Source organism: Salvia splendens, chromosome 2, assembly GCF_004379255.2.
Source record: "Salvia splendens isolate huo1 chromosome 2, SspV2, whole genome shotgun sequence".
Taxonomy (NCBI): domain Eukaryota; kingdom Viridiplantae; phylum Streptophyta; class Magnoliopsida; order Lamiales; family Lamiaceae; genus Salvia; species Salvia splendens.
The window spans coordinates 1-70783 of NC_056033.1; the positions used below are offsets into that span (position 1 = coordinate 1).

Consider the following 70783-nt stretch of genomic DNA (forward strand, 5'->3'; position numbering starts at 1 on the left):
AAACCCTAAACCAAAAAAAAAACCATCCAAGCATTCATGCCCTTGCATGCAAATCACACACACTAAAAACACACAATGCTCTCTAGCCCAAATTTTTTCCCAAGTCCGATTTCGCCGATTTTAGTGTTTTTCGCTTAGTTTTTTTCCGTCCATCTTGTTCGTCTTGGTCGTTTTTACCTTCTGTCCGTTTTTATTTTATTTTTCGTCGTGGTTTTGGCCGGTTTTTGGCCGGTTTTTGTTTCTGCCCGCCGGAATCCTTTTTCCGGTCGTCTTCCTCCTCGTGTTTCCGGCGGTTTTGCCTGTCAGTCGTAGGGTCTAGGTGTGTCGTCGAGTTGTCCGTCTTTGCTGGTTCGTTTCTGTGTGTTTTCTCGTGTTTCTGGTAGGGTTTGACGGTCGCCTGCTTCAAGCCGAAGCTTCGCGGCAATGGCGGACCCGCCGCCGGAGCCGTTCCTGCTCTTTGACAGTAAAACCAACAGCTTCTTTGGGAAGGATGAGGTTCCTGAACATGTTTGGAAGAAGGCGACGAGTTTTGGCTGTGATTCGGAGGTCGTTTGTGATCGCCGGAAAAGCTCGGTTTCGCCGTCAATGGATGACCGGCCGCCAAGGCGCCTGGAGACTTCCCTCCAACGGCTGGTATCTGTTTTTGAAGGACATGCTCATGCAGAGCATGAACAAGGTTTATCTGCGTCGCCACAGGCGGGTTTCCAGCCGATTTCGGAGTTCGCCGTCGGGGCGTCTTCCAACGTCTCCGATCTTTCAATGTCGGCTGAAGAGCTTGAAGACGATGACTTACTTGATGATGATGAGGAATATCTGAAAGAATTGGAAGATCAGCGACTCATTGATGAGAAAAATGGCCATTTTGAAGAAGGGTTCATTCCGCCAACCTTGCCGACGGCGACGCGCGAGGAGCCCGATGAGATCAGTGCTCCGCCGTTTACTGTTGCTAGCTTGGCTGTAGACACGTTCGTAGGTGAGGGAGGGGACCAGACGTACGAGAATCTTCGGATGGGAGGTGGTTCATCATTATGGAATGGAGAGCACGTCGCTTTTTCTGGAGTGATTGAACAGCCTCCTTGCAGTCCTACCAACAACTCCATGCATGACTCCATGCCTAGTTGCATGGGGAATATACAAGCCTTAAATGAAAAGGCTTCACATTCTTTGAGAGGCTCCAACAATCAAGGTAACAACTCTTCTGCTTTGGGTATGGACCGGCTGCTGTTTGTCGAGCATGAGAAAATTGATGGGGAGGCTGCTGCTTCTCTTGACCTGGCCGAGAATCGAACCCTGGTGCTGCAGGATGCCTTGCTGGACCACCAAAATGGGCCTCTGCTGTTGGGCTCTGCATCCTTTCCGTCGGCCCAGATTTCTGTGCCTTCTGGGCTACCTTCAAATCTGCCTATCTCGGCCTATAAGCCCACTTCTACCCAGCCCAATACAAACCTCTACTCCTTAAATTCTACTGCTCTCTCCCAGCAGCCCAAACATACTTCCCCACCAGCCCAACCCACAACCCAGCAGCCCATTACCCCTCCACCTCCAGCCCAAACTTTTTCCCAGCCTTCTAAAATCATGCAGCGACAACCCAATCCTCTTTCACCAAAACCCCCAGCCAACTTTACTCCTAATACAGCCTCAGCCTCTAAAAATAAATCCTCAAAATCAAACCTTGGAACAAAAAAAAAGCATGCTTCGGTTAGGGCTGGAAAAGAGCTCACGGCTTCCTTCTTCGCCGGGAGTTCGGAGCCGCAAACTGCCCAGAAATCTGCCAGCATACAGCCCTCCCTTTCGGCCCAGAAAAATCAGAGGCGAACCCCTTTCACGCCAGCTTTTGAGGATGAAGATATGACTGATTTTCCTCCGCTTGAACACACAGGCCTTATTCATACGGGGGTCACCGGAGGTTGCTCCATGCAAGGCAGTTCTGCGGCTGCCCCCTTGTCCTCCTTGCAGCCCCAAAATGCCAATATTTGGAAAAATCTAACGGAAAAGGGATCGACCACGGAGGCTGCCGCTTCGGCACAAAATTCCCAGCCCGATAAATCAAATGACGGGCTACCTAACGTGCATTTTGCCCGCTCCATGGCGAATGTTCTTCGGTCGGGGCAGCCCGCGGATGGTCCCATTTTGCTTGATCGTGAAACAGCTGATAAAAGAGGCGAAGTCCGCATTGTCGAAGGTAAACCTTGTTTATTTTTTTCGGCTGATGAAACTTCTCTTCTTGCAGGCCGTTTAGGTCCCGCCATCGTCGGCAAATTTTCACACTCTATCCCCCCTGCCCACCAAATCCAAAAGGCTTTAGGTAATATGAAATTTGTTGGTTCTATGTCGTGGAATTTTTTGAATGCGAAGCATATTTTTATTCAATTATCTGATTTGAGTGATTATGTGAAATTATTGAATGGGCCTAACAATTCCCCTATTTGGTATGTTGACCATCACCCGATGCGTGTTTTTAAATGGACTCCTGATTTCGACCCTTTTTTTGAGATCCCTATTGTCGCAATTTGGTGCAACATACTTGCTTTGCCTGTACACTTATTTGAAGAATCGTCCCTTATTGCGATTGGTGAGATGCTAGGCAAACCCGTACAAGTAGATAGGGCCACTATCACTAGATCCCGCGTTTCATTTGCTCGCATTTGTGTCGAGGTGGATTTGTCGCGCCCTATTGTTGATGAGATTGATATCGACATTGCCGGGAAACATGTCACGTTGAAGGTCAAATGGGACAAGATCCCTCTTTATTGCTCTGAATGCAAGCATGTAGGTCACTCGGCGTCGACATGCTATGCTTCTGGGAGGCGGCCTATGCCTCCCAAGAGGGACTACTCCCAAAGGCCGTCCACACAGAACCGGCCTCCTCCCAACAGAGAGGGAGACTCGCATCAGGCAGGCCCTAGTAGACAGCCTCAGGGCCTGAGGTTCCAGCCTACAGAGAGGCCTCCCCCGGAGGTTGGACAGCCACTGCGTCAGGAGAGGCGCAAACATGGCTTCGTGATCAGAGAGCCAGCCCCTGGCCCCGTCTTACACCCCGGGCTTTCTTTGGCAGCCGCAGAGGGCTCACAGGCTGCATGGGACGATGGCTTCGTCGTGCCTAAGAAGAAGAAGAACAACAGGAGCGCAGCCTATTACGAGAGGCGACGAGAGAGGCACCGAGAGAAGAAGCATGCGAAGGCCACCTCGGCGAGGACAGTGTCAGAGGGAGAGGGACAGCAGGGTATGGAGGGAGATGAGTCCTCGTCTGGGAGTGAACGGAGATCTAGATCCCGAGCGCCTTCTATTACACGCGGCTTCGGTTACGGCCCTCTGGCGATGGTCGTGCATGGCGACAACATGTTTGGGGCTTTGAGGGATTCCCCCTCGGATGAGGCCGAGGTTGAGGTGGATAGTGATGCCCACTACGATCATATGATAGTGGAGGTTCCGATGACGAGACTTGATTCCACCGATCCAGTGTTGGAGTACATTGGACCCATTTCCCCTCCCGCAGAGGGTTCATCGAAGAAGGCGAGGCTTTCGGCCTCGGGAGCCTACTGAGTTTCCCATGTCTTCTCATTTCATGATCTGGAATGCCCAGGGGATAGCGAACGCTACTACCCAGGGCACTTTCAAAAATATGATCGATATGTATAGTGTTTTGTTTGCCGCGGTGCTTGAGCCCCAGACGGATCCCCGGCCTTCTTTCTTTAGTAGGCGATTTGGGTTGCAGTTTAGGTGTTCGAACACAAACGGCAAGATTTGGATCTTCTCTCACAGGGACTGGCAGGTCGAGGTCATTGACGACTCCGAGCAGGTCCTTCACGTCCGAGTTTCTGCTGCGATATTCCCTTTTTCAATCTATCTCTCCGTAGTGTACGCTAAGTGCTCGAGGGAGGGGAGATACGATCTGTGGAATAAGCTCAGGGACATCTCTCTAGCCACTGACGGGGCCCCCTGGCTTGTTGGTGGTGACTTCAACATCTTCTTGTTGGAGGAAGAGAGACAGGGCAGCACGACAGACAGGCACGGAGAGATGATGGACTTCGCCGACGCCGTAGCAGACTGCCAGCTACTGGACCCAGGCTTTGATGGCCCACCGTTCACATGGACGAGGAGTGGGCTCTGGGAGAGATTGGACAGAGTTCTTCTTGGGGAGCACTGGACGACCGCCTTTGCGGCTACTAGGGTGACTCATTTGCCTAGGATCTCTTCAGATCATGCCCCTTTGCTTGTGCGGTGCCAGCTCACGGCTCAGATTCCGAGGCCTTCGTTCAGGTTTCAGAACATGTGGGTTAGGCATCACACTTTCAGGGATGAGATTGCCAGAGTGTGGACGGCGGAGACGGGCTTCTTCGGCATGCTTAATCTTCAGTTCAAACTCAGCAGAGTTAAGGGTTTTCTCAAGGGTTGGAACAGGGAGGTCTTTGGGAACATCTTTGAAAAGCTGAGGGAGGCAGAGGAGGCGGTTGCCGCTGCGCAGGCGGCTTACGACGGGGACCCGACAGGAGCCCACAGGAGTGAGCTTAGCCGTTGCACCGCCCTCTACGTACTCCGCACTAGGATGGAGGAGGATTTCTGGAAGCAGAAGGCTGCCATTCGGTGGGCGGCAGAAGGCGAAAGGAACTCCAAATTCTTCCACGGGTGGGTGCGACAGAAGCGGGTGAAGTCCCGGATTCACGCCATTCAGGCAGGAGGACAGACTCTCACGTCGGAGGAGGACATCAGACAGTCGGCGGTTGACTACTTCCAGCGGCTTCTCACGTCAGACGTTGAGCACTTGGAGCAGCCGGACCTTGACCTCTTGCGCGGTCTCCCAGACTCCGTGGACCGCGAGGGCCTCTGTGCAGTTCCCGACTTCGATGAGGTGAGGGCGGCGGTCTTTGGCATCAGTGGGGACAGCGCCTCGGGACCGGATGGCTTCTCGTCTCTTTTCTTCCAGCACTGTTGGGACATCGTAGGAGCAGAGGTGGTGGCAGCAGTGGCGGACTTCTTCTTAGGAGCTCCCATGCCTCGCAGCTTCACGGCCACGACCATCATTCTCTTGCCGAAGAAGGCAAGCCCGGCGACCTGGGCAGAGTACAGGCCGATCAGCCTTTGCAACGTGACCAACAAGATCATCTTCAAGATCTTGACATCGCGTTTGGCGCCGCTGCTTCCTCAGGTTGTGGCGCCGAACCAGAGCGGTTTTGTAAAGGGTCGCTTGCTTAGTGATAATGTGCTCTTGGCTCAGGAATTGATTCACGATATCGGCAGGTCGCTCATTCAGAAGGCAAAGTCGCCTAATCTGGCCCTTAAGCTAGATATGGCTAAGGCCTATGATCGAGTGCAGTGGCCTTTCCTCCTCCTGGTGCTTGAGAGGATGGGATTCCCGCCGGGGTGGGTGAGTATGGTCGATCGATGCATCTCTTCTTGCTGGTTCTCAGTGCTAGTGAACGGGGCTCCGGCAGGTTTCTTTCAGTCTACGAGGGGACTTCGCCAGGGAGATCCGTTATCGCCGTCGCTGTTCGTGCTTGCTGCTGATTATCTTTCGAGGAGCTTGAACAGGCTGGTTGACACATATCCCGATATGGAGTATAGATGTGCTAGGCGCGCGCCGGCCATATCCCATTTGTCTTATGCCGATGACGTTATCATTTTTGTCAGGGCGCACAGACAGTCCGTGGAGAGGCTGGTTCATTGTCTCGAGCACTATTCTGCCGTGTCGGGTCAGATGGTGAACAGGGGAAAGAGTCATTTCTACCTCTTTGAGAAGTTCGACGCTTGGGCCGCTGAGGTGGCAGAGGCGAGTGGATTCCAGCAGGGATTCCTCCCTTTCACATACCTTGGTGTCCCTATCTATAAGGGGGGGCTGAAGGCCGGCTACCTTTTAGATATCCGACAGAAGATGGTGGACCGGATTCACAGCTGGTCTCACAGACATCTTTCTCTTGGAGGGCGCCTCGCTCTGATCAAGAGCACCCTTGTCACCATCCCTCTTCACATCTTCCAGGTCCTGAAGCCGTATCAGTACTGGATGAGAGAGTTGGAGCAGATCTTGGCTCGGTTCTTTTGGGGCACAGTTGGGGAGCAGAGGAAGATCCACTGGGTTAGCTGGAAGAAGAAGATTTGCCTGCCGTTGGATGAGGGAGGCCTCGGCATCCGTCGTTTCCGCGAGGTCGTCAAAGCTTTCAGCATCAAGCTCTGGTGGAGATTTCTCGCGCAGGATTCACTTTGGGCGCAGTTCACCATGCGCAAGTATTGTTTCCATGCTGGTCGTGCTTTCATTTCTCCTTACTCTGTGCATGATAGTCCTATTTGGCATCGTCTCACGGACATTAGGGGTCAGGTTCATGGTCTCATTAGGTGGTCCCTAGGCGAAGGGCGGATTAGTTTCTGGGACGACGTGTGGGTCGGGGATCTCCCCCTTAGGACCTATTGTCCGCCCGGGACTGATCTTCCTGCCGCTGAGGTCTCTAGATTTTGGCATGATCATACTTGGCATGTTGAAAAACTGCATGATTATCTGGCTTTGTATGGTGTGCCTTTGCATGTGTTGGATCTTATCAGGGCTGTTCCGATTGAGGTGGGCAGGCGGGATGTGATGCGATGGAGCCTCACTGGCGATGGCGAGTTCTCGACGGCCTCAGCTTGGGAGCTCATCCGGACACGGTCCCCTAGACATTTCGGACTTCGCATGGTTTGGAATGCTGGGCTGACCCCTACCATCTCTGTCTTCATCTGGCGCCTCCTCCTCCAGAGGCTCCCTGTTGAGTGTTATGTTCAGGCCCGTGGTATCTCTCTTGCATCCAAGTGTCTCTGTTGTGTCTCTTCTTTTTCAGTCGAGTCGTTTCAGCATTTGTTTGTGTCGAGTCCTCTGGCGAGATCGGTTTGGGATTACTTTGATGGCTGGTTCCCTTACATCAGCACACACATTCACACGTGCACTGACATTGCACTTAGATTAGGTTTTTGGTGGAGGTCCTCTCACAGGGCCACCGCCTTGCACATTAGTTTCATCATTCCCTGTTTGGTATACTGGTTTATCTGGACGGAGAGGAATAGCTGCAAGCATCGCGGCATTTCTTTTCGTTCTTCACATGTTATTTGGCAGGTTGTTCGGCACCTGCGGATCTTGGTGGCGGCGGGTGTGCTAGTCCCCCTTCATTGGCGCGGTTGCACCCCGGCCGTTGACTTCATGCCTTTGGCTCCTCCTCGCCGGCGAGTTCTGAGGTCCCTGCAAGTGCTTTGGCATCCACCCGACGATCCTTGGGTGAAGCTGAACACCGACGGGGCCTTTACTAGCTCGACGGGACAGGCAGGCGGTGGGGGAGTGGTTCGGGGCTCAGACGGTTCTCTCCTGGGGGCCTTTTGTATGCCTCTCGCAGCTGGGTCGGCCTTCGAGGCGGAGCTATTAGCTCTTCTTCACGGGCTGACACTGGCTATGCAGTTCTCCTCGCATGTCTGGGTCGAGATGGATGCGGCAGCAGTGGTCGCGGTGTTCACTTCAGGACGCAGAGGAGCAGCGGATGTGAGACATCACATGGCTCGCATTCGTACTTTGCTCGCACAGATACAGTTCATGTTCTCTCACATCTTTCGAGAGGGCAACCGACCAGCAGACTTTTTGGCAGGTAGGGGGGTCCAGACCCCTGCCATCACCTTCTTCGATGCGGATTCAGCGCCTCGGTATTTGAAGTCGCTCGTCAGGATGGACCAGTTGGGCTATCCGAACTTCAGATTCAGATATCGAGATGGATGACTACTTCACTTGGTTCGTGGTTTTGATTTATGGTTTTTTTATTTCCTTTGGATTTGGCCCGCTTTTGGCCATCATCCTTGTCCTTTTTATGATGTATAGCTTTGTTATGTTTATTCTCTCTTTAGTTAGATGGTTAGTACCCGGTCTGTGGGGATACCATAGTAGCTTTGTTAGCTCTTGTGTTTTGTATCTCTCGTGCGGACCGAGTCACTTTTGGGCTCGTCTGATGTATGTTCTTTTGGTGATTTTTGATATATACAGGTTGGGGGTCCGCCTTAACCCCCCGCCGTGATGGTGTTTGAGGAAAAAAAAAAAAAAAAAAAAAAAAACCCTAAACCCTAAACCCTAAACCCTAAACCCTAAACCCTAAACCATCCAACCAAGCTGCTCTAGTGGCTTGGGAGTTGATATCAGGGAGCTTTCACTTCCTAGGAGGTCGCAGGTTCGAATCCTAGGAAGTGCAGATTTGGGGATTAATTTCTCCTTGGGCCTGTGGGCCCAGAATGACAACGAAGCGCACCTACGGGGTAAGACGCTTCACCTCCAACTGTTAGGTCGGGGGTCCGAGTCACATCGGAGGGTAGATGGGGAACCATCGTCGATCCTCCTAAAAAAAAAAAAAAAAAAAAAAAAAAACCCTAAACCATCCAACCAAGCTGCTCTAGTGGCTTGGGAGTTGATATCAGGGAGCTTTCACTTCCTAGGAGGTCGCAGGTTCGAATCCTAGGAAGTGCAGATTTGGGGATTAATTTCTCCTTGGGCCTGTGGGCCCAGAATGACAACGAAGCGCACCTACGGGGTAAGACGCTTCACCTCCAACTGTTAGGTCGGGGGTCCGAGTCACATCGGAGGGTAGATGGGGAACCATCGTCGATCCTCCTAAAAAAAAAAAAAAAAAAAAAAAAAAAAAAAAACCCTGAACCCTAAACCATCCAAGCCCCTTGGCCTAGCGGTAAAGGGCGCTGGATATCGCGTCCATCCTAGAGGTCTCGAGTTCGAACCCTGGGTGGCGCAATTTGTCTTTCCTCCTTGTTATAGGAGTTGATTTGTAATTTCCTCCTTCATATATATGATATAAATATATGATATAAATATATGAAGTTAATTTTTTTTTTTTAAAAAAAAAAAAAAAAAAAAAAAAAACCCTGAACCCTAAACCTAAACCCATCCAAGCCCCTTAGCCTAGCGGTAAAGGGTGCTGGATACCGCGTCCATCCTGGAGGTCTTGAGTTCGAACCCTGGGTGGCGTAATTTGTCTTTCCTCCTTGTTATAGGAGTTGATTTGTAATTTCCTCCTTCATATATATGATATAAATATATGAAGTTAATTTTTTTTAAAAAAAAAAAAAAAAAAAAAAACCCTAAACCCTAAACCCATCCAAGCCCCTTGGCCTAGCGGTAAAGGGTGCTGGATACCGCGTCCATCCTGGAGGTCTCGAGTTCGAACCCTGGGTGGCGTAATTTGTCTTTCCTCCTTGTTATAGGAGTTGATTTGTAATTTCCTCCTTCATATATATGATATAAATATATGAAGTTAATTTTAAAAAAAAAAAAAAAAAAAAAAAAAAAAAAAAACCCTAAACCCTAAACCCTAATCTGAACCCTGAACCCAAAATGCTCATGAAAACACACTACAAAACCTTACATGAAATCATAACGACACGGTACATACGGGATGTTTCTGCCAAAAAATGGTGAATACAACTCATAATCAATTATGAATTGATTTTATAACCTTCTTCTATTGTTGAGAAAAACGCCACCAATATGAAAGATCCAAAAATCTGGTATTGCGTCGACAATGAAACAACAGACTTCTTCAATGGAAAAAGCGATGATAATCAGGGAGAAAATAAAGATAAATTGGCATATTGTAAAGGTGTACAAAAAATAAGAATGAATTAAACGCATTTTCACAGATTTCGCTAAAATATTATTGTATGCTAAATTTATATCAACTTGAAACTATCATTTATGGGCGAAATATATCATTTTCGCTAAAATATCATTGTATGTTGAATTTATATTATCTTGAAATTATCATTTGATAGATGGAATATATCATACTATACAACCAAAATATCATATTATTGATTACCAATATCATTTTATACATACAGAAAAAATATTATTTTATTGAGTATAAACATCATTTTGTACATGTTGGAAGAAATACGTATCAATTGATTATAAGTATTTTTATATGGTTATCATCCTGAAACATTTTAGTTCACTCTATTAGCTATGACGTTTAACACTGTTTGAGTAAAACCAAGTCGTCTCGTCTCTCTGACCCCATCATATTTTGAAAGGACACTTAACATTATGTATTTATTTATTTGTTTGTTTAGTCCATCTTTTTTTAAATGTTATGAATTGCATAAGTTGGAATAACGGTGTTTATTACAGAGTGACAGATTTTAAAGTAATCAAATATCGATGGTCTTTCGAATTGTCGGCGGCATCTTCGTCTAGTCGTCTTATTTGGGTTGGTTGTCTTGCTTTTCAAATACAAAGATATTCAAACTTGGGATTATAAAAGAATTCAATTTAGATTCAATAAGTACACTATATTTAACTTTTGTCTTTTAAACGATTAAGCATGACTGCGATTTAATCGATTTGAACGATCATCAATTAGACTGATCAGGTAAGTATACTAGACTACACCCGAAATTAGTTTGATTTATCTCAATAATTCAACAGTTCTCATCTTTTAATTTTAACAGTCCGTGGACCAGAAATTGATAGCAAATCTGGAATTAGAAAAATTAAGATTAAAGCTGCAAGAGCAATTCTTGCACAGCAGAATGTTGAACAGGACATCCCTTCCATAGGTAACTCTTGACCTCTTAAACGGGACATTATTTATACAAAACAAAACCCTATCATAATTTCTTAGCCTGGTGCACCATCAGGCAGTCACACTTACTTTCTTACATATGCTTCATGATCAAACTTATCAAACTCGGAAGCCTAAATAGATTATTGCATTTGAACTTACGACCAATCACTCATGCTACTGAGCTACCGAGAAACGACCCGACCCTTTGATATATACAGGTTGGGGGTCCGCCTTAACCCCCCGCCGTGATGGTGTTTGAGGAAAAAAAAAAAAAAAAAAAAAAACCCTAAACCCTAAACCCTAAACCCTAAACCCTAACCCTTATCCAACCAAGCTGCTCTAGTGGCTTGGGAGTTGATATCAGGGAGCTTTCACTTCCTAGGAGGTCGCAGGTTCGAATCCTAGGAAGTGCAGATTTGGGGATTAATTTCTCCTTGGGCCTGTGGGCCCAGAATGACAACGAAGCGCACCTACGGGGTAAGACGCTTCACCTCCAACTGTTAGGTCGGGGGTCCGAGTCACATCGGAGGGTAGATGGGGAACCATCGTCGATCCTCCTTAAAAAAAAAAAAAAAAAAAAAAAAAAAAAAAAAAAACCCTAAACCCTAAACCCTAAACCTCACGGACATTAGGGGTCAGGTTCATGGTCTCATTAGGTGGTCCCTAGGCGAAGGGCGGATTAGTTTCTGGGACGACGTGTGGGTCGGGGATCTCCCCCTTAGGACCTATTGTCCGCCCGGGACTGATCTTCCTGCCGCTGAGGTCTCTAGATTTTGGCATGATCATACTTGGCATGTTGAAAAACTGCATGATTATCTGGCTTTGTATGGTGTGCCTTTGCATGTGTTGGATCTTATCAGGGCTGTTCCGATTGAGGTGGGCAGGCGGGATGTGATGCGATGGAGCCTCACTGGCGATGGCGAGTTCTCGACGGCCTCAGCTTGGGAGCTCATCCGGACACGGTCCCCTAGACATTTCGGACTTCGCATGGTTTGGAATGCTGGGCTGACCCCTACCATCTCTGTCTTCATCTGGCGCCTCCTCCTCCAGAGGCTCCCTGTTGAGTGTTATGTTCAGGCCCGTGGTATCTCTCTTGCATCCAAGTGTCTCTGTTGTGTCTCTTCTATTTCAGTCGAGTCGTTTCAGCATTTGTTTGTGTCGAGTCCTCTGGCGAGATCGGTTTGGGATTACTTTGATGGCTGGTTCCCTTACATCAGCACACACATTCACACGTGCACTGACATTGCACTTAGATTAGGTTTTTGGTGGAGGTCCTCTCACAGGGCCACCGCCTTGCACATTAGTTTCATCATTCCCTGTTTGGTATACTGGTTTATCTGGACGGAGAGGAATAGCTGCAAGCATCGCGGCATTTCTTTTCGTTCTTCACATGTTATTTGGCAGGTTGTTCGGCACCTGCGGATCTTGGTGGCGGCGGGTGTGCTAGTCCCCCTTCATTGGCGCGGTTGCACCCCGGCCGTTGACTTCATGCCTTTGGCTCCTCCTCGCCGGCGAGTTCTGAGGTCCCTGCAAGTGCTTTGGCATCCACCCGACGATCCTTGGGTGAAGCTGAACACCGACGGGGCCTTTACTAGCTCGACGGGACAGGCAGGCGGTGGGGGAGTGGTTCGGGGCTCAGACGGTTCTCTCCTGGGGGCCTTTTGTACGCCTCTCGCAGCTGGGTCGGCCTTCGAAGCGGAGCTATTAGCTCTTCTTCACGGGCTGACACTGGCTATGCAGTTCTCCTCGCATGTCTGGGTCGAGATGGATGCGGCAGCAGTGGTCGCGGTGTTCACTTCAGGACGCAGAGGAGCAGCGGATGTGAGACATCACATGGCTCGCATTCGTACTTTGCTCGCACAGATACAGTTCATGTTCTCTCACATCTTTCGAGAGGGCAACCGACCAGCAGACTTTTTGGCAGGTAGGGGGGTCCAGACCCCTGCCATCACCTTCTTCGATGCGGATTCAGCGCCTCGGTATTTGAAGTCGCTCGTCAGGATGGACCAGTTGGGCTATCCGAACTTCAGATTCAGATATCGAGATGGATGACTACTTCACTTGGTTCGTGGTTTTGATTTATGGTTTTTTTATTTCCTTTGGATTTGGCCCGCTTTTGGCCATCATCCTTGTCCTTTTTATGATGTATAGCTTTGTTATGTTTATTCTCTCTTTAGTTAGATGGTTAGTACCCGGTCTGTGGGGATACCATAGTAGCTTTGTTAGCTCTTGTGTTTTGTATCTCTCGTGCGGACCGAGTCACTTTTGGGCTCGTCTGATGTATGTTCTTTTGGTGATTTTTGATATATACAGGTTGGGGGTCCGCCTTAACCCCCCGCCGTGATGGTGTTTGAAGGAAAAAAAAAAAAAAACCCTAAACCATCCAACCATCCAACCAAGCTGCTCTAGTGGCTTGGGAGTTGATATCAGGGAGCTTTCACTTCCTAGGAGGTCGCAGGTTCGAATCCTAGGAAGTGCAGATTTGGGGATTAATTTCTCCTTGGGCCTGTGGGCCCAGAATGACAACGAAGCGCACCTACGGGGTAAGACGCTTCACCTCCAACTGTTAGGTCGGGGGTCCGAGTCACATCGGAGGGTAGATGGGGAACCATCGTCGATCCTCCTAAAAAAAAAAAAAAAAAAAAAAAAAACCCTAAACCATCCAACCAAGCTGCTCTAGTGGCTTGGGAGTTGATATCAGGGAGCTTTCACTTCCTAGGAGGTCGCAGGTTCGAATCCTAGGAAGTGCAGATTTGGGGATTAATTTCTCCTTGGGCCTGTGGGCCCAGAATGACAACGAAGCGCACCTACGGGGTAAGACGCTTCACCTCCAACTGTTAGGTCGGGGGTCCGAGTCACATCGGAGGGTAGATGGGGAACCATCGTCGATCCTCCTAAAAAAAAAAAAAAAAAAAAAAAAAAAAAAAAAAAACCCTGAACCCTAAACCATCCAAGCCCCTTGGCCTAGCGGTAAAGGGCGCTGGATATCGCGTCCATCCTAGAGGTCTCGAGTTCGAACCCTGGGAGGCGCAATTTGTATTTCCTCCTTGTTATAGGAGTTGATTTGTAATTTCCTCCTTCATATATATGATATAAATATATGATATAAATATATGAAGTTAATTTTTTTTTTTAAAAAAAAAAAAAAAAAAAAAAAAAACCCTGAACCCTAAACCTAAACCCATCCAAGCCCCTTAGCCTAGCGGTAAAGGGTGCTGGATACCGCGTCCATCCTGGAGGTCTCGAGTTCGAACCCTGGGTGGCGTAATTTGTCTTTCCTCCTTGTTATAGGAGTTGATTTGTAATTTCCTCCTTCATATATATGATATAAATATATGAAGTTAATTTTTTTTAAAAAAAAAAAAAAAAAAAAAAACCCTAAACCCTAAACCCATCCAAGCCCCTTGGCCTAGCGGTAAAGGGTGCTGGATACCGCGTCCATCCTGGAGGTCTCGAGTTCGAACCCTGGGTGGCGTAATTTGTCTTTCCTCCTTGTTATAGGAGTTGATTTGTAATTTCCTCCTTCATATATATGATATAAATATATGAAGTTAATTTTAAAAAAAAAAAAAAAAAAAAAAAAAAAAAAAAAAAACCCTAAACCCTAAACCCTAATCTGAACCCTGAACCCAAAATGCTCATGAAAACACACTACAAAACCTTACATGAAATCATAACGACACGGTACATACGGGATGTTTCTGCCAAAAAATGGTGAATACAACTCATAATCAATTATGAATTGATTTTATAACCTTCTTCTATTGTTGAGAAAAACGCCACCAATATGAAAGATCCAAAAATCTGGTATTGCGTCGACAATGAAACAACAGACTTCTTCAATGGAAAAAGCGATGATAATCAGGGAGAAAATAAAGATAAATTGGCATATTGTAAAGGTGTACAAAAAATAAGAATGAATTAAACGCATTTTCACAGATTTCGCTAAAATATTATTGTATGCTAAATTTATATCAACTTGAAACTATCATTTATGGGCGAAATATATCATTTTCGCTAAAATATCATTGTATGTTGAATTTATATTATCTTGAAATTATCATTTGATAGATGGAATATATCATACTATACAACCAAAATATCATATTATTGATTACCAATATCATTTTATACATACAGAAAAAATATTATTTTATTGAGTATAAACATCATTTTGTACATGTTGGAAGAAATACGTATCAATTGATTATAAGTATTTTTATATGGTTATCATCCTGAAACATTTTAGTTCACTCTATTAGCTATGACGTTTAACACTGTTTGAGTAAAACCAAGTCGTCTCGTCTCTCTGACCCCATCATATTTTGAAAGGACACTTAACATTATGTATTTATTTATTTGTTTGTTTAGTCCATCTTTTTTTAAATGTTATGAATTGCATAAGTTGGAATAACGGTGTTTATTACAGAGTGACAGATTTTAAAGTAATCAAATATCGATGGTCTTTCGAATTGTCGGCGGCATCTTCGTCTAGTCGTCTTATTTGGGTTGGTTGTCTTGCTTTTCAAATACAAAGATATTCAAACTTGGGATTATAAAAGAATTCAATTTAGATTCAATAAGTACACTATATTTAACTTTTGTCTTTTAAACGATTAAGCATGACTGCGATTTAATCGATTTGAACGATCATCAATTAGACTGATCAGGTAAGTATACTAGACTACACCCGAAATTAGTTTGATTTATCTCAATAATTCAACAGTTCTCATCTTTTAATTTTAACAGTCCGTGGACCAGAAATTGATAGCAAATCTGGAATTAGAAAAATTAAGATTAAAGCTGCAAGAGCAATTCTTGCACAGCAGAATGTTGAACAGGACATCCCTTCCATAGGTAACTCTTGACCTCTTAAACGGGACATTATTTATACAAAACAAAACCCTATCATAATTTCTTAGCCTGGTGCACCATCAGGCAGTCACACTTACTTTCTTACATATGCTTCATGATCAAACTTATCAAACTCGGAAGCCTAAATAGATTATTGCATTTGAACTTACGACCAATCACTCATGCTACTGAGCTACCGAGAAACGACCCGACCCGACCCGAGATTAATACACAAAAGTTATGTTAGAAATTCCTCCACACTCTTCATACCAAGGAATGCTAACTTGCACCTTCCCATCTACGGACCATAGGAAAACAGTCTCAACTCCATTGACATACGATTTCTTAGGGACAATGCTAGAATACGCCAAGAATGTACCTTCACCCTTAACCTCGATCTTGGCTACGAACTCGTCGTACACCAGTCCTTGGATCGTCCCTCCACTGTTAAACAAATTGGTCAAGCCAATGGGCGCGAATTTAGCATCTTGGCCGATCTTTTTGATCGGGACAAAGCTAAAGATTTCAAACGTGGACGGCTGCAGAATCACCGAAATAGGATCCGATTCCTTTGTACTCACAACAATCTTCTCTGCCTCAGTTAGGTAGACAGCGTACTCCTCGGCTTCCCCGAGGCTAGCTGCTTCGGCCTTTTGATCCCACTCAAGATTGGACACGTGGACTGAGCCGGTGAGTGGCTTGTAGCACTCGGAATAACCCTTGATCCTCTGCTCCTTGGGGTCCCACCCAGCGCCCTGGCAGTTGAAGGCCCCGATGACACCTCCATACTGCACAATCATTAAATAAACCAAATTATTAGTACTAGTATTATTAAACAATATGAAATCCTCTTTTTGCCTCCTTGTACCTTGTTGAAATTCCAAATCTTGAGGATGGACTTGCTATCAAAGAGGGGGTTCTTAAAGAGGCAATCTCTGGTTGGGAGAGCAAAATGCACACATTTAGGGATTGTTCCATCTGGGAAAACTAGCTTTTTCAGAAGATTAAAATCATGGCCTCCCAAAGAGTCACTGACATAAACTGGGCCTCCACAAATAGCTCTTGATCCAGCGTGAAATTTAGCACAACAATGGTCAGACTGAAACATGTCCCAATCTGGTTGGATGAATTGTCCCATCCACATACTGTTGTAGGCACAATGGATCATGTGGACCCCTTGTAGCCAATAAACTCCCATTGGATCGCCATTTGGATCTTGGAACCAAAAGTCATCCCCTTTTTACAAAATCAAGCCGGATGTCATGTTTGTATCTAATGAAAAAAGAATAAATGGACTAATGGAAAAGGATCTTACCGACTCTTCCCATTGAAATCTGCTCAGTTCCAAGGAAGAAGAAGTCATTACATTGCTGCATGCTGGAAATAAGACCAGTTCCGTTGAAATTCTTGTTAAGGGATTTGGATAAACCCTTGTAATAAGCCTTTGCAAGATCAACCCTGCCCCCATAGTCTTCACTTACATATTCAAGTGTCTACATAAAATTTTAAAAAAAACATGTGTCAAGTAGTAGTGGAGTAGTACGTACTTTTTTTAAAGAAAATATAGGAACTACATACATGAACAACATCCACTTTGACTCCTGTGATCCCAACTTTAGCAAGATAAGAGTGCATAGAGTCATAGAAGTCATCAGCTTGATCAGGGTCGACGAGGCCAATAGAGCCCTCGATGATCTTGACGACGGCAAGATCCGTCATGGTCCCATCGAGCCCCGGCGAGAGCTTGCAAGGCACGATCTTAGCCTTGAGGTGAGTCGCCCCGGGCCTAACCCCACCCCACGCACCAGCCAATGCATGCCAGACATATATATCATCCAGTCCTTTGAAATTAGTCCTCAAATCCTTGGTAAATGCCTTCATACCAGTCTCCTCCGTCTTGCAAGAGCAGCCGGAGCAGCTCTTGGCCTTGTCGTCGGCCCCTCCACCGTACATCTCGTCTAGCTCCTTCTGAAACTTGTTAATTTCAATTTCAAACTCGGTGAGATCGGTTACGCCAGCCAGCACTGCTTTGTCTCTAGCCTTTTCAACCATCTCAAGCTCGATGGCCTTGCTGATCAACATTTTGGGCTTCTTTGGGTTGAATGGGGGGGCTTTGGACCCCACGATTGATCCGCCTTGATACTTTCTGAACTTCTCGCACTCCTTGAAGCGGTGGAGGCGGGCCGTCATCTGAGTGCCGCCAAGAACAAGGTTCTTGGCGTCCTCGTGCGGGTCTTGACCATCGACGTTGATGCTCTGCCATCCGTCGTCGATGATCAGGAAGCGCGGGGAGAGCCCCCCCTCAGCGAACTCCTTGACGCCGTGCCAGATCCCGGCGGGCTCCACGGTGAGGTAGAAGGCGTCCCAAGTGCACCAGCCGAACTTGTTGACGAGGGGTGGGGGCGCCTTCTCCTCGATGAGGCGGAACGTGCCGAGGTGGCACCGCACGGCCGTGTAGGCGTCCCGCATCAGCGTGTAGGGGTTGTCGGAGACGTGGACGTAGGCAATGGCCCCCAGGGTAGCTGCCTTCACGGAGGAGGAGCCGCTCTCGGCGCAGAGGAGCGCGTGGCCGTCTGCCCCAGGCTGCAAGGCGGAGCGGAAGCTGCCGTCGACGATTGGGATGACGACGACGTAGGATTTGATCTCGGGGACGTCGAGCATGATCCACTGAGTTTCCATCTGGATGTCGGAGCCCGAGGTTCCGACCCACTGAGTGGACCACCACGTCTTGAACCGGAAGATGCTGACGAAGTCGCGGCCGGTGAATTTTCCGATGGAGGTGGTGAGGCGGTCGGACGGCGTGCGCTGGCTGAAGCCGAGGAAGCCGCCCTTGTGGGAGAGGGAGAGTGCTCGGTCAAAGACCTCAGCCGGCGCGGAGGAGGATTTCACCACGGAGGAGAAGCTCTGGAAGGTGACGATGGCCGGAATCTCCGACAGAAGCGGCACGTTCTGCACGGAGAGCTTTCCACCGGAGAGGTCGAAGACAGTGTCGTTTTTCACTGGTTTAGGAGAGGTGTAGATTGCCTTGGCGGGGTCATTTGGTGGCGCCATTGGAGAGTGGGAAAACAGTAAGTTTAGAGATGAGAAAGAAAGGTTGGTGATGGGAAATGAATAATGGGAGGTAGATATATATACAGAGATTTTGGAAGGGAAGGAATTATTTGGAAGGGAAGGAATTATTCAAGTAGAAAAAAAGGGGGGAAAGAATCATAACAAAAAGGTGGGAGGGGTAGAATTTGGGCGGTTTATGCTCTATCTAGCTAGCTTTATGCCATTTGAAATGGTTTGTGAAAGCTCATTCTCATAACAATGGAGGAGTGGAAAATGACTCGAGTGTTAGACGACGATTATACAACTCGAATCTTCTCTATGAGTAGTAATTTTATTCCAACTAGATTGCTTTCTTCTTAGGGACTACTATTAAATTATTGCATATAGAACTTGGACTGTTTTTTTACTACTTCCATTTTGTGACACGGAGATAAGTTTCGAAATGCTTAGCTCTTGCATGATACAGATGCTTGTCAATCATAGTTGAGAGGCAGTTAGTATTATGGAAGCAATTAAAACAGTTAATTGAGTATATACTTACTCCACTTCATTATTAGCTAGGTTAAGCAATAAAAGTTTCTCGGATAGACCGCGGTTACATCAATTTCTGGAATATGTGAACACTTCAATTCATGCAACTTCTTATGCCAAAGTTTTCAACAAAATTGTACTACTAATTCGATTATTCTGTTCAGAGTATTTTTTTTGTTATGGAATAAATCAGCGTCTCAAAACTATCGATGTACAAAGATATATCGGTGAATATAGGTCTTCTATAAATCGGTCATTTGTTCGGATGAATTCACTAATTTAGTAAATTTGATATTTTCCAGCTTTATTTAATAGATTGATTATTTCCCTTTATCATTTTTATCGTTATATTAATGTGTGGGTTTATCTTAACTTAGAGATTAATATAAAATTTTAAAAAATATAAATAATATAGATATTAATTACTTATTTAGAATTCAATTAGATTGTATTCTTGGTGTTGCAAAAGACAAAATTTAAATATACTGTACTTATTAAGTTGGGCCAAATAAGCAGGCCTGACAAATTACATTTTGCTTTTTGCCTGTTAACCCAGTATGCCAAAATCAAAACTCAAAAATATACGTATGAATAATATGATACTCCTAACATAGTTAATATAAATATTGATATAGAGGAGTGATATACTAAACATTCCATGTGAGCTCTTTACGTAAGCACCACTATACATTCTATGTGAGCTCTTTACGTAAGCACCACTTTTGTTCGACGCACGTTTAGCGTTGTTCGCTTCGATCCATCCCAAGATAGTTGGAGCATTTCTTTTAGGCACGAGATTTAAGAAATTGATTTGTTAAAGATTAAAGTGGAGAGAGTAAAGTAAGAGAAAGAAAAAGTAAGAGAGATAAAGAGAGAGTAAAGTAAGAGGTGGAATAAAGTTTTTACCAAAAAAGGAACAAACAAAAAACAAATACTACCCAGCTACTTTGGAACAGATGGAGTATTTAGCTTGCTTCCAATACATTAAAAAAAATTATTGAAATTTCTAGTTTCACAAAATTCATAAAAATCAAACTCAATTTGTTCGTTTTCTCTACAATTTCAAATATATTAATATAATAACAAATCAAGCTTTGAAACTTTGATTTTTATGAATTTTGTGAAATTAAAAATTTCAATAACATTTTTAATGTATTAAAAGCAAAATAAATATGTAAATCAAAACTAACAAAGCTAAACATGCATCAAACCAAAATGATACTCATATAAGAACCTCGCGTAAGGTGCTATGTAACATATGATTCCTTTTAATATAAAAATATATTTAATATAAAAATATATTGTATATAGATAGCAACTTATCAGAAATTGCCATTACAATTGTGATAATCCAATCCAAATTATAAACCTACCAAAGTACATTTACTATCATCATGTTTTAATAATAAAAAATTGACCACACATATAAAAGTCCTGGAGAAAAGTAGAATCTCTCCATTTCTCATCTTCTTTAGCAAATATTCCTCTACAAAAGTTGCAAATATATGCTCATTGATATACTGATCGTTGATCAACTTGTATTTTTTCGAGTGGTATATTTCTTCTTCACTTTATGGTGTATTCTCACACAACTTGAAATTCCTATAAATTCTTCGACAATTATGACTAACCAAGGCAGAGTTCTCAGCTTCATATACAAATTCCGAAACAAATTGCTTATGCATTTCAAACTATATACGTATAGAATATTTCAAACATAGTTAAGACTTAAGAGTAGTACTTTATGTTCCAAACTTTCAATATATATATATTCCAGAAAATATCTCCAATTTCCATAAATTCATAAAAGGGTTATTCACTTATTTGTATGTAAATACACAAATTTTTAATATTTTTTAATTTTTTCTTCGAACTTTAATTTTTTTGAATTTAATTTTTTGAATACAAATACATGAATCTTACACTTTTTTAGTTTTTTTTCAAAATAAAAAATCAAAACTTGTGTGGCAAATTAAAACTTATGTGACAATCCGTTTTGAATATATATGTTCAAAATTTGAAAAATAAAATACCATGTCATCATCATCTTTCTCACATGAATCATACTCCCATTTTACTTTCTCTCTGTCTTTCACTCAATCCATTGTGTTTCCTAAAATTTCTACTTGAGCTTATGGAGAAATGCCGAACTAAAAAACCTTTGGATCAGTATGATGTGAATCAAATATTCAGTCATTTATCCTTATGTTTAGGGTTTATAGGGGTAGTGTGACTCACATTATTATTAATGTTTTGATAGTGGTAAGTTGTAAATAAATTGATGTATAAGGGTAATGCGTTTAAACAACTTTCCATAAACGAAAAATGCTCATATTTTTATGGGACGGACGAAAATAGAAACTGCATATATTTTTATGTGATGGAGGGAGTATGATTTATGTTTTGGACTCATCTTTGGATTAACATTTCTGCATAGGTCACAGATTCGGATGAAATTGGACTTATAATATACTCTATCCATCCCATAAAAATATGTGCATTTTCCATTTCCGTCCGCCCCATAAAAATATAGACATTTATTTATGTAAAGTTGTCCCCAACTCATTACGCATATACATCAATTTATTTATAACTAATACCACTATAACCCATCATTACAACTTATTACATAATGTGGGTCACACTGTCTACTAACACTACCTTAATTACCCTTCACCCTCTTTCTCTCTTACTTTATCAATTATATCAATTATGCATTATTACCAAATTCAGTTTCTACACAAGTTAGATGAGGCGGTTAATTGATGCTTGGAGACACGAAAAATACCATCGAAAATAGGAGGAAGAAAGGAATAAGAGAGGAGGTTCAATCACTCTACTTTCATCATCCCGGAGGAGATTTGCTACGTACACATCATTATCATGAGTTCTACAGTTCTTTTTTGTTGTTTGTAAAACTCTCACTTTGCTCATAATTTGTGAAAGAGGTGAATTACTTATGGATTCTATGGTTTAGTGTTAATCTATGATCTTCATCTACGGTGGTTTTTATTTTGAATTATAATTAGTATATCATTCAATTATCTCTTTTAGCCAAAGTCTCTTCAACTTGATTATTAGGAGGAAACAAGACAAAGAATTCAAGTTATGTATCATGTTCAATATATGATTCTTGATAAGTTGATTTGCATATCGTTGCAATCATCGTTGGCCATTAGAAGTTGAATTAGGCCATCCACAACGTTGTTCCTATACCGTTCCTATACCGTTCCTTAAACCACTATTTGAGGGCCCCACTGTACTTTTTTACTCCATTCCTTAACTAAGGAACGAAACCTGCAACCCTCCGTTCCTTAACCGTTCCTTAACCGTTCCTTAAATTACTATTCATTCAATTTCATTTTTTTTATTTCCAACTCAATTCAATTTAAATAAACACACTTTAATAAAAAACAAACACACTTTATTAAAAAACACACAACATTAAAAAAAATTCAACTTAAACTTAAAAAAAATAAAAAACACACAATTAAACGTGGGAAAATAAAAAAACTACTCCGCCGGCGAATCATCCTCCGGAGGCGATCGAGGTTTAGGGGGGGAGGAAGACCAAGAATTCCTGCCATATGCACAATTCCGTTCCACCAGGCCGTGAATTGGGCGTACGAGAAGCGGGAAGTGTCCGCCATTGTGGCGGTTATGTACGCCACCATAAGTGTGTCCGAGCCTCCCCGCGAGCCCGATCCTGAGGCCGACTGGCTTGATTCGCCTCGGCCCTTCCTCGCTCTAGCCGCCTTCGCCGGCTTCGTCCCTTGCGGCCGACGGCGCCCACGGCTGGATCCCCCGTATTCGGCGGGCGTTGGATCCCCCGTACCCCCAAACACCTGCGGTTCACCCTCGCTGGCCTCACCGGTGTCACCAGACGAGTATTTGCCGCTCGCCGTGTGCTTCGTGCGCTTTGAGGTTGAGCCCGAGCTCGAGCGGACACCGCCGGCCCACCTTTCCTCGTCCTTGACGAGCTGCCAAATATCAACATATTTAAACTGTAGACCGGTGTCCTGGTAGAAGACGCGCAAAGCCGCCCTCAGAATGTCGGCGCCCGAAGCTCCGCTTTGGTAGTTCGCCGCTTCGGCCGAGTAGATGCCGCAAAATTTTTTGACCTGTGCGTCGACTCGGCCAAAGTGAGCGCGGAGCATTGTATATTTGCGCTTCCGGGCCCCTTTCGGCTTAGTCTGGTGGTAGACATCACGGACCTTTTCCGAAAAGCACTTGGCGGCTTGTTGGTTCCCGACGATGGGATCGTACGAGATGGTGAGCCAGGCGGTGCCGGCCCAGATCCTCCTGTTCCTCCTCCTCCTCGGGTGCCTTAGACGCAGCTCTAGAGCTTCCACCGCCTCGGCTTCCTCCCTGGGTGGGTTCAACGGGGATATCCTCCCGAATCTGGGACAAACCCTGAGAAAGCCGCGAGCCGGGTGGTCGAGCGTAGGCATCCACATCGAAAGTGGGTGGTTGGTACCCACCCGGCGTTGCCGACCCCTGGGTGCCCGGCGTCGACGACCCGGAACCACCAAGTGTGTTGTACATGGTCTCTCAATCGCCGAACGCGTTGAGATCCCACCCATCGGAGCCGCCACCGCCGTAATTCCCGTCGCCGGACATTTTGTGAAGGAGATTGAAATAGAAAATTGGAGAGGAATTGATGTTGGTTTAGGAAGAGTAGATGTGTAGTTGTGTGTGAAATGTAATAAATTAGGTGTATTTATAGAATAAGAAAATAAAAATAAAAAAAATTAAAAAAAGTTTAAAAAAAACGGTAATATTACCGTTAACAAAAAAAATTTAAAAATCAATTTTTTAAAAAAAAATTAATTATTGCGTCATCGCTGACGTGTCCCACTCGCTGGCCGGCGCGTGGGATGCACGCACGAAGCGGGGGGCGCCACGTCGCCCCAGCGCGTGGCGGCACAAGCCGTTCCGCGTTCCGTGCCGTCGGCACCCGGAACAGAATGGGAACGGAATGAGAGCGGAATGGTGCGCCGCAACGCGTTCCGCGGCGAAACCGTTCCGGCGGAACGGCACGCGGAACGCCGGCGGCACGCGTTGCGGGTGCCCTTAGAGCCTACCTAATCCCAATCTAAGGAGTCTCCCCTTGTACACAGAAAGACCCATACCCAACTTTTCCAGTGAGAAAGAGTCGTTGCTGAAGAAATCACTGCTCGCCGGTGTGGGCTCATCTGCTCGACGGGCCAACCCCTCCAAGTTGGGCCGACCCAATCGGCGACTTGGGGGTCATCGGTCTACCGGCACCTGCGTTGCCACCGATGTTGCCAACGCAGAAGGAAGGAAACCCGCCTTTGATGCACTTTTTATTAGCACTAAATAAACCTACAAGATACAGAGTCACATAAATAATGACCATACGGCACAAAGTAGATCACATACACTAGGGGCGTCAATCCTAGATTTGTAACTCCTAAAGGCTCCTAAGACTCCTATTGTTCTCGCTCTCAATTAACAGTACCATTTTAAGGGAATTAATTATAGCGTTAACTAAGCTCTTCTAACATGCAAACCTCATCTCACAATTATGTTGCATGTAAATAAATTATCATAGAATGTGCCACTCAAACGTGAAGCATTATCCAACATTTAGAATAGAAGCAAAGTAATGAACAAAACCGATATTAAATAAATAGGAACTGTATAAACCAAAGTCGTTACTAACACATCCATAGAATTCTATGAATTTAACTACTCATAATGAAATAATCTAAACTCGTAGTTTGTAGGGAAATCATAGAAAACATAAGAACTAAAACAATAGAACCCAAAGGTTGAATCTTGTAGTCTTGATCTTCTCTTGAATCAACTCTTCAAGCTCCTTAAACAATGATGAACAGTGGAAGGAACTCTCAAATATTATGCTCTGGAAAATATGCAGCAAAAAGTTCCTTTGATTAAGCTTTAAGGGTATATATAGCCTCCAAGTCGTGAGTCATGATATTGTAAATCTTCAGCATAGTATGGTTAGTCTTGGAGAGAAATTAGGGCAATTTCTGTGAGTCGCATTTTTTCAGCGGGCTGCTGCACTTTGTTCAGCAGTCCCTGGGTGTGTTCTTCTTTTCAGCTCTATTTTCCGTAGCGGAACTCTATAAGGACAGCGGTCGCTGGCAAAGGTACAGCGGACCACTGGTTGGCTCAAAAACTCCAGATTTACATCTTCGACTTTTTGCTATCTTTTTAGGCTCTATTTTGTACATTTCTCACAAAACACGCCAAAGTACCAAAATAGATTAAAAAATGCTAATAATGGAAATGTAATGCAACTTTGAAACTCAAAACGGATCAAATAAAGGTCTTAAAACAGTGCAAAATCCAAGCATATCAACTAGACGGAATGAAGCCGCTGGAAAACCCACCAGGGCATTGGTTCCCGCCAAAGAACCAGCCAAAAACTCCATCCCTGCCTCCCATGCCGAACCCGACGTTCCCGTCTTCGAAATCTCCACTGTCGGCGTTTCCGCCCACGGCGCCCTCGTAACTGTCGCTGCCGCCCATGCCCCACCCGTCGCTGTCTGCGTTTCATTTGCCGCTGTCGCCGGCGTTTACCCCGTAACTATCGCTGGGAACTATGTCCCGCACGGGGGATATTGTGATTTTCCGGTGTTCGGAAAATTATTGTTATTCATTATATCTAGAGAAAATGAGAGGTGTCAATAAAATTTGTACTCGGGATAACAAGAGGTGTGAATAAAATGAAGTGTAATGAGTTTTATATATACAGTAGAAATAAAAAAAAATTAATCCTGCACGATACACGCTCGGCGGTCAGACGGGGCACAATAGGCGTCGTCCCTGTTGGAATTGTGCTTGGTCAAACGATTTTGACTAATAATAAATGTTACAAGACATTTAATTTTGTAAAATTAAATGCAATAGCATCGATCTACGTTCCGAGTAGATGGCCGTAGTATATTCATTTTCTCAAATCTGATTCCCGGTGAGTGAAAAATAATATATTAAAGTTGGTCACAATAAAGCTAGAAATAAGCTATGAGAAAAACTAAGGGATTAATTAACTGAGTGTTAATTATCCCACATTGGGGATGATAAACTTCTTTGATGAAGTATTTAATAAGATGAATTATTATGTGTAATAATTATCGTGGAATGAGATGGATGACAGAGCCCACACGCGCGCGCCGCCGCTGCCCGCCCGCGAGCCGCGCACCGCGCACCGTGACCCATGCACCGGGCGCCTTGTGCCTTGGATCTTGGCAATTGGTCTTTGGGTGGTCTTTGGGCTGTTCTTTGGAGCTGCTCGTTGAGCAGGGTTCAAGCCCCGCTTGTTCTTTTTAGACCACCTCAAACTCCACGCTATCCCCGATGGACCCCGACTCATGGTGGTCCTGGTCCACGTCATGTCCCCGCTGGACCCCGACGCATAACGGGAGACAAAAGGTCCCCGGTGGACCCAGACGGTCCATGGTGTATCTCGTCGTGTAATGTGTCCAGATGCATCGTGTCTCTTCAACTCCATGCATTGCATACGATTGAACACACAACAAACTCATATCATTTGCATAGCTCACTCCCTCTTTGCATAGTCTTCCCGTCGAAGCTCTGCCCCCGCCTTACTCCCGTTCGTCGGAGCTCTGCTGCTAGCGGTGCTGCTACTTCAGAGACGAAGCCGTTTTATCTTTGGGGACGACATGCCAAACCGTGAGCACTACCGGGGCGTATCTCGTCTTGCGGAAAGAGGACTCCTCGACTCGGCTTACAACCTTACATCTTTACGGTTTATTGTTTCGAATTCTTCTTTGTAATTTCAATTCAGTTTATTTCCGTTTAATTTCTTCATTCTTCATTGGGTTGTATTACGCCCGGTTAGTGTATCTTTGTATCACAGTTAATCTTTTCTAATACCAACAGTCACGACCTCCGTCCACCCAACGCCCTCGCCCGTCCCTCGTCGGCCGTCCCTTCCCTCCCACGGCTCGGCAGACACAGTAGGCGTCGTGCCGACTGCCATCCCGCATGGCAGTCGCACGGTCGCCTATTGTGAATGCTCTAAACAATATTTGAAATGTGATAACTATATGACCAAGGCACTTCCCTTCTGCTCTAATTATACTCCCTCTGTCCCTTATTAATTGACACCAATTTTCTTTTTCGCTCGTTCCCAATTAATTGACACCAATTCTTTTTACTACTTTGGTAATGGACCTCACATTCCATTAACTCATTTCACTTACATTTTATTATAAAATTGATATATAAAAATATGACTCACGTTCCACCAACTTTTTCCACCCACTTTTCTAAACATTTCTTAAAACTCGTGTGAAGTCAACCGATGTCAATTAATGAAGGACGGAGGAAGTAGTAGATCGGAAGGCCGAATTTATTTAGAGGTGTGTCTGTGCGTGGTTATGAGTTTTTTATAGTGGGGAATTGGGGATATATACTGGAAACACTGAATTTTAGTGAAAAAAATCATTAAAGTTTGAGACCTTATAAATTGTAAAGTATGTTAAAAATTGGTGGCATAAAAAACTATTAATCTTTTCTTTTTTACTTTTTATAAACAAAATTCCTCTTTAAATGTTGGCGATATGAATATGCTTCCTGTGATAGAATTCTGAACTTTGGGAAATATTATAGAAAATACTAAAAGTCTAATATATTTTATAAATTTATCAAAATTAAAAATATTTTGTAAATAGGATGAAAGTTTGAGTCAACTAAATTCCTAAAAGGCTGGACAATGGCTTTAAAGAATATCTCTATAAAATTTTATTATTCCTTAGATCTATAAATAGGAGTCTCATTTGAATTTAATATGAATAATGATGTTATCAGTTATCACCTTATATACTATTTTCTAGAGCATTTAGATCGAAAAATAATGATGTTATCAGTTATCACCTTATCTTTTCTATTATTTGTAGGAATATAAATGTTTAATTAATTCTTATTTTCCATTCAGCGGTACGTACACGAGGAACATGATTCCATCTTTTGGATCGGATTAGAAAAGTGATTTTGCTTTTTCTAAGAATACATCCACTTTTGGGAATCTCATCCCCTTCCCACAAGCATGTTTCACAGTTGCTGAATTCCACTAATTGTGATTGAGCGCGAAAACTATTTAGCACTAAAGCTTATTCATTTGTATTTAATGATAAAAGTAGGTTTTTGGAATAGGTTTTTCTCATTCACACTAAAGAGTACATTCTACACGCCTTTTTATAGGCTAAAGATTACAAACCAGTGTAAGATCATTCTCCCAAATTTAATCTTCTATACAAGGTAAAAATCAATTAATTTAATTCCTAATCTCCTCATTTAATTGTGATTGCAGGGAATCGGGTCCTTGATTCTTGAGGATCTTCTCTCCAACACTCCCCCTCAAATTAAGTAATGGGATCTCCAATACTTAACTTGTCTAGTACACTTCGAAACGAGTGTGAACTCACTGCTTTTGTTAGGATGTCCGCTAGTTGATCCTCTGACTTGACGTATGGTAACTCCACCACTTTTGCATCAATTGTATCATTTATAAAGTGTTGATCTACCTCAACATGTTTGGTTCGGTCGTGTTGCACTGGATTTTCGGATATGCTAATAGCAGCCTTGTTGTCACACAGTAGGCGACATGGTTGGACGGACTTGAGGTCGAGTTCGGTCATAAGTCTTCTGAGCCACAATACTTCAGTCAATCCACTCTTTATCCCCCGAAATTCTGCCTCGGCACTTGATAATGCCACCACCTTCTGCTTCTTACTCCTCCATGTCACCAAATTACCTCCCACAAAGGTAAAATATCCCGCAGTCGATTTTCTGTCATTTGGATTTCCTGCCCAATCTGCATCCGTGTAGCCATGGATCTCTAAGTGCCCGTGTTTCTTGAACAATACTCCATGTCCCGGTGTTCCTTTCAAGTACCGCACTATTCTTAACACTGCCTCCCAGTGTTCTTCTTGGGGGGCATGCATAAACTGACTTACAATCCCAACGGCGTAAGCAAGATCTGGTCTGGTGTGTGATAGATAGATGAGTTTTCCGACCAATCGCTGATATCTCCCCCTGTCCGCCAATTTGGCTCCTTCCCGAATCTGAAGTCCATGATTTTGGACCATTGGAGTGTCTACTGGCTTGCAGTCCATCATCCCCATCTCTGCTAGGATGTCAAGCACGTACTTCCTCTGATTGATAAAAATTCCTTGTTTTGATCTAAGTACCTCTATTCCTAAGAAGTACTTCAAGTGACCAAGATCCTTCATCTCGAATTCCTTGGACAGATTCTTCTTCAGCTGGCCTATCTCTTCCTCATCATCTCCTGTAATAATCATATCATCAACATAAATGATGAGACATGTAATCTTACCATTCCTCTTTTTCAGGAACAGGGTGTGATCTGAGTTGCTTTGGTGGTAGTCATATTTCTTCATCACCTCAGTGAACCTCCCGAACCATGCTCTAGGAGATTGTTTGAGTCCATACAACGTTTTCTTGAGCTTGCAGATGTCTCCGCTTTGGAAGTCTCCGCTAAACCCAGGTGGGGGAACCATATAGACAGGTTTGGATAACTCTCCGTGTAGGAAAGCATTGGTGACGTCGAACTGATGCAGGGGCCAATCTCGATTAGCTGCTATCGAGAAAAGTACTCTTACTGTATTAATCTTGGCAACTGGTGAGAAGGTTTCTGCATAGTCGATGCCGTAAGTCTGCGTATATCCTTTTGCCACTAGCCTCGCCTTATATCGGTCAATAGAGCCATCGGGTCTCCTCTTGATTGTAAATACCCACCTACATCCCACAGTTGATGCTCCTTTTGGCAAGTCACTGACTTCCTAGGTCTTGTTTTTTAATAGAGCATTCATTTCTACGGTCATTGCGTCTCTCCAATGTTTAACCTGCATTGCTTCTTCGGCTGTATAGGGAATCTCCTCTTCCTCGTAAAGGGCAGCCTCAAATGCCCTAGCCATCTTGGTTAGATTTCCCTTCACAAAGTTTGCCACCGCATACTGGCTTTTCCTCCCGATCTTTTCGGGTGAGAACCGCTTTGGTGGTACTCCAGAGTACTTCGTGGTGGAAGTATATATCGACCCGTGTTTTCATCCAAGGCTGAGTCTATAATCTCTACATCAGTAGGATCAGTAATAGAGATACTTTCTTGAGGTGTATCAGGAATTACCTCAGGTGCCTCGGATATCGGTTGAGGAGAGACACTTGGAGGCGGTTGTTGATGAGACTCTGTTGTGGTTGAGATTTGCTCGGCGACAGTGCTAACCTTTTCTGTTGGGTCCTCCTTGGAGAGATTTGACTCAGGCACAAACCAACTTAGGTAGTCCACTGTGTTTCGTGACTCACTCTCCCCCTGACTACCAAGGTGGGTGTGGTAATAGAATTCTGTTTCCAAGAAGTTACAATTCATTGTGGTTACTACCCGTTTTGTAGTTGGATCAAAGCATCTATATCCCTTCTGGTTAATCCCATATCCCACAAAGACACACCTAGTCGCACACGGGGATAGTTTTGTTCTTTCATGTTTTGGAATATGGACATAGACAGTACATCCGAAAACTTTGGGTTGAAGGTTGAGGTGTTCAGGTATTTTGGTGAGTTTGGAAAGGATATCAAGGGGAGTTTTTTTGTTTAGGATTTTAGTGGGAAGTCGGTTCATAAGGTAAATGGCGGTGGCAACAGCTTCGGGCCAAAAGTGGGTAGGTACTTTAGATTCAAGCATCAATGCTCTGGTAATTTCGAGGATGGTTCGGTTTTTTTCTTTCTGCCACCCCATTCTGTTCTGGTGTATAAGGGCAAGAGGTTTGATGGATTAGGCCTTTTTGGGTAAAGAAGTCTGTCATTCTTTGGTTGACGAATTCACGCCCATTGTCGGATCGAAGGGTTTTAATTGTGGTTTGAAATTGGGTTTGGATGAGGTTAAAGAAAAAGATAAATTTATCAAATACCTCAGATTTGTGTTTTAGGAAATAGATCCATGTCATCCTAGTACAATCATCTACAAAAATCACAAAATATCGCAAACCATTCCCTCCGGCAATAGGTGCAGGCCCCCACACATCAGCATGCACAAGGGAAAAAATAGAATTCATACGAGTATTTGTAGATTTAAATGATTGTCTGTGGCTCTTGGCCAAAACGCAAGTCTCACAAGAAAAGTCTGTTGGAATAGAAAGTTTAGGAAATAATAACTTAAAATAACCAGGAGATGGGTGTCCCAGTCGTTGGTGCCAAAGCCAAATTTCTCTGTTAGTGGACCCGTGAGCCAGCATCGCACTGCCTTGTTGAGCTATCTCGTCCACATAGTAGAGTCCTTGACTTTCAGTGCCACGCCCAAGTATCCTCCTCGTCCGAATATCCTGCAAAATACAGAAGTCGGGGTGCATCAGTAAGGTGCAATTCAACTCTTTCGTTACATGGCTTATAGACATCAGTCTCTGAGACAAGGTCGGGACATAGAGACAGTTTGATAATTTCAAGGTGGGGGATATTTCAATGGTACCCGCCCCCGCCACAGTAATCAATTCACCACTTGCGGTCTCGATATAAGATTTAGTAATACTACTAAAGTTAACAAAATCATCTTTATTAGGGGTCATAGTGTCTGTGGCTCCACAATCAAATATCCATCCTCTTTTGTCTCCCAAATTATCCCTTTTAACGGTAAATGCAGCGGAAATACGGTCCAAGGGCTCAAATTGATTTCTAAGTAATATAGGGCTTAATTGCTTAAATGGCCGAAAATCTGGGGGTTTTTCACAATAATTCATAATCTGGGGTTCATTATGTAATTTTCCAGGAGTGGGGTGGCTGGCATGCAATTTCCGGGGTGAGCATTCTAATTTCATAGAGTCCAGGGGGGGTTTGTAATTTACTGAAACTTAATTCTATATTTGGGAAATTAGGGTTAGGGATTTCATCCCCTAACCCGTTACCTCCTTCGCCGCCTCCCCAATTTCGATTCTCTGTTCTTCCGGCAAAATTGCCGGCGCCGATCAGTCTACCTCCGTTCCCACCTCCGCTGGGGGCCTCCGGTTCCTCCCTCTGCTTGCCTCGACCGGTTGTCGCCTCCCGATTTCCGATCGCCATTTTCTCCATCTCTCGGTTGACCGAGATTCTGGTCGCCATCTTGGCTTTCGCCGTTTGCCTTTCCTCCCACCATTCGGGATATCCGTGCAATTGAAAGCACGTTTCCCGTGTATGCTTTTGCATCCCACAGTGAGAGCACCAAAGCTTTGATTTATCCACCGGTTTGTTCCCCGGGCGATGAGCGGTGGTGGTGCTGTTCTGGCGTGGGGTTCCGCTTCGGTAGCCTTGTCGTTGCCCCTGCGCCGCTAACCCATGTCCGATTCCTTCTCCTCCGTGGCCGTGGGTGCTGGTTTTTTGGGATTCCGGTGGCCCTAACCGTCGTCGGGCCGCCTCCTTCTTAACCCACCCGTATGCGGTTTCCAGTGGGGGCGGTGACACCTCCTTGAGGATGTCGCGTCTGACTCCTTCGTGCTCCTCGTTAAGGCCGGCCAGAAAGCGGAGTAATCGCTTGGTGTTGGTGTAGACTCTGAATTGATTCACCCCTTTCTCACAGCAGTCGACCGGTTGCTTCTGGCACCGGTCGATGTTGATCCACATACCGTGGATTTTGCGGTAATACGTCTCGAGATCCATACTCCCCTGTCTAATTGTGTTTGCTTGATCTTCCAGGTCATACACGAGATAGAGGTCGGCCTCGCTCTCGAATGTGGTGGCTAGGCTATCCCATATAGCCTTCGCCGATTGGTGGTGGGCAAAATCTGCTATAATATCGTTCTCGATATTATCCACGATCCAAGAAAAAACGATTAGGTCTGTTTCTTCCCAATCGTCGTAGTCCTTGGTTCCCGGCAGTGGTGGAGCCGGCTTTCCGGTTATGTGGGAGTAGCCTCCCCTGCTCCCAATCGCAACCTTCATTAGCCGCGACCATAATGGGTAATTCCCTCCATTGAGTTTGAACGCAACAGTTACGTTCTTACTCGCTCGAATCTTACTGCTTGATGACTCTGATTCTGATTCTGTCGGTTTCTTATCGTCTGACATTTTGATGTTTGTTGGGATACTGATTTGGGTTTGTTTGCTCTCTGATTTTGGTGAATTGGCCGAGTTTGGTATGGAACGGACAGTGATGAAGCTATATTCTGAGCCCTAGTTCGAACCTGCTCTTGATGCCATGATAAAAGTAGGTTTTTGGAATAGGTTTTTCTCATTCACACTAAAGAGTACATTCTACACGCCTCTTTATAGGCTAAAGATTACAAACCAGTGTAAGATCATTCTCCCAAATTTAATCTTCTATACAAGGTAAAAATCAATTAATTTAATTCCTAATCTCCTCATTTAATTGTGATTGCAGGGAATCGGGTCCTTGATTCTTGAGGATCTTCTCTCCAACATTTAAAAAATTATACTACTCACTATATTTCAAAATTCTCCTAATTATTCAAATGTACAATTCAAAAATCCCTTGGACTTTCATTCACAGTTTCGCTTCAGTTTCGGTTACTCGATAACAGCCAAAATTTAAATATTAAAGAATAAATATATTCCTTATTAACGAATAAATATACTACAATTATATAATTAAGAGTGAACTACAAAAATGGTCCCTGGACTTTAAAAATATCGTCAGACAACCCTGGACTAAGGGTTTATCTCGAAATTGGTCCTTTTGCCATTTTTTTATACGAAAATACCCACTTGAGGGTTTGGGCAATTCGGTCTTTTTACACTTTTAACATTTTAAATCTGATATTATTTCAGTGATGTATTAATTCTGATATTATTTCAAAATTATCATTCTTCTTCCCTTTTGTCATCCTTCACTTTGTTTCTTTATTTCAATATTAGATTTAATTCTATAAAATAAAATTTTAAATTTAGATTTTTAAATATCAATAAAATTTTATTAATTATTAAAATTATTAAATAACAAAAATTAATAGTTTTAATCAATATTTGATAGTGTCTAATATTTAATCAATAAGGTATGCCGAAGCCAACTTAGTTTTAATCAATATTTAATAGTTTTAATTATAAATAGATCATATAACACTATTATTCTGAAATAAATATGCATCTAATGTAAAACTAATATAATTTTCATTTATTTATTTAAAAATAATCAAAATTAACTAGAAAATTTAAACAAAATACTCCTATATAAAATTTGTAGTCAACTTCATACTATATAATCACAAGCAATTATAACAACCGAACGAAGGCTAACTAGAATAGCTCTTATTTTTTCATCATGATTAATATTATTTTTCTATACTTCTTCGATTCAACTGAATATTATATTAAATAACAAAAATTAATAGTTTTAATCAATATTTATAGTGTCCATTAATTAATAATTTAAATTAATAAAAATTTATTGATATTTAAAATCAAAATTTAAAATTGAATTTATAAAATTAAATCTAATATTGAAATAAAGAAACAAAGTGAAGGATAACAAAAGGGAAGAAAAATGATAATTTTGAAATAATATCAGATTTAATACATCACTGAAATAATATCAGATTTAAAATGTTAAAAATGTAAAAAGACTAAATTGCCCAAACCCTCAAAAGGGTATTTTCGTATCAAAAAATGGCAAAATGACCAACTTCGAGATAAACCCTTAGTCCAGGGTTGTCTGGCGATATTTTTAAAGTCTAGGGACTATGAGCGAGATAAATCCATAGTCCAGGGACTGTGTTTGAGGTTCACTCTATAATTAAATTTTAATAGTATCTAAATAGTCAATAGTTAACTGGCCTACGGTTTTAGAGCAGAAAACATATTGGCCTTATTGTTGTGGTACTAAAATAGAACATCTTTTTTCATTCTATTAAAAAAATAAAAATCAATGATTCAATATGGGATGAAATGCAATCAACTAATGGTCATTTTTGGCACTATGTAAGCATTAAGCAATGAAAACATGGATAGTTGTTTCTTGGAGGATCATAATACCAACTCCAACAACGTACAAGGCCCAACAAAATTAATACAGTATGTACCAATTAGCTTTTATTGCATCTCCAATAAAAGAGGTAAACGGAGAGTTTAAAGATAAATAATTATTCTATTCGTCTAAAAAAATCTCATTTTAATTTTTAGATGTCTATAAAAAATAGTCCATTTCTAAAAATGAAAAAGATCTCATTCATACTTTACAACTTTTTCTCTTATCTATCAACTTTACCCATTTTTTCTCCCCTCTCTCTTTTACTTTATCCACATTTTCTTTTACTTTACCAATTTCTCATTAAAACTCGTGTCGTTCATAAATGAAACTATTTACTTATTCTTCATAAAAAAATAATTCTTCAATAGGAAAGGTATTTGAGAAGTTATTATACTACTTTTTTTAGTTTTAAAAATGTATCATTACCTTTTCTTCACACAAAAGGTAAAAAGATTTAGTTATTTTTATTTTATTTTTGCCTTTTAAGTTTACCTTATTCTATTGAAGTTTATTACTTTTTGAGAAGTGATATGAGAATATACCAATCTCTTACCTTTATTTTCTTGGTCTAACTAGTAAAATTATTTAACTATCACACAAAAGGTAAAAAGATTTAGTTATTTTTATTCTATTTTTGCCTTTTAAGTTTACCTTATTCTATTGAAGTTTATTAGTTTTGAGAAGGTATATGAATTATGAGAATATACCAATCTCTTACCTTTTTTTTTCTTGGTCTAACTAGTAAAATTATCTAACTAAAACATATCTGTATCTTGAGAATCTATCTCGATGGGAGACGCAATCTAATCGTAGCTCTTAGCCTATTATAGCAAAGAACTCGCACAGTAGATAAAAGCAAACAATGCTGCTAAAAAAGCAAACAATGCTGCTAAAAATTAATAAAAAATGAACATATGATCAGCCCAAGAAAAGGTTAGGTGAATCGGGTTCTCAACGACTCAGCAAATAGGATTCTCCAATATATTTATCAATGGGATGGAAGCCAATTACATTAGCAAACCATATCTTTCACAGTTTGCTTGCATGGTGCAACTGTGGTTCATACCACATTGCTTTCAAGAAAAAAAAATTGACCCATTTTTTCAGGCAGTGCAGAACTTTACAAAATTATTTTATGTGTTAAGTGTAGAGAAAATAAAGTATGATAAAGATAAAATTAGAGAAAAATGTGTTTTTAGTTTTAATAATGAATCATCTTGATTAAACTAATCAAAATAGAAAGTGGGTTAATCAAACTGGAACAAACTCCCATACAGATATTATACTATCATTATGGGCTTGATTCAAAAAGGCTGCTCAATTAGGGTTCATGGAGCTGCTCAATTTCGCTGCTTTTGAGGAGGAGCCTATGATTATACGTCCCAAGGCCAAGGCGCAATTTCGTTGGAGCTGCCGCAGACACCGAATGGCTCCTCCATTTCTTCGGAATCTAGCGACGTCGGGGTGAAAGACGAGCGCCTTAACGAGGAGGAAGAAGACCAAGAAGAAGAAGATCACAACGACCAGAACAACAAGGCCACTACAAAAGATTTGCTTCTGTTAATTCCTCTCTCTCTCACTCTCGAGAGAGAAGAAGTATATATGTGTGTTTTTGTAATGAATTTGTTTTGTGGCATTAGGTTGAAGGCGAGGAAGACGACCCAGAACAAGAAGAAGAGAGAGCAGAGATTTGCTTTCATCACTAAAAGAGAGGTCGATCATTTCGAAGATGGAGATACAGATGGCGAAAATACGGCCAAAAAGCTGTCAAAAGCAGCCATTTTCCTAGGCACTTTAAACCCTCAAATTGTGTGACTTTTTTATACTCCTACTTTATATAGATCTTTGTTTGTTGAATCAATGAAAGGATATGTTGTTGCAGAAGCTACTACCGATGCATGAACACAACGTGCAACGTGAAGAAGAGGGTGGAGAGATCCTGCACCGATCCCACCACTGTCATGACCACCTACGAGGGCCAGCACACGCACCCCTGGCCCCAGTCCCAGCGCCCTCACGCGCCGCCACCGCTAAATAACCACTACCAGTTGATGAACTACTCGCTTCTCATCAACGGCCACATGGACGGTGGTAGCAGAGGAGCGCAGCAGCTGAGCTTCTGCTCTCAATTGCCGGCTTTACTGGCTAATAATGGGCTACTTCAAGACATTATTGTGCCATGGCCAGTGGCTAATAGAGAAGAATAGTGAGCTGAACAAATTAAAAGAGGTTATCATTTTGTAATAGTACGTCTAGATGAAAGTTTCATTTATTTTGATGATCCATTGTTTACGGAGTAGTAGTATGTGATTTCCTGTTAGTTTCAGGTTTTGCAGAAAACCCTAACCCATCTTCTTATCATCATGATAATGTTGATTGGCTATATAGTAGTAGTATATCTTATTATTTCATGATGAGAATATCGTAATGTGAACATTATGATGGAGGGACAGAGCTTTTTACGGGCCGACGTAGCTTTCTTTGTCGATTATATATAGCTTTGAGGTTGAATTTAATGGATATAAGTAGCACACACGCCAACAAAAAATAAGAGAAAAGGGGATTTTGGAACAAGACAGTGGTCATGCCTCCTTAAATCAATTTGGCTGTGAGTGAGAGGGAGGGAGAGTAATATTTGGGGATGGATCCTCTGTTGTGTTAAAACGCACAGCAATGCTCATGAAAAGCAGCCAATCTTACAATCTCAATTCTTTTTTTAGAGCATGCACAACGGTGGACGGACGGCGTCCATCCGTCCGTGCCGCTGGCAAGAACGGGATCCGCCGTCGCTGCGCTTGCGCCGCTGGCACGGCGCTGCTCGCTGCATCGAGCACGCCTGTGCCAGCGAGCAGGCGACGTGGCGAGCAGCGATTGGGCAATGGCATAGCCATTGCCTTTGATATTTTTTTTTATTAAAAATCGGTTTTTAATTAAAAAACTGATTAAAAATAAAAAAAAATATTTTTTCACTTCCCAAAAAAATATATCCATTTTTTACCGTTTTTTTCCACTTTTAAAATTTTTTTATTTTTTTCCCCCCAAAAATACACATTTTCATCTATAAATACCATCACTTTCACACCCAAAAATTTACACCAAACTATACAATTATCATCTTCATTCTCTCATATCCATTCTCATCTTCATTCTCTCATATTCATTCTCAATCTTTCTTCCACTCCTACATCATAACAATGTCCGGCCAAGGTGATGACCCCTCGCCCTCCCACGGTTGGAACCCCGAATGGTTCGGTTCACAACCGTTTCCTAGTCCGGAAACGGAATATTCAGCCTCTCCTCAAACCCAAAGTTCGGGCGTTCCCAATCGACGACCAAGGTGCCCCCGAAAGGCGATACGGGTGGACACCAGAGCCTAGGCCGACCGCCCCCTCCCAAACTCCGACTCCTCCTACTCGCGGTGTCCGCACACCGTACACTCCGGCGGAGATGGATAAATTGTTCACGGCGTACTTGGAAATCTCCGAAGATCCGGTGGTTGGCACGAACCAATCCGGCGAGCACTTTTGGTGGCGCATCGCTCGCCGGTACAATGAAAACCGGCCGCCGGGAACAGTCAAGCGCAACGAGAGTATGGTGCGCAACGCCATCTTCTGAGCCAACGAAGAAATTGGCAAGTTCAATGGCTCTTTCCTCCATGAAGAGAGGAATGCGGGGAGCGGCCGGAGCGAGGTCGACATCATCACTGCCGCGATGAGCACCTACCAATCCATGAACTACAAGCCGTTCAAGTACTTCAACGTTTGGCAGGAGACGCGGACGCACCCAAAGTATATGGGAGGCGTAACATCCTCCTCTAGTGGCTCCTCCAAACGGTCAAGGTCGGTATCCCTATCCGACGCCAGCTCCGAAGAAGTGGCTAGCCAACTCGTCGGAGCTAACTTGGGTAGCCCCGACGCCGGCCCGAGCGGTTCCCAACGCCGACCGCAAGGAAGGAAGAAGGCGGCGGCCAACCGCCGTCGAGCCGCGGCTGCAACCGCCGATGCTCCAGTTCCCGCTCCCGTTCCCGTTCCATATACGCCACCTCCACCCCCCACCAACTCGTTGTGTCAGCTTTTGGCCCAACTCAATATGGCCGATAGGTCCACTATGACCACCTCGCAACTTCGATCGCACAAGGCCGTGATATTGGGCCTCCAAAGACAATTGGGGGTAGTGCCGCCGGATGAGTAGTCGTCCACGGGGTATTTTTAGCTTTTAATTATGTAATTTTTAATTTTTAGTATTTTAATTATGTAATTTTTAATTTTTAGGATTTTAATTATGTCTTTTTTATTTTATTTGTAATTTGTAATATTTGTTGTGGTTTTTTAATGAATTTTAATATTATAGAAATGTTTTTGTTTAATTGAATTTTAAATTGAATTGTGCTCATCCTTGCGGAAGAGCACAGCTGTGGGTGTTGTGCTCTTGCCAGAGAGCAGGAATAAAAAGTGGGGTCGGGCCCCCAACCGTGCTTACTGGCAAGAGCACGGTTGTGGATGCTCTTAATTTGTTGTGGGCGGCGGCCCATGTACAACCTATAGTAAAAGAGTGAACTACATCAAATATCCCTAACGTTTCCAAAAGTTCCGTTGCAGGCTCCTAACAAATCGTGTTTTTCGTGACTATATTGCTCTTTAGCCCTAAAAGGGCATTTCGGTCAATTCCGTGAACTATTTGACCTGACCTGTATGCTGCACTTTTACTGTGCCTGACACGCCGATGGTTGGGTTAGCACTTTTATTCAGAGTGGTTGATTTTGGGTGATTGAACGAAAACATGATTCACACTATTCACATTAATTTATATAGCAATAATCAGATTAGCTTTTGATAATCCTATTATAAATAACTAAGTTCATGTCACTAAATTTGCATGATTTGCATGATGGCTGAATAAAAATAATAGTACTAGCTAAGAACTAATCAAAATAAATGAAAAAATGTATTTTTTTTATACGAATGAGTAGATTCAATTCTTCCTTCCCCAACAAATTGGCTATCACAATACCTCACATCAATTCAACAAAGTAGCATCGAAACATTAATAGATCAAAAAACAAAAAGCTTCAAAAGAGGGGAGAAATCTAGCATCAAAATTACAAGTTTTTCCTTCTGATTTTGCCCTTGCCGTGGAACTTCTTCTTGGCAATCTTAATCTTCTTCTTGAGCTTTTTTCCAATAGGTTTGAGGAATTTGGAACTCTGATTATCATCCGCGGCAGTCTCGACTTCCATGGCGGCGAAAGAGAAAGCAGCATCGTCGTCGGTGCGAGTGGGTTTAACTGGGAGCTTGGGAGCGGCGAGGGCCGCCTCCTGGATGGCTAGCTTGGCGGCGTCCTTCTTGTCATAAATCGGCTCAACCATCTCCCTCCTAATCGACCTCAGCCTCTTCTCCCTCTTCGATCTAATCGATTTCCCCATTGCTTCGGCGGCGTCCCAAATTTGCTGCTCAATAAAATTAGGGTTCTGGGCTGATTCTACGGAAAAATGTATTTAAGAGAGAGATGTCAAAATAGATAATCTTAGAATGAGTAAAATTCGTTGGTCTTTACCTTCTGTCAGACGTAATTTTAAATTTCATACACTGCTGCAACGCTAGTGGTGGTCTACAGTGTATGCCCCATATTAAAGGTAAGTTTACTAAAAAGCCCCTGAGGCATTTGGGCATTATAGTCCGAAAAATGGCTACAAATATACGATTTGTGATTACCTTTAAGGTTAGGGTTAGGCATGCACAAGGGTCGAAAACCGCCGGTTCAGGGTCATGAACCGGCGGTTCAAGGGTCGGGGAATGTATGAACCTGAACCGAACCGCCTAGCTCCCGGTGGTTCCGGTTCCGGTTCAAAAAACCGGCGGGTTACGGGGCGGTTCAAAACCGCCGGTTTTCGGCTTGAACCGCCGGTTCCGGGCCGGTTCGACGGTTCGACGAATTGTTTTTTTTTTTTTTTTTGCATTTTTCAACTTTTCAATTTTAATCAACTTACATTACACTTTTCAAGTTTATTTTTTGTATGAAATGTGAGTAAATAAAATTGAAAAAAATACGGATAAAGTTGCAATTTTATTGAAATTGCATGTTTACAAATTACACGTTACAAGTTACAACAATTACAAATTGAAAACATATGGCGGTCTTGAAGTCTTAAACAAAATTTAAATACAAATGAGACTACTAGTGAAGAACTAATTACAAATGACAATAAACGATGTTGAAGTTCTTAAACGTATAAGTGTATTATATATATACTCTTAACCGGCGAAGAAGATCTTTCTACATAACTAAATTAAGGACACCTTTAGCAATTCAACTTTAAATGTTGAGTTTCGTCTAACAATCAACAAATATAGTAGAATTGTCAAAAGTTTCCCTCATTTAGCCATATAGAGAAATATACTTCATCGACTAGAGTATATACAAATACAATTATGTAATTGTTTTTGCATATACAAAAACATATGGCGGTTCAACCCTAAACCGGCGGGTTGTCCACGGTTTCCGTCAGAAAACCACCGGTTTCTGACCGGTTTTGCAGGCCTACACACTGACCCTACAGCCTAGCCTCTGAAAAGTTGCCGGAACCGTCAGAAACTGACTCCCGAACCGGTGGTTTACCCCGACAAACCGGCGGTTTACCCCGCGAACCGCCGGTTCCAACGGCTATACTAAACCCCTACGCGAACCCTACGAACCCCTAACCTACGAAACACTATTTAACCCTTTGAACCGCCGGTTCAGGTTCAATATATTGCCGAACCTGAACCGGCCCTTCCGACCCTTCAACCCTTCTGCCGGTTCAACCCGCCGGTTCGGGCCCGCCGGTTCATGAACCGGGGGCCCGAACCGGCGGTTAACCGCCGGGTCGGGTCGGTTTGTGCATGCCTAGTTAGGGTTATGTGGAAATATTTTTTTGTTAGGGGCCTGCAACAGAACTTTTGGAAACGTTAGGGATATTTGATGTAGTTCACTCTTAGTAAAATAGATATACATGTACACGTACTCCATGCTATATACTTTCCTCTTTTTGTAGTTATAAAGCAAAATATTATTTTTATTTTACATATTTCTTTTATTTAAATACTAAAATATTATGAAATCAAATATTATATATGCAAATTAAAAAACTTAATAAATTGTAACTATGATGGAATAAATATCTGTATTTTTCATTTTTATATATTAAATACTTTCTAAAAATATAATGAAATTAAATATTTGTATATTTCATTTTATAAATATTTTATTCTTTCATATTTCAAATAAAATTTTTAATTTTATTTGGAGATGTTCCTATTTGATACTCTTCGTCCACGATTAATTGACATCAATTTATTTTTTCGTCCGTCCACAATTAATTGACACTTATACTTTTTGTAATGGACCTTACATTCCACTAACTTATCACACTCACATTTTATTATAAAACTAATATATAAAGTAGGATCCATATATTATTAACTTTTTCAATCCACTTTTTAATATATATTTGTTAAATCCGTGTCAAATCAAACGGGCTCAATTAATCATGGAAGGAGAGAGTAAGATATTTCATACTCCTATTAAAAAATGAAATATACAGATATTTATTCTATCATAGTTACAATTTATAAGTATTTTAATTTGCATATATAATATTTGATTTCATAATATTTTAGTATTTAAAAAAGAAATATGCAAAATAAAAATAATATTTTGCATTATAACTAGAAAAAGAGGAAAGTATATAGCATGGAGCACGTGTACATGTATATCTATTTTACTAAAGGCTGTATATGGGCCACCGCCCACAGCAAATTAAAAAAAGAATTGAGATTGTAAGATTGGCTGTGTTTCATGAGCATTACTGTGCGTTTTAACCACAGCAGCCTCTGCTGTGTTTTTTAACACAGCAGAGGATCCATCCCTTGGTATTAACACAGCAGAGGATCCTTGTAATACCAGCTAGGAGGGTGATGATAAGTTTTGAAATTATCCGAATAAACTATTATGACGGGGACACATCAAAACCGAGAAAATAATCAATTACCCATTAATGGCTAAAAGTAGTAGTACTACAACTACTATCATTTTTACTTTTTCTAGTACCTAATTGTAAGCAACACCTAATTGTAAGCAACACTCTTTTTGGCTGATCAAACATATTGGTGAGAGATTAGCTCACTGCACCAATAACAGCCATACATCAACAACTATATATCATCCACATTCAATCATATTGGACTTCACTATTGGAGCGAATAAATGCACTTCAACAAGTAAGTTTCATAACCTAGTCAATGCAACAACATATTTCTCAAAGTACACACACTCTACCAACCAAACAAAACCCAAAGTACGAAGGTATCATCGAAAATGAGTTGCGTATATAGCAAAAGATGCCAGCATCATGAATCAGAGTTGTGACTTTTCCATCCATCCACTCACTTGGGTTATTTTTGGGTGACTAACAGAAGATGAATTGAAGTAATAGACACGACATGAATATACACGCTGCAGCCTGAATTGGCTTCTACAAGTTAGCCTGTGCAGATTGACAAAATGGTGAATCTAGCTCCCCCTCAGTATTATAAATTCTATGCAACAGAAACATATACGGAATACTATTTCAGCGAAAAATGTGCCACAAAATAAAAGTCACTTTTCATACGTTATACCCTCAACTTCTACCCCCATCATCCACATAACATACTTAATTAACTTAACTTAAATACAAGGCAGTCAACTAAAACTAACCATACATGATTCCAACAGCTTCGCTTCCTTTTTGTGAACTCATGTGAGAGCAGCTACCTTTTGCGCTTCAGATACCTCCTGGGACAAAAGTGGCTGTAAATTTGACTCGTGCAGGTGCTGTTGCTGTTCTTCTAGGTCATCAAGTTCTTCTTCATAAATTGCATACTCCTCAGGCTTCTCCCACTAATATCATATAATGGGTACCCACCAAAATCCAAAGATAAGTCGAGATCCAAGGGAAAGGGAAAAAATGCAAAAAATGGAATAACCTCTTACCCTGCTGTCACATGTCACACAATTATAATAATACAAATTGCCATCTGGAGAAACATGCTCACTCCAGTCACATTCTATAGAGTTCTCTACCTTAGCACTGGAATCAAATGCACTGGATACAGGTGCAGAATCATTGCTTGCAATTGTTTCTATCTTGCCTCCTGAATGTGAAGACTGAAGATTTGGATTTTGCGTCATTGCAGAGCGAAATAACATATACCTTTTGTCAACAAACTTGTTGCCAAGTCACATTTCCCTTTCTTGTGGCAATAAAAAGATAGAAGAGGATCTATCGATCAAGCATCAAGAGGTGGGATGAAGCTATGATGAAAAAGTTCTCCCAACAAATGAGATGAATTTCAAGCACTTAGGATTAGAAGAAATCAAACATCAGGAAAGTAACATTGGTGTGGCCTATGCTGTTATGCAGCATGAATAGGAAGCTTACATTGTTGGAATTTCCAACTTGGAAAAAGAGGTGCTTTTCAAAAATTGAGCAAACGACGGAGAAAAAATTGTTCCAACATTTATGGATTATTTGATTTTGGTGTAGTTTGGCACGTCCAAACAAAACTGTTTCCAGAATTAAAGTTTCACCTAGATTTTAGCTACAAATCAAAAATCTAGGTCTAAGAGACGAAGTTACTTGAACTCCAAACACACATCCAAACAAGATATGAAAAGCTTAGAGTAAAACAATAATTATATGACTTCCACTGGGTATGGATGACCAGAAAGAATATGCTACCTTCATTTGTTGCATTTCAATAGGTAGCATACGCACACTAGCTGGATCATTGGAATATAAAGCAGGCCTGAAGAAGACCAAAGCATTAAGCTAATAGTAACAAAGATCAAAAAACGAGATTAGTGCAGATAATAAATATATCCACGTATGTGCATGCATATATATAAGCATGTTGTTCATTGTGTGTACATGGTAGACCTGACAAACAACAGCCAGGCTCGATCATTCACAAAGCTATCAGCATCAAGAAGAACCCAAAAGGCAAACCAAATAAAAAAACTCTGAGAATTCTAATGTTAATCTCCATTGAGTTTTCTTCAATAGTTAGAGAATTTCTGATTGTCAGAGACCTGAAGGGCAAGGGGATTGTTCAAGAAAATTGCTTGTTGCTAACTTCCACTTTCCATCACATTTCTACTTATGTTTCTCACATGAGCAGTTGAAGTTTTGTCCCCGTAGTTATCAACTTATTCTTTGCCAACTCATTTTTTGAAGATGCATTATCAGAAAACAATGAATTTATGCATACACACATAATGCTTGTTTATAGCTATATATACATACTTAGGTGAAATTGTCCCTGTATATTGAGAACCATTTCTCCAGAACGATGGTCATCCATCTATATCACATAACAGAAAAATAGAAGGGACACTGCACATCTCTACGTCTATGGGATTAGAGCATAAATCTACTACCAGAAAACTATGACGAGAGAGGATTATGAGAATGGTGTAATAACCTTGAATCCCCTATTCGTGGCCTCTTCGGATCTGCAAACCGCACTATCAATGGTTGTTCACATCCCTGGGGAAAAGTATATTAGGATTCACTTTTAAAATAGAACAGAGTTAGAAACACTGACATGGAAGCATAAGCCTTACTCTCATCACATATATGCCATTTAATGCATGAATTGCAGCAAGTGCCATATCTCTAGAAATATATTCGACAAAGCCACATCCTTGAATGCCAGAGAGAGTTCAATATGAAGAAAAAAAAGGTCGAAGATACAATAATCAGAAAGCAATGATTTGCTTAGTATTTAAGAGATGCAAAGAAAAACAGATGGCAGTGCGAGTGGAACCAACTACCAAAAGAAGTTAGCAGAAAGTTTCCTTAATAACCAATTTAAGTTGTTGGTTTTAGGGTGCACAAAACTATACCAAAAAAGATCTACTTTAAGAAGATTGTTAGCAACCAGTATCCACTAGCAATAGTTTCTCGGGCATCATGCGACCCAAATGAATTAGACTAGGGAGCTCAAAGAATCAGATGATGCATACCACGATTTTTCTTGAATTCGTCCCGAACAATAAAAATCTCTTGAATGACACCATAGGGGGAAAATATCTGGAAATAGAAACATTTAGTTAGCGCATGAAAAAGCTAGAATGTCCCCTCCCCCAAACAAAAGATAAAAGAAAAGGATTGGCATAAAGTATGTCTCTTTTATTTTTATTGAAAATAAAACGCAGAAGCAACTTATGTGATTATGTTCAGGAATTTGAAGCTCAAAGCTACACATTCTCATAGGCTTGACACTAGTTCAACTAATTGATGAGCCAACTCACAGTTAATGCAATTATGCAAAAGCAAAGATGCATACAAAGTAAAGCTTCAGTGCAAGAAAATTAATAACAAAGCTATGCAAGAAAAAACAAGTCTAGCGCAAAGACAGTTCTAAAAAAGAGCAGAACACGGTTTAAAGGCACACACTTCTTCAATATCCCTTCTCGCAGCCAGTCTATTCAAGCAGCCAACATACAACTTGTGGAACTGTGCACCAAAGCTCCCTACACAAGGATAGACATACTGGATCAACAAAGAGGCAAAAAAACATTGATATAAGTCAGAAAGCATGCATTCAAAGATATCAAAGCAGGCATTAGCAAAAATAATGTATTCTCATGCATGTATTATAAAGCATCCTGCATGGAGGGGATATTGATAAAGTCATAGTAAAAATATAGTACTACCTTTTACGAAGCCCAACTATTACGAAAAGGTTTTCTTTATTTCACTCCAATGGGCAACTAATTAGAGAATTCAATAGATGTTGTATTGTGCTAAGAGGTTTTTTTGCCTATCAACTATAGCATTGCTCTGATGTTAACAGAAAATAGCTAACTTTGGCCAAGAAAACAGTACATTAATAATCATGCAATTACTAATCCTCAAAATGTTGGGATTCAATACGCACAAGACTTTCACACACTCAGGTGAATCACACACACACTCACAGTTGTATGATCACTCACAATGCAGAAGAACACACACTCACACTTAGAGTATCGAAGATGGTAATCTTGGAGAGAAAACTTGAAAACTCTTTATTGATTTTCACTACTAACTACGTACATGGTTTTGAGCTATTTAAAGCTCTACAATCAAGTAGCAACTGCTACTAACTAACTACAAGAAGAATCAAGAAAGCAAGAAGAATAACTGTTACATCTCGGCTAACTAACTGCTGCACCAACGGCTAGTTTCTTTAGGCCGAACTTCCTTCTCGGTTCAAGACCGAACTTGTTGCTTCTTCTTTCTCGGCTCAAGACGAACTCTATTCTTGACTCAAGACCGAACTTTCTTTTTCGGCTCACAACCGAGCACTCTCTTCGGCTCACAACCGAGCTCCCTTCTCGGTTCAAAACCGAACTGTTGCCTCTTGCTTCTCGGCTCAAGACCAACTGTCTTCTCGGCTCAAAGCCGAACTCAAAGCCGAGCTCAAAGCCGAGCTTCCTTCTTCTTCTGCTAGTTCCAAGCTAGTTCCAGCTCGGTAAGTCGAGCTTACCGAACTCCTTTCTGGCCGAGCTTCTTCCAACTGAAATGAGCACTCCATTATTACAATTCTCCACCTGAGGGCTCATCTCAGTTCTCGCACAAACATTGATCAACTTCTTGCAATGATCAAACTTGTCTCTACTTAGAGATTTAGTTAGCATATCTGCCGGATTGTGCAAGGTGTTAATCTTAACCACCTTCACCCTTCCCCTTTCAATCTCATCTCTAATAAAGTGCAACTTTATGTCTATATGCTTGCTCCTTTCATGGAAACCCGGATGTTTAGCCAAGCATATAGCTGAGCTGCTGTCACAATGAATCACCATTGTTTCTTGGTCAAAACCAAAATCAGAAATTACTCCCTGGATCCAAAAACTCTCCTGTACAGCTGCAGTGAGAGCTATATACTCTGATTCTGTAGTTGAGAGAGCAACTACACTCTGCAGACCTGATTTCCAACTGATCACAGTTCCAAACATGGTGAACAAATAACCTGTTTGAGACTTTCTGGTGTCCAGATTTGCAGCATAGTCTGCATCACAATACCCCTGCACAACCTCCTCAGATCCACCTTCCCAGCCATTGAACACAATCCCCCAGTCCTTAGTTGACTTCATGTACCTCAATATCCATTTAAGAGCATTCCAATGCTCCTTCCCCGGGTCTGCCATGTATCTGCTAGTCACTGAGATAGCATGAGCAAGATCTGGTCTTGTACAAATCATAGTGTACATGATACTCCCAACAACACTAGCATAAGGGATAGCCTCCATCTCATCAGCCTCTTGCTTAGTTTTAGGAGCTTGTTCCTTTGATAATCTGAAACTCTGGGACAAGGGTGTTGAGGCAGGCTTAGCATTCTCCATTCTGAATCTCTGCATAACTTTGTCAATATAATCAGTTTGCAGCATCCACAGCTTCTTGCAGCCTCTATCTCTCTGAATATGTATGCCTAGGATCTTCCTTGACTCTCCTAGATCCTTCATTTCAAAGCTCGACTTCAGATCTTGTTTAACTTTCTGAATTTCTGTCATAGAAGGGCCTGCAAGTAGCATATCATCCACATAGAGTAATAGGTAGGCAATGGGAGTCCTGCCTGCCTTCTTGATGTAAATACAATCATCATATTCTGACTTGGAGAAGCCAATCTTCTTCATCTGTGCATCAAACTTCTTATTCCACTGTCTAGGACTTTGCTTAAGTCCATAAAGACTTTTCTGTAGCAGGCACACCTTGCCTTCTTCTCCAGTCTTCACATAGCCCTCTGGCTGTTCCATAAAGATAGTCTCCTCTAGATCCCCATTGAGGAAGGCTGTCTTCACATCAAGCTGTTGTAGCTCCCAGTCTAGCTGGTTCACAACTGCCAACAAGATTCTAATCGAAGTGTGCTTAACAACTGGAGCAAATACTTCATTGAAATCAATTCCTTCTTGCTGTGTGAAGCCCCTAGCCACCAGCCTTGCCTTGAATCTGATTCTATCTTTATCAGTGGTCTCAATCTTTTTCTTAAACAACCACTTACAACTGATCAGCCTCCTTTCTTTTCCATCTGTAGTCAGTCTGGATTTATCCACCAAAATCCATGTTTTGTTCTTGAGTAAAGATTCCATTTCCTCATTCATGGCTTCAATCCACCTTTCTCTGTCTTTACTCTTCATGGCTTCTTTATATGTGAGAGGATCTGCAATATCAATGCCCTCAGCAGCACAAAGTGCATAGTAGACCACATCAGAAAACCTTTCAGGTGGTCTTGTATTTCTTCTGCCTCTATCTCTTGCTATCTGGTACTCTCTGGCAGAATCTGCTGTAGGCTCATCAATTTTTCTACCTCGAGCTAGAGCACCATCATCCTCTGGTTCAGACTCACTTTCTGAGTCAGAGGCTCCACCTGCTCCTTGGCAAAGTCCCACTGGCTCCACCTTGAGGAAATCACTCTCAACTTCATTGGAGTCCAGCTTCCTTTTTAAGTATGGCATCTGATCCTCCAAGAACACAACATCCCTACTCACCATCACCTTCTGCCTACCAGGCTCAATGCACCAGAGCCTATACCCCTTAACACCCCTCTGATACCCCAGCAATATGCATTTTAGAGCCCTAGCCTCAAGCTTACTTTGCCTAGCATGAGCATAGGCTGCACACCCAAACACCTTGTATTTTGAGTAGTCACTATGGGCTCCATACCACATGTAATCAGGAGTTTCAGACTTAAGGGCAGTAGATGGACACTTATTTATGAGATAGGCTGCTGTATACACAGCCTCTCCCCAAAATCTGTTGCTCAGACCAGAACTGAGTAACAAGCACCTTACTCTCTCTAGGATAGTCCTATTCATCCTCTCCACAACACCATTTTGCTGGGGGTTACCAGGAACAGTGCGGTGCCTCTTCATACCCTTCTCTTTGCAAAACAGATCAAACTCAGTAGACAAGAATTCCAAGCCATTGTCAGTTCTTAGGCATTTAACACTCCTTCCCTTCTCTAGCTCCACCTCTTTACACCATATCTTGAATTTTGTGAATGTCTCTGATTTTTCTTTCAGTATATACACCCACAGTTTCCTAGTGTAGTCATCAATAATAGCAAGGTAGTATTTCCCACCACCAATTGAGCTTACAGGTGAAGGGCCCCAGAGATCACTATGTATGTAGTCTAATGGGGCTGTAGAAGAGTGAATACCTGTAGGATAGGGTGCCTTCTTTGCTTTTCCAAGTATACACTGCTCACAGGGGTCCATCTTGTTGAAATCTCCAGAGATCAGGCCCTTCTTGATGAGTTCTTTCAAGCTTCCTTCTGCTGGATGGCCCAATCTCTTGTGCCATAGCATTATGGAATCATCTGACACTGCATTGCTTTCTCCATCAACAGCCTTAGCCTTCAGATAATAGAGAATGTGCTCTCTGTCAGCCTCCATCATCACTGCATTCCCAGATTTCACAAGCATCTTTCCCTGACTCATCAATATGGTGAACCCTTTCTCCTCCAGCATTCCCAATGAGATGAGATTTCTTTTCACTTCCGGAATATACCTCACCCCAGTTAGGATCTTTATAGAGCCATCTTGCAAACTTAGCTTCACTTTCCCTATCCCTTTGATCTGACACACATGGTTATTTCCAAGAACTACAGTCCCTGATGCTTCCTGAAGATCATGAAACCAAGATTTGTTGGGGCACATATGGAAGCTGCACCCTGAGTCCATTATCCACCTGTGACTGATCCCATTATCACTTACATTCATGAGTTGAGCAGGGGGATCAGTACTCTCTACACAATCAGAAGTGTTGTGGCCCTCAGAGGCTAGTTTTCTCTTCCAGGCATGGCAGTCCTTCTTCAAGTGCCCTGGTTTCTTGCACCAAAAGCATGCTCTGGTTTCCTTCTGAGCATCAGAACTTGAGGGTTTAGAGCCCTCAAACTTTTTCTTGAAGTTCTGCTTTTTGAACTTCTTCACATTCAAGGCCTCTGCAGTTTGAACATTGGAGCTTGCAGAGCTTCTGCTGGTAGTCTTCTGGAGTTCCTTAGCCATCAAGGCCGAGTAGACTTCTGCATAGGTGATAGCCTTATCTCTGCCATAGATAATTGCATCACTCAACTGGTCATACGAGCTAGGCAAGGCATTCAATGTAAGAATGGCCTTGTCTTCATCTGAAATTTTAACATCCACAGAGCCCAGATCATCAATGATCTTATTGAACTCCTCCAACTGCTCTATGATAGATTTTTCACCAGAAAAACTATAGGCATAGAGCCTCTTCTTGAGATACAGCCGGTTAGCCAAAGATTTTGCCAGGTAAACTTCATCTAACCTGTTCAAGATCTCCACCGCAGTCTTGGCTTCTTGAACTTCCCTCAAGACCTTATCTCCAAGGCACAGAATCACTGCAGAATGTGCCTTGAGCTGCATCTCCTCCATCTTTGCCTGAGCTTTATCATCAAGCATTGGAGCCTTTCCTTTCTCTTCTGTATTTGCAAGAACTGCGGCCAAGCCTTGTTGAATCAAGACCGCCTTCATCTTCATCTTCCACAGGCTATAATCATTCTTGCCTGTGAACTTTTCTGCATCAAGCCTTGCTGCCATCTCTGAAACCGTTTGATCCTTTGCAAATCAGCTTCAATATCCCCTTCCCACAGACGGCGCCACTTGTTGGGATTCAATACGCACAAGACTTTCACACACTCAGGTGAATCACACACACACTCACAGTTGTATGATCACTCACAATGCAGAAGAACACACACTCACACTTAGAGTATCGAAGATGGTAATCTTGGAGAGAAAACTTGAAAACTCTTTATTGATTTTCACTACTAACTACGTACATGGTTTTGAGCTATTTAAAGCTCTACAATCAAGTAGCAACTGCTACTAACTAACTACAAGAAGAATCAAGAAAGCAAGAAGAATAACTGTTACATCTCGGCTAACTAACTGCTGCACCAACGGCTAGTTTCTTTAGGCCGAACTTCCTTCTCGGTTCAAGACCGAACTTGTTGCTTCTTCTTTCTCGGCTCAAGACGAACTCTATTCTTGACTCAAGACCGAACTTTCTTTTTCGGCTCACAACCGAGCACTCTCTTCGGCTCACAACCGAGCTCCCTTCTCGGTTCACAAACCGAACTCCTTTGCTTCTCGGCTCAAGACCAACTGTCTTCTCGGCTCAAAGCCGAACTCAAAGCCGAGCTCAAAGCCGAGCTTCCTTCTTCTTCTGCTAGTTCCAAGCTAGTTCCAGCTCGGTAAGTCGAGCTTACCGAACTCCTTTCTGGCCGAGCTTCTTCCAACTGAAATGAGCACTCCATTATTACACAAAAGATAACAACGAAACAATTTGACCACAAATAAAGTAGAAAACTAATGAATCATCCCAAATAACATTTTTTCACTAGAGCAAACCCATTTGGAGAGTGAAACACAATAATGGTTGTAAAATTCAGGAAATGGAATCTTGAAATGAAGTCTGACGGCATTGCACTGCAAAAGCAACTTAGCATACCGTGTCAAAGATTATGCATTTATTTACTCAAATGGATGACAACAGATAATATTAACTAACACACTACAATTTAGAAACAAAAAATACTAGGAAAGGGTGTATACTACCAAGGCGTTCGCGTTCCCTTTCTGCATATTTAACTTTTAGAGGAATCGCTGCCTGAACAAAAGTAGCATGTATGAATATATATTCAGATAGGTAAACTTTGAAACCATTCAAAATTTCTAGTGCAAGCGATAACTAACCCCAGGGAAAGTATAGTGACAGTTAAATGCTCCCATTGCATGCTCAGCTTGGTCAATCCTTGCATACTTCACAAAGCAACACTCTACAAATAGATGACACAAAAATTCATTTAAATATATTCCTTTGATATAGGTCCAACTACAAGTAATCCTAAAAGGTTTGGCAAAGCATGTACAGGAGTATCTGATAGATAGCAGCACAAGACAGTATCGAATGAGATGATTAAGCTGAATAAAACACTGGTATTGCACGAAAAGGTAACAGCCCTTCAACTTCAAGAATGACTTTTGGTACAACTCGAAGAGTATTATAAAACATAGATCATCCCATAGTTCAATGAACAAAATAAGAAAGCCATAATATTTAGATTTTTTAGAAATTGTTGATTTTATAAATGCAAACTCTTATACTCCCACTTAAGTTAACTATGTTACCCTTGCTCTAAGGTAGACTTAGTCTCATCTACTCAGATTGGAAACCTTCAACTGATAGCTTTCTGAAACAGAAACAAATTATACCCAGAGAATATAGTAAATCTTTCTAGTCTATAGACCCTGTACACTTAGTGTATCTCAGGCATGACGCATTAAAAATTTAAAACCTTCAATAAACCAAAACATAAAAGCAAGGGTACATTCACAGAAAAGAAACTGACCATATTTTACAACTGAGACTATGAAACTGATGCCACATTATCAGTGAAAGGCAAATTATGAAAATAGAAGCAAGACAAAGTACTTAGTCAAGTAGTGGTTTCCAATCAAATTTCGATTATAACAATACCTGTGAGGTGGTGTTCGGTTTCCTAGATAAAATAGTACCAAGATATAATCTAGGATGGAGTTGTGAGATTATTTTAGTTGGAGGGGATTAGTTATGACTAGTTATCCCATGATTATACATCTAGGATTGAGTTGTGGGATTGAATCTCATGAACAAACACATTACATATTTAATCCCGAGATACAATCTTGCAATTTGAACACCCCCTGAGTGTATTGAACCAACCACACAATATGATCCGACATAAAAAAAATATGAACGCAAAGGTAGAAACCACTGAACCATTGATCCATACCCTGCTGTAAACCGGTCCGCTTATCCTTGAGAAGAACAACCTCAATAATATCTCCAAATTCCCCAAAAACAGCGCAAACCTTAATAGAAGCCAAATATCACAATGTTCAAAATCAAAGATATCTTAATATAAAATCAAATTTGGAGGCAAAATTGTGCTTCAAAGTTTAAGCAGCACATCCGTGATCATCAAAGTTATTTACTCGATATTTTACTTACATCAAGTTCAGTAGCTGTTTTAGGTATCCCCACAACGTATAGCTTCACAAATCCGTTGTAATCAACACAGTCTGTAGAAAAAATCGCACTCAAAACGCCGAAGATGCACAATTAAAGTAGAAAATAAGCTTTTCAGATAAATTAGAAGCTGCAATACTGGAGTGGGGAATTGGTCTCTTTTGCCCCGAGAGAGGCAGCGAATGTTTGGAGTCGCCGCTGAGGTGGAAGCCAGTGGACTCGTTCAGCTGACCACTCAAATTTGGGTGGTGGCGGTGGTCCAATTGGTGCTGGTGGCTGCCGTTGAATTGGTCCTGCCGTTCTTCGCAATAGTAATAGCCTCCATCGGCCGGAAACGGCGGCGCTGGAGTGCAGTGATCGGCGCGCCTCTCCCCGCCGTTTTTCTCCATAGTTTTTCTGGTAGATGCTGTAATTACTATTCCAGCCATATAGACCATTACTTATTGCAAGTAGGAGATAGTACTAGGAAATGAAGGGCTTGATACCGGAAAAACGGTATATCGATCGTATCGTACCAATAAATATCGAAAAATATCGAATTTTCGATATACCGAAATTTTCGGTACGATACAATACCGTATTGTAGGTTTTCAATTCTATTCTATGCTTATACTCGTGTACGATTAAAATTCTCTTTTGAATTAGTACTAATTTATCCGTTGGTCTTGAATTTATGTAGGTTAATATTTTTAGATGGTTTCAACAAAATGAAGGGTTTGGTGCTCAAGATGTTGATAATTTTTGCTAATTATTGTAATGTATTTTCTTCTGACTTGACTTGATTATGGTATGTTTTGGTGTTTTGTTGTGTTGGATTTTGATTATGGAGATGTGAACAATGTTTATTTTATTGTGTTGAAAATATATTAATTATGGTTTTATTTTTCAGTTTTGAAATTATATTTTTCTGTATATAGGTATTCGAAATGGTATAAAATTGGATCAATTCTTTTTTTGGTAAAGGACTTTAATTGAATTCCATTTTAATGAAGAGCATTACTTGTATTCCGCCTCAGGGAGTGACGCATAAGAGTTCTGCGTCATTAACAGAAAGACGCATAATAATTATGCGTCGTTAGTTATTGACGCATAATCGTTATGCGTCGCTAAAAACGACGCATAAGGGTTATGCGTCGTTAGATATTGACGCATAACCATTGTGCGTCGTTCATTAGCGAAGCATAACGCTTATGCGTCTTTATTTAGCGACGCATAATTCTTATGCGTCGTTCGTTGAGTTTTAAACCGGGCAGAAGGCAGAACTAGCCAGAAACGAACGAGCAGAAGCAGGGGACGAAACCAAACGACGAAATTCCGACGAATCCGAGCAAAATCCGGCGAATTTCCACCATTTTGCAACCATATTCCGGTAATTGTTCTTCAATTTGGCTAAATACATCCTTTAATGTTTAATTTGGGCAGGTTTTCCGTAATTTAGTAAAAGTAGGGTTTTTGATTAAATTGATGGATTTTTGGTATATTTTTGTTGTTTTATTGCATATAATTAGGGATTATGATGAAATTATGGGTTATGATGAAATTGATGGAATTTTTGGTCAACTTTTCGTAATTTGTGTATTTCATATGGATTTAATTTAGCAAAATTAGGGTTTATGATGAAATTGTTGGATTTGTTGGTCAATTTTCCATAATTTGGGTATTTCATACGCATATAATTGAATGGGTAGAAGCAATTGATTAATTTTTTGTAATTGTGCCCCTTTTGGTGGGCGATTTTATGTAATTTGGGTATTTCATATGCATATATTGCGCCCCTAAGTTGCAATTTAGTTAACTTGTTGAGTTGTTATGAAAAAAATTGAATCATGGGTGAATGTTTTGAAGTAGATGACATCTGCAAGTTCCGAACAACAGTTATGCTATGGACCTGAGGATCCATCACTACTGTTTCATCAGAACGAACACATTTCAGCCTCCTTGTTGGCGAATGGCACAGCAAATGTGTTGAGAAGTCGTAGGACGGAGAGTAAGGTGTGGGCATTGCCAATACATGAAAATGTGACGTATTGGCTAGATGTATGGGGGTTCAGAGGCGTGGTTGAATGTGGAAGGCCGATGAGGATGGACAATGAGCTAATAACGGCCTTGATCGAGCGCTGGAGGCCTGAGACACACTGTTTCCACCTTCCAGTTGGTGAAGTTACTATAACCTTACAGGATGTGCAAAGCCTGTGGGGTTTGAGAGCAGACGGTCGTGTTTTCACTGGCCGTGACTACCCTGTTGGATTTGAAGATTGGTCCAGCAAGTGTAGAGATTTGTTGGGATGGATACCTGACGCAGAAACCGAAACGAAGCACGGTGGTTTGTTGATGACGTCTCTGATCCACCAAGCGACGATGTCGTTGGGTGATGGGCTGCCTGAGTATGCATACATTCAAAGAGCACGTATACATGCTCTGATCTTGTTAGGGGGGCTTATTTTACCGGACACCACAGGGTGCAAGGTCCCCTTTATGTGGTTAAATGCCTTAGACGATCCGGAAGATGTGGCTAATATCAGTTGGGGGAGTGCTGCTTTAGCATACCTGTATCATTATTTGTGCGAGGCTTCTATAGGCAGACAGAGAAGAGATGTGGGTGGACCTATGGTTCTCTTGCAGCTGTGGGCCTGGGAAAGAATGCCTACATTGAGGCCAGCCTTCTTGATATCGCCTATGCACACGCCGTATACCCCGTGTGGAGCCAAGTAATGTTTTTGTTTAAATTAACTCACATAATTATGTATTTTGTTGATAACTTTTGACATTAATATTATGTATAGGTGGCACGGAGTTACTGAAATTGGAAATGCTCCCCGACATTCAGTAGCTCATTATCGTGATCAGTTATCACTGATCCGTCCTGGCCAGGTGAAATTTATTTGTGTTGTCTTAGTTAATTAATTTACTTACTATAGTATGAAATTAATTGTGTTTTTTATTTTATTTGTTTGTAGTTTATGTGGACACCCTATGCAGACTGTATCCTCCCTGAGTACTGCATTGATTCGACTGCATCCTACTTGTGCGATACTTATTTGGTGTGCTGGTCATTTGTCGAGGCACACGAGGCTGGACGCGTTTCCCGACAATTTAACCGCTACCAGCGTATTCCTCAGTACTGTGATAGGATGCTACATAGCTCCGGCCATTTGAGTAAAAGTCACCGCCGTGGGAGGAAGGGCGCTGATCGGGCTAAGGTACATAAGTTCTTCATTGATGAATGGGACTTGCGCCACGACAGGTTCCAAGCAACTTTTGACCATGCAACGACGACAATGGATGGTCGCATTAATCCGGGCTATATGGAGTGGTACAATAGGATCACCGTGTCGTACCTAGTTCAACCTGGGACACAGTCAACTGAAGGGATGAACGAGGCAGCCCCTTCTAATTTATTGGCGGTATGTGATGTTTTTGTATATAAAAATGTCTTTAGTTTAAAGTTTGTATTGCTCACCGTGGTATGATGTCATTTGTATTTGTGTTATCTAGGTTGAGACCCTTCAGGGGATATGGCATTTGACCTCTGAACATGACACAGACCCTCGGTTACGGCAGATCCGAGAAATGGCTGCTTCGGCACTTCGTGCGATGAACCATGCTGATGCGATGGAGTATCCATCTTCTCAACGGCGAAATGTGGTCATGCCGCCACGCCCACCAACTTCTCTTCGTCATGGACTGCCGGGTGTCCGGACGGGTGGGCACGGGATTACGCGACAGCATAGGTTGTCGCAGCAGCAGCAGCCGCAACCTGAGAATGCGGTACCAGAGCCCTTGAGTCCGGAGTACGCTCCACCAGGATGGTCTCAGCTGAGTGGTGCAAGCCACGAGCCCTCGCAATGGGGAGCACGCGCGTCATGTGATTCATTCTTTGGCGGTGTGTCTGATTGGGATGCAGCTCAACCAGGACGTGATACGTACTTTCAGAATTATCAATTTATGGATCCTGTGGGGGAAGAAGAGGGTCCGGAAGAAGAGGGCGGGGAAGAAGAGGGCGGGGAGGAACATGACGAAGTAATATTCCGACCACCGACCGCGGGATCCTCACGACCATCAAGTACGATTGGGAGGGCTATGGAGAATGTATTCAGGGGATTTTCAACAAGGAAGAACAAAGGGAAAGCTCCGACAAAGTTCACGCCTCCATCTAGATAGATTTCGGTCATATGTTGGTATTTGTGTCTATTGAAACAGGTTGTGATCGTAAGTTGATTTTTGAACATTTTTGATATGATGAAACATAAATACTTCGGAATGTTTTCTACGGTGGAATGAACAATATTATGATTTTGATAAACAAATATAAACAAATATCGTCATATGCCCGAAACATGTTTCAAAAATCAACATACGACCACACCGGGCGAAGTGGTTGGACTCGTTATAAATTTACATAAAATCGCCAGACCGGGCTTTTTAGAAAAATAAAATCGCCCGACCGGGCGAAGTTTCTGGACTGAATAGTGCATGACGAAATTCACCCGGTGACGCATAACGATTATGCGTCGTTCTTTTATGACCATAACTATTATGCGTCGTTCATTGGTGACGCATAATCATTATGCGTCACTGGGTGAATGTCGTCACGCACTGTTGAGTCCAGAAACTTCGCCCGGTCGGGCGATTTTATTTTTCTAAAACGCCCGGTCGGGCGATTTTATGTAAATTTGTATCGAGTCCGGCCACTTCGCCCGGTGTGGTCGTATGTTGAAATTTGAACATTTTTAATGGGTTGAAACATGTTTCGGGCATATGTTGGTATTTGTTTATCAAAATCATAATACTTGTCGTAATAACAATCATAATAACTGTCATAATAAAAAGCATAATGATTGTCGACAACATCTCACAAATATTGAAACATACACATAGTAGCTATCACATCTCACAAATGTTGAAACATACACATAGTAGTTATCACATCTCACAAATATTTACCACGTCTTTACTGAACGGCACCGGCTGAGCAATTTCTTCGGTCATGCCCCTCTATCCCGCAATTTCTGCAACGGCGGGGAGCTTTCGGTTCATCTTCCTCCTGGACATCCATTTGATTAAGTATCCTCCTTCTTCTAACTCGGCCACGCGTTCTAGGAATCAACTGCTGAGGGGTGATGCACAACTTCCATGAAGGTGCAACCCAATACTCTTCGTGTCTTGGTGCATCAAATGAAACTTGAGTATAGTACTGTGATCTCCATGTACCTAGGTAGTACTTCTCATCAATGAGGTCAATCATAACATGACCTCGGTCTCTAGCAACCGCACAAGCATGCGAACAAGGGATTCTCCACATCTGCCACTTACCACAACTGCAACTCGATTCCAAATACCTCACTAATTGAACATTGTTGCCCTTTGACACTCCTTGTACGATTCTTCCTCGAGTTCGGACATGGTACTTCCCTGTATCTCGGTCAATGACAGTGATGTAATGTTTTCGCCCCTTTGAGTCATTCTTAGCAAGTTTGTCCCTCGCCCATGGGGTTAATTCACCTTCGGTGTGTTCGATTGTTGTCTTCTTCTCCACCCATCATTTTACCGTCCTCCAAAATGTCAAATCAACCAACACTCTAATCGGCAACTCTCTCACACCCCTCAAGACGTTATTGTAGCACTCCGACATGTTTGTTGTGGCCACCCCCCACCTAAGTCCACCATCGTAGCACAATGACCAACATTCTTTTGTAATCCTATTCAGCATTCGAACCGCACCACTGTTGACATCATGTAGTGCTCGACGTCTTCTGGCAAATTTATGTTTCTGAGAACTTATCCCCAACTTCCATATAATGGCCTTCACATTGGGTCCCTTGTGCTTCTTCAACACATTTGCCCTCACATGAAGCAAACAAAATTTGTGGTGTATCTGCGGGGCCCTTGTCATGATTTCAGACTCCATTGCATTCAAGAGTCATTTATGCCTATCTGATATAATGCACACCTCCCTCTCGTATTTCACCACCTGAGTTCTGACATGATCCAAAAACCACGACCAACTATCATTGGTTTCTTTATCCACCACAGCATATGCAATAGGCAAGCATGTCTTGTTAGCATCAAAACCACAAGCAACAAGCAACTTACCTTTAAATCTTCCTCGGAGGTGAGTCCCGTCCACTGTTAACACCGGTGCGGCCTTCTGGAATGCATGTATTGCAGGCCCAAATGCCCAGAAAACATAGTTGAACACCATTGTACGCCTCCAACTCAACAGCTCGTTATGCTTCCACTCAACAATTGTGCCCGTATTCTGTGACTGGAGTTCAAACATGTAGCTTGGTAACAGCCTAAATGATTCCTCCCATCCACCGTACACAAACTCTATAGCCTTTCTCTTTGCATACCATGCCTTTTTATAACTGATTAACACACCAAATTTGTCTTGAACATCAGCTATTATTGAGAAGACCTTGAAATCGGCACATTGTCGCACATGATGTCGAATCAACAGAGCTATCATTGGGGATGAAAAGTTAGCATGATCTCTATTAGCCCGATGGCCTACACAAGTATGTCGATCCTTCCACTTCCTAACTTCCCACATATCGTCATGCGACCTTTGTGTAACTGAAACCTCCCACTTACATTCCCTCGCCTTTTCAGCGTCGGTGGTGCTGATGATGCCTGCCCCTGTTACTGTCATTCCTGCTGGAAATTTGCATACAACATGCCACCTTCTTAATTTGCTCTCGACAACATTAAACTGTTTTTCATTCCACAAACTCCACATAGTTATAGCAGTTTTCACGTGTAGCTTGGAATCAAATTTTGTTCCCAACACAATCCGATGCGGCTCATTCTCATTCCAATACAAAAGGCTGTGTTCATTACCACCCACATCATCCGATACTCCAGAATGACGACTTGGTAATTCACGAAAGAATCTAAACCCACTAGGATTGTATTTCGGAAGTGGTTGTTCACCTTGCATAACAGGTTTACATGGTACTATCTCATCATCAGAACTAGCACCGACATCATCAGCACCATCACCATCACTGACATCGGGGTCTGGCTCTGTCTCAGATAGTGGCCTTGGCTCATCAAGATCATCTGCAACATCTACCTCATCATTCAATCCAACAGCAACATCTACAACATCTACAACATCTACAACATCTCTCTGCTCATTCATACTACGATCAAAGCTCATTTATTCAATACCACAGTCAAAACTCATTTATTCAAACCTCGCAGATGCTCCAATACCATAATCAACAACTGGTGGGATTTCTGCACTCCTCACCGGTGAATACTCAACAAATAATTCAATACACCCACTTGAATTTTGAGCATTGTTGAACATAAACATTACACTTTCATCATTGCAAATCACAGCACATGTATAACTCATACCGGAAGCATAGACTATACATTGTCTCCATAATAATTCAATTGTGTGTTGGTTCATATCTATTCCCATCGCATCACAGATCATTGTTACCAACCCAGAATAGGAAACACCTGAATTTAATATGATGGAGCTTCTCGCACGAGGTGGTTCATAACCAATACCCGTATGTGGTAGTTGAACTACTCTACCACCCCAATACAAACTCACAAATACTTGCATGATTTCTGCATAAAAAATATTTAAAACAACGACAATTCGGGACATTTTTCCTACAAGCCCTAATTTGTATAAATTGGGTAAAACTAACAAATGAAAGCACAATAAACATGAATAATGATGAATGTAGCTAAATTGATTAACAAATTACCGGATCTTATGGAGAAATCGCCGAAAATCGTCTGAAAACACCGGAAATCGCCGAGAGAGGAAATGAAAGTGTGTGAAAGTGCCTTCTGTGAGCTGCGTCTGCCTGTAGGGGGTTAAAAGCCGCCTTAACGACGCATAACCATTATGCGTCGTTCTTTAATGACGCATAACCCTTATGCGTCGTTAAGCGACGCATAATCCTTGTGCGTCATTAAAGAACGACGCATAAGGGTTATGCGTTTCATTAAGAACGACGCACAACCATTATGCGTCACTCCCTCAATTAGAATGAATCTATTCTCCTTCATTAAATTGGAATTCCATTACTTTTTAAGCAAAAAAGAAGAAAGACCTCGTATAAAATTTCGGTATATCGTACGAAATTTCGATATACCGTTCAGAAAGGTATACCGAAGTTCGGTACGATATATCGAAATATTGATACGGTAACGGAATAGTTTTTTTCCATACCGAAATTTTGGTATACCGAAACTTTCGATACTACTCCCTCCGTCCCATGCTACTCGCACTTTTCATTTTAGGCCGTAAATTTGAGATTGATTTTTTTGTGTAATTAAAAAAGAATTTTAGGTGTAATGAGACATCACTTAATAAAAGAGCTCTTAACTTAAACTAACATATTAATTAAATGCATTAATTCTAACTTAAATTATAAATAGTGTAAGGACTTTGTGACGAGCCGAAAAGCAAACGTGCGAGTAGCACGGGACGGAGGGAGTATAACGATATGAAATTCTTTCATATCGATATTTTCGATATAATAACGATATAAAATTTTCGATACGATATATCGACCCAACCCTAGAAATGTTAGGTGGTTGTAATAGTGAAATAAGTTAGTGGCGGATTTTTGGGCTGATTTTGAGACTGGCGTTATTACCGGTGTTACGGTTGGAATTTATAATGCTGACGTGGCAGAGGAAACTGGGTTCTGATGAATTTTGGGGCGGTTTTTATGCCCAACGATGTCAATGTCCTTAAAAAGTTAATGGAATGTGAGTTCTATTTTTATATTCTTTTCGTCTCTAATAAATAGGTGTATTAACTATTTTATTTTTAGTCCGTCCCTGAAAATTATAAACTTCTAATTTAGGAAATATAAACACTACTAATAATGTAAACTTCAATATGCACTAACACTATTTCTACTGCCTTTTTCTCTTCATCTCTCTAATTTTACAAATTTTGCATCAAAACGTATGTCCAACCTAAAGTTCATACTTAAACCACTACATCTCAATTTTGGTGAAGAAAACTTCTTCAATCATACTACAAACTCAAAACTCATTTTTGCGTTTTTCTATGGATCAACACCAAATATGGTGCTACTGTTTTGCTTTTGAATTGGAAACTTGCTCGAATTGGATCCTTTCAATTTTTCATATATTTACGAAATTGATCCAGTTGATTGGCACTAACCCTAGATCCTTGCCCACGATAACTCATATCACGGGAGGAAACTTCGCGCAGAGTTCTATTACTATTAATGGGTGGCTCCGGGATTTCTTATGGGCACAGGCATCCCAGGTAATTCAGTAAATTTTGTAAGACATATACTAAAAACTGATGTAAATTATGTAAAATTTAAGTTTAGTGTAAATGGTTGAAGTAAAATTACTTTTTAGTGTGACTTATGCTAAAAAATGGATATGAGTTTGATGTAAATAAAAAGGTGGTTCAATTTTTATAACCACATAGTACTCCATAACAAGCACACATTGAATAACAAACCTACTTTTTATTGCCGTACGATTGTCACTTTAAATTCGGTTTTATTTTGGGATTATATTTCTCTTTCAAGATATATGATCTCATCTTTTACATCATCAATTTACATCATTTGTGTATTTATAAAACATCCAATATGATGTAGGTGACCTGAATTGATGATACTGAAACACTTCAAACACCAGATGCATAAACTGGTGAAACAAGAAGACAGACATTGATTTTCCCCATACACATTTTCATAGATCCATTTAGCTACACATTCGAAGGAGCTCAAAAGCAAAAGGATGATGATCAGCATCCTAAGATTTTAAATGACTTTAGGATCAAACACCAGAAAGGGACACCTCAACCGGCCACGATAACTACAATATTAAGGAAGAACGTCTAATATTGTAAAAAAATGGCACTACTTTCAGCTATCAGTTCTGAGTTATGACAATGAATTTACAAGACGATGTTAGGAACATTAAATTAAAGGATCCAATGTAGCGGTGTCCCAAAATAGGTGCAGAAATTGAATGTGCAATTCCACTAATATTTAATACAACTTCTTTTGCATGCACATGGCCAAGTAACATGTATGGCAAAAGTGCACCAATTTAGAGGATTCCCAGCGATCAGAAAAACCGCTAGTGAGATTCTAACTCCGGCTGTATGAACATGTGATGTACGTTATAAGGTTCTTCAATCACTCATAGCTTGAGCTTTGTCAAGACTCTATAAGTCGAGATGTGCATACCCCCCTTCAACAGCGATTTGCAGGTCAAAGTGGTATACATATCAACTCAAGCATTTAAGCAGTAGCTGGAAAGCTGTTTTTCATTTTAACATTTGACACTGACAATAAAACACTAAATTCATCAAAAGTTGTCCCTTTGAAGAAGGAAGGCAAAAATAGTACTCCGTGGTAGTAATACTTTAACATGGCTGCTGTGTCACAATAGATAAGATGATCAACATCTAGACCAGGGTTTCCAATGCAAGGCGAATCACAGTCATGCATGCTATGAGGGGGAGATTCTTATTCTATTTTCAGTACTGAACATATGTTTATCCACTACCATTGCACACATCACATTTAATTATTGAGTAACAAAAATTTATGTGCACTCACATGGTATTTAATAATGAAGTGAAGCATAAAATATAGGTGCAACACTATAATACCTTTGCCAAATTAGATCATAATAAATATAAATTGGCACTGACAAAAAGTTGGCTGAGAAAATGCATTCGGCCATAAACTAGTTATTTATTTTATGATCTAAGAATTTTAGTTTCATGGAATCCTGAGGACGGGGATGACGATACCCTCCCACCAGCCATACGTAACAGCCGGTGGCAGTGAGAGTGGAGGTGGGGGCTTTTTTGTCAAGCACAGAGCAACATATTAAAACTCATGGCATTTGGACACAGTAAAAAAGTACTAGTCCTACTTAGTAGTCTTCTAATATTCTAATCCCATGACATACCAAAATCGGTGAGCTAAAACGTTCATTTTAGCAACAAACCGACACTTAAATACTACAACTACAGATCATTAGCCAAAAGATGTTAGCACCTATACAAAAGAACAAACATATACAAAACATATCACCTACAGCTGCAACTTTCTTCACCAGTCAACCAATTTTTGGCAGACCTGTGTGGAACGAGCTTCCTCGTTCTTGAATTTCACAAAATAGAAGAAACTCTACCTTCAAAATCATTCTTTACAGTCTTGATGCTATCTTTCGTTTCCCTCAGCCTAACCTGCAGGAAAGCAATCTCTTCTTCCTCTCTTTCTTTCGCAGACTCTGCTTGTGAGCGCTTTCTCTGCAACTTCATTATATGCCTGTTGATCTCCTCAATGTCTCTTTCAAGTCTAGCCTTTGTGTCGCTGTGACCTGTGATCTGGCCATTTAGAGTTTCTGCGTCGTTTGCAAGCTTCTCTTGCTTGCACTTGATAGCAAGCAGCTCATTTATGCAATCCTGAATGGGCCCGACTTCAAACCCTTGTTTTTCCAAATCTGTGAGTGTGTCCATTATATCATCCATGATGCTTACAGGATCAGTTAGCTGCAATTTGGAGGCTCTTTCGACTATGCTGGAAAATGTGACCATATAGCCTATAGCCAAGCCTTCTCGTGAACTTTCTCTGAAACTTTCCAAAGGCTGGAAATGTGGCTTCTGCGGCAGCCTCTGGAAAACTTGAAAGGATTCAATAGTCTTCCAAAGAATAGTGTTTTTCTCAAAAGGGAGCTTTTCTGGCTCACTTAGCACTAGGGCAACCTTGTCTACTGAAGCAACATCAGGTGTTGTTCTGTTTTCTGGCTGCTTCTCATTATGCTCACGAACAGTCTCCCCCACAGAATGTCGAGGTTGACTTGATATCATTGAGATTTTATCAACCCTGGGAGTAGTTGCCTGTGCTTCATTTTCTGGCCGCTTCTCTTTATCCTCATCCAGCACAACAGCTACATTGTTTTCCATACTACTTTGAGGAGGATGATAAGGTATCATGGGACCTTTATCAACTGTAACAGAAGCTTGTGCTTCATCTTCTGACAGATTCTCACTGTTCAAATCGAACAAAACAATAGAAGTCTCTTCCCCAGAAGGCATGCTTTGTCTTCCACTTTCTGATTGCTTTTGAGTGCCTTCGTTAAGAACATTACCAGTGATGTTGCTCTCAGAAGGAAAGCCTGTATCTACCAAACCAGAAGATTGTATTTCACTTTGTGGCTGCATCTCACTAGCCTCATCGTGCCCGACATGGCCACCTTGGGTTTTACCATTCTCAGTGTACGGTACCATCACTGTATCCACAAGAAGCAATCCTGATTAGAGTACCATCAGTCAGAATGAAAAAGTAAGAAATCGCACTAGTAGACATGTAAGTTTACCTGAGCCATCAATTACAGATGACATGTGCATCTCGTCAATCCATTTCGAAAGTGGTTCATTATCAAACTGACTGCTGGGTTGGGGTTCAATAACTTTCTCTACATCCAATGTGAGGTGAGGTTCAATAAATTTCTCTAGATTCAATGTGGGGTTAACCACCACCACTTTACCTCGAGAAACACCAACAGAATCTATACAAGCAAGGAACAGTTATCAATAGGCTGCTAAAAGTACATGAAATGAAAGGAATGGAAAGGAAAAGCAACAATAGATATAGACATCATCCTTTTATCTGAATCTTGAGATACAAACAAAATATCGTTATGCAACAGTTATCTAACAAATCCAGAGGTCAAGCTTTAACCCCATAATATCTCACCTCGAACTTTGACTGCAATTCTACCACCAGCAGTAATCTGCATCTGTCCTCTCTTGAACGAACGATATTCTTCCAGCCTGACTGGCTCTTTTACACCAGCCGCCCCATACTCATTATCCAGTATTCGTTTTGGCATTCTCACTTTTCTTTTCTCAGGACCAGACTGACCATTAGCTGTTGTTTCCATCCCTATCACCACCACATCATGAAGTTCCTGTGAACCATCATCTAGTCTGTTCAAATTGATATCACCTAAACTCTGACATCCATGTTCAGCACTTCCTACAACAAGAAATCATTCTTTAATTCATGCATAGAAGCAAAGAAAATGAGACATTTGTTTTTCTCCAGGGGAGAATATGAAGCGCTCCATAAAGGATGTCCTTATTTAAACCTGCGACCACAGTCCCTGTGCTTTCAAGCACAAATTTTCTTATTTGCCTCACTCTCTTTCTCTTCTCGTTGATTTCTCCAATTCCTAATTGCTTTCCATCCTACAAATGGAAGAGATGTAGTAGTAAGCAGAATGAATGGCATCATACTGTATATTCTATATTTTCTCTTATAATTCATGAATACCCCACTCAGCAGCATGCCCATGAGAGGGGTAGGGGGTATAGGATCTCTCCAGAGTATACATTAAACATCTGTTTCATTTAGACCAACCGAGTGCATCATGTTGCCTGAACAATGTCCAGCATATTACATTCTTTTACAGTTTCAGAGATTAAAAAGCAGTCACACCAAAAGTTTATTCTATCTCAAGAGGAAGTCCTAAATGTATCATATATGGTTGGTTGAAGTGAAAAAATTATCACATGAGTGTGTACCTTTGGAAATTGGAATATTAAGACAATGAACGAGTTCTTAGCTTTTCAATAGCAATTTGTCAATACTAATTAAGTTGCAGATATGTTAGTTGTATAATCAAAGGTCATGCCAAATCACAAACATTATAGAAGAAAAGCTATCGTCAGTACCAAACAAATGAACAAACATACTTCTTAACAATAAACAAAAATCAACCAACACATCAACTAATATCTAAAGTTATTCAATTATTCATATTTGTCACCTACCGTGATTTTCCCAGTCGTGAAATCAAAGACCGGTTGTCTCTGATCATCCAAACTAATAAAAGCCTCATTGCTGGAAGGTCGACTTCTATTACTTTCTGGTTTTCCTGAGCTCCACACTTCTGCACATGACAAACCTATGACTATAGGAAGATCAGTTTCACATCTTGCATGCTCGTTTTGAGCACCTTCTTTAGTGTTTCCAGCTGTATCTAGTTCCTTCTCTGCAAGGTCTCCCAGCTTTGCTAATTGAACAAAAGGACTGGTGGCAACTTCTGAGAAAGATGGGCGTAAAAGAATTTATACCTCCACAACCAAGTTGTAGGATTTCAACTGGCGATACTTGTGCAGCACCCTTCCCCAAGATGGTGGATGTGGATTTAATGTTTTCACTGGCATTATGCGGTGTACATCCGTTCCTATGCTTTCTTTGCTGCATGATTTAAGGGTAACATATCGAAACTTAAAAACCAATAACTTGCAGCACATCAAATCACAGAAGTGAGACGAACACAATCATATTTCCACAATACATTCCTGATCCAGCAGTTCCTACAGTTTGAACTAGGTCAGAGTAGAAGTTTCATAAAGTACTCTGACACATCTGTACTAAGTATCTGATAAGTCTAACAGAAGGGAAAATGCAACAAGAATTCAAATTGTGTCTTGGAACTCAATAATATGTGGGCCTACAAAGGTCAAAGAACAGTTTTCAACCAAACTTAGAAGTATGTCCAGCCCGCATAAATAAGATAAAATACATTCAAGGTATCTGTTAGTTCTAGTCTTGCCTTTCATATAGCCAGAAAGAACATTGCTGTAAATTGCCATTAACATTTGGTAAATTGTGTCTTGCCGCAACAGTCAGTCACATTGACATAATAAGAAAACATTAATGTCTATGCTATTGGGTATTAAACTCAATAAAGAACATGTTTTCACCAATTCATCATTAACAAATAATGAACTCGGTCACCATGGATAGCAAGTAGTATATCAATTACCAAAGAGAAACAATATGCAATATCCAAGGGCACGTATGACTTACAGCATTTTCTTCCCATGGATGATCAGAGAAAGATTGATCCAACGTAGTTTGTGCTAGAGATATTTCCATATTATTTAAAGATTCTGGGATTTCAGGACTGCATAAAATTTCTATTTTTGATCCATCAAACCCATCCCTTTTATTGGCTACCACTACATTTCCTTCCCTGAGCTTTTTAAGAGGATGAGAAACAGAACCCCCCGAATCAGATACATATGCTGTCCTTTTTGTCAAAGGTACAGTTGCACGGGACAATGTCTGATTATCAAGAATAAACTGCTCATATTTATCATTTCTTGATATTGATGATGAGTGTGTTTTGGCAAAGATGACCTCTTCATTCACTGAATTTCTCGGAGGAGCAGCTGCCACAGAGGTACTAGAGTTATCAGGTGTGATATATTGAGATACGTCATAGACTAAGGATGGGACTGAGGGTTCCTGATACAGTTTCCAAGGAATCAGACTTAAACTTCTTACAAACAAATACTAGTATATTACAAAAGTAGGTAGTCGGGTTTCTGATATCAAAACAATGCAGATAGTAATGAAAGAACAAAGCCCATCTATAAGATGCTCGTAATACTGTCCACATAATAAACACTTTAAAAATCAATTAACAAGATTCTAAATTTCTTATTAGTACTTAGAAACTCAGTAATACTCATAACATAGTAGCTTTTCACTACACTAACACAATATCCCATTTGCATATGACTGTGGTACTAAAAATCAAAAAAAGAATGTTTTACACATAAATACAAGAGGTAAAATAGTTTTAACTTTGCAGATAGAGAGCATCAACACCTAAAGGTCGATAGTATTAGTAACTAGAAGTGCTACTTTGCCATGTGTCACATGCACAACAAAGACAGAAAAGTGGCAGTCACACCTCCTTTCTCAGAAAAGAGTATTAGTTGCTAATGACATCAAACAGATAAAGTAACTTTAAAACCATATGCAGCAACAGTGATGGAGATAAAATGATGGTACAATCATATGGAATTCATTTGAAAATATTATTATAAAAAAAGGAGCATTTTCAAGGGAGTATACAAAACCTGGGAAGAAGTGAACCATTTGTCATCCTTCCATTCCATGTGAAGTCTTAATTCTGACTGATTGAATTCCTTATCGCAATTCATTTGCTTAAAGAACACAAGGTATCTACTGTTCACAAGCTCTTTTGTAATTATTCCACTCCACCAGCCAAAGTCAAAGAATGCATCAACATTTTCAAATAAAACTAATTTTTTATCTTTGAGAAGTGGAGGGCAAGGCCTGATGTGCAAAGAATCAACCTTGGCTTTAGCTGAACTGTGGTTATCTGAGTTTACACAATTGCACTCCACCAAAAATGTCAGATTCCCCAGGTCTTGAAGAATTGTGGCTGGATACCAAACATCCTGAAATTCTTCTCTGTCAAATGACACTTCCACCTTTCTTCCAACATCAAACATCAATCCTGCTATATTCTTCGCACAATTACAAGACCGGAAAAGGAAGCAGAACATCAGTAAATAAGAGTAGCAGCAAACATCGCCTCAAAACCAATTATCACCGAACTTTGAGGGTTTTTCAATGAACATCAAGGATGAATTATTGCTGATTTAGCAAGGTTTGCAACGTGAAAAATATTGAAAATTACTTCAAAATTGCAGACCAAATTGACATGCAATTTTTGAATAAACCTGTTTCTGAGGACGGAGCCAGTTCCCGTTCACCCAATCGGAGTGCAGCCTCAACTCTCCAAGCCCAAACTCGAGCTCATCGGGGGGGTTGGGAAATGTGACGACGTATCTCTGGTCGCGGGCGAAGACGCCGGTGACAACGCCCGTCC

The 70783-nt window shown here is 41.6% G+C and overlaps 5 protein-coding genes and 1 pseudogene across 14 annotated transcripts in view; 2 read left to right on the forward strand and 4 right to left on the reverse strand.

The window, feature by feature from the left end:
• Positions 1-10467: 10467 nt before the first annotated feature.
• LOC121780836 (stachyose synthase-like) lies at positions 10468-18530 on the reverse strand. 2 transcript variants are annotated; one of them, XR_006046105.1, is made up of 5 exons: positions 17001-18530; positions 16738-16915; positions 16291-16658; positions 15596-16210; positions 10468-10730 (listed from the first exon to the last, which is right to left on the reverse strand). XR_006046105.1 is itself a non-coding variant. In XM_042178476.1 (4 exons), exons 1-4 carry the CDS (start codon positions 18471-18473, stop codon positions 15647-15649), a joined length of 2583 nt encoding a protein of 860 aa, XP_042034410.1. In that variant the 5' UTR covers positions 18474-18530; the 3' UTR covers positions 15333-15646. The 2 variants fall into 2 exon arrangements, 1 of the variants encoding a protein (XP_042034410.1); XM_042178476.1 differs by lacking the exon at positions 10468-10730 and having other exon boundaries at positions 15333-16210.
• A 17446-nt stretch (positions 18531-35976) lies between these two features.
• LOC121793080 lies at positions 35977-37187 on the forward strand (annotated as a pseudogene).
• A 2669-nt stretch (positions 37188-39856) lies between these two features.
• On the reverse strand, positions 39857-40549 carry LOC121771522. The gene is made up of 2 exons (XM_042168325.1): positions 40534-40549; positions 39857-40458 (listed from the first exon to the last, which is right to left on the reverse strand). Exon 2 carries the CDS (start codon positions 40400-40402, stop codon positions 40079-40081), a length of 324 nt encoding a protein of 107 aa, XP_042024259.1. The 5' UTR covers positions 40403-40458; positions 40534-40549; the 3' UTR covers positions 39857-40078.
• A 2961-nt stretch (positions 40550-43510) lies between these two features.
• Positions 43511-54528, reverse strand: LOC121780848 (flowering time control protein FCA-like). Of its 2 annotated transcripts, XM_042178491.1 has the most exons (12): positions 54213-54528; positions 54056-54126; positions 53838-53916; positions 52759-52841; positions 52621-52672; positions 46457-46533; positions 46024-46090; positions 45622-45701; positions 45480-45544; positions 44738-44804; positions 43990-44163; positions 43511-43896 (listed from the first exon to the last, which is right to left on the reverse strand). In XM_042178491.1, the coding sequence occupies exons 1-12, from the start codon at positions 54508-54510 to the stop codon at positions 43753-43755; spliced, it is 1257 nt and encodes a 418-aa protein (XP_042034425.1). In that variant the 5' UTR covers positions 54511-54528; the 3' UTR covers positions 43511-43752. The 2 variants fall into 2 exon arrangements, with proteins under 2 accessions (XP_042034425.1, XP_042034433.1); XM_042178499.1 differs by lacking the exon at positions 43990-44163.
• Positions 54529-56747: 2219 nt separating this feature from the next.
• LOC121793081 lies at positions 56748-58234 on the forward strand. Its single transcript, XM_042191286.1, has 4 exons — positions 56748-56781; positions 56857-56944; positions 57031-57477; positions 57569-58234. Exons 1-4 carry the CDS (start codon positions 56750-56752, stop codon positions 58232-58234), a joined length of 1233 nt encoding a protein of 410 aa, XP_042047220.1. The 5' UTR covers positions 56748-56749.
• A 6708-nt stretch (positions 58235-64942) lies between these two features.
• Positions 64943-70783, reverse strand: part of LOC121780864 (DUF724 domain-containing protein 3-like) — a 6225-nt gene continuing 384 nt past the window's right edge. The window contains exons 1-9 of one of the 8 annotated variants that reach the window (XM_042178530.1): positions 70635-70783; positions 70005-70418; positions 68944-69384; positions 68202-68328; positions 67899-68017; positions 67214-67313; positions 66820-67101; positions 66440-66631; positions 64943-66373 (exon numbers count right to left, since the gene is read on the reverse strand). The exon at positions 70635-70783 is cut by the window's right edge and continues 384 nt beyond it. In XM_042178530.1, the coding sequence (XP_042034464.1) occupies positions 65229-66373; positions 66440-66631; positions 66820-67101; positions 67214-67313; positions 67899-68017; positions 68202-68328; positions 68944-69384; positions 70005-70418; positions 70635-70783 (2969 nt within the window). In that variant the 3' untranslated portion in view covers positions 64943-65228. Of the gene's footprint in view, positions 66374-66439; positions 66632-66819; positions 67102-67213; positions 67314-67898; positions 68120-68201; positions 68329-68943; positions 69385-70004; positions 70419-70634 lie in introns of those variants that run through there. The other 7 variants (XM_042178538.1, XM_042178521.1, XM_042178515.1 and 4 more) reach the window with 7 other exon arrangements.

Bases quoted from the DNA above. Each gene is read 5' to 3' on its own strand.
- LOC121780836 (XM_042178476.1), bottom strand. From the start codon at position 18,473: ATGGCGCCACCAAATGACCCCGCCAAGGCAATCTACACCTCTCCTAAA. The intron at 16,916-17,000 runs GTATGTAGTTCC...AATTTTATGTAG, and splicing joins TCAAAGTGGATGTTGTTCAT to ACACTTGAATATGTAAGTGA. The intron at 16,211-16,290 runs GTACAAGGAGGC...ATGATTGTGCAG, and splicing joins AGATTTGGAATTTCAACAAG to TATGGAGGTGTCATCGGGGC.
- LOC121771522 (XM_042168325.1), bottom strand. From the start codon at position 40,402: ATGGGGAAATCGATTAGATCGAAGAGGGAGAAGAGGCTGAGGTCGATT.
- LOC121780848 (XM_042178491.1), bottom strand. From the start codon at position 54,510: ATGGTCTATATGGCTGGAATAGTAATTACAGCATCTACCAGAAAAACT. The intron at 52,842-53,837 runs GTATGGATCAAT...ATCTATTTGTAG, and splicing joins GCGGACCGGTTTACAGCAGG to AGTGTTGCTTTGTGAAGTAT. The intron at 44,164-44,737 runs GTAGCATATTCT...CCAAATCTTCAG, and splicing joins TTGAAATGCAACAAATGAAG to TCTTCACATTCAGGAGGCAA.
- LOC121793081 (XM_042191286.1), top strand. From the start codon at position 56,750: ATGCACACGCCGTATACCCCGTGTGGAGCCAA. The intron at 56,782-56,856 runs GTAATGTTTTTG...TATTATGTATAG, and splicing joins TATACCCCGTGTGGAGCCAA to GTGGCACGGAGTTACTGAAA. The intron at 57,478-57,568 runs GTATGTGATGTT...TGTGTTATCTAG, and splicing joins CCCCTTCTAATTTATTGGCG to GTTGAGACCCTTCAGGGGAT.